The following is a 60,948-nucleotide window of genomic DNA, read 5'->3' as shown; positions in this document are numbered from 1 at the left end:
GAGAGGAAATGTTTATCTCAGTTCGTGGTTTCTGAAGCTAGGACAAGGGGCTGGAGAGATGGCTCAGTGGTTAAGAGCACTGACTGTTTTTTCCTAGGTCCTGAGGTCAATTCCCAGCAACCACATGGTGGCTCACAACCATCTGTAATGTAATCTGATGCCCTCTTCTGGTACATGCAGACAGAACACTGTATATATAATATACATATAATGTTATATATAATAATATATTATATAAAAATAATAAATATATAATAATAAACAAATAAGTCTTTTTTAAAAAAGCATAAAAATAAACCAGAAGCCCGGATGAAGTGAAACTGAGTGGTTTACGTCACGGCAGCCAGAGAGCAGAGAGAGAAAGCATTGCTGATTTAGGTGGCATTCCACTTTTTTTATCCTTTTACTCTATTGAGGACAGAAGCCTAAGGGATAGTGCCGCCCTCATTCAGGGTGCCCCTCCCCCTTGTTAACCTTGTCCTGAAATGCTCTCCAATGTGTGGTTGACTAATCTACTAGGTGTCTCTCTTAATCTAACCAATAAATTGAAAATTGAGATTAACCATCACAGCCAGGCATGGTGGCACACACCTTTAATCCCAGCACTTAGGAGGCAGAGGCAGTCTACAAAGTTGGAGGCCAGCCCGGTCTACAAAGAGAGCTCCAGGAAAACCAGGGCTATTACACAGAGAAACCCTGTCTCAAAAAGCAAAGACAAAAAATGATTAACCATCACATCCTTTAGTGAGACTTTATTCAGCCCAGGATGTCCATACAGCCATGGTTAGGAACTTACAGCAAGCAGTGCCTTTGACTCGCTATAGTTTCAGGAAGGTGAACTGGTTCAGATCTCTGAAGCTGAATCCAGACTCATGGAATATTCTGGATTCTTTGTATGGCCACAGGGTACTTGAACATTCTCTAAAGTCCCTAAAGTCTCTAAAGTATCCTTAGACCATGGCAGTGCTAGTATATTTTAAACTATTGTCTGAAGGCTGTGGCCTATTTTTGTTATTGTTTTGTTTTGTTTTTGGAGACAGGGTTTCTCTGTGGTTTGGAGGTCCTGGCTCAAAGGGATGAGAGCTCCTTCCCAGCATCCTTTCCAGAGGTTGTGGCTGAGTCATTTGACAAGATGGAGACACAGGCTGTGGATTCTGGGCACATACAAGATGGCTCAAATTGTATCCTTAGAGGCTATTGGTCCTGGGACAGGAGTGGTAGTTCAGGGACTCTCTCAGGATGGGGCTGGCAAGACGGAAGCAAGATCACTCAGCTTGGCTCACAGGGGCCTGGGTAGGACCCAAGACAGCCACCCAGTCTCTGCAGAGAAGGCCCCACTGAACCATTGCCCTGTGTAATTAAAATGGGTCACATTTTATTAAAAGATCTCTCTCTCTCTCCATCTCCCTCCCTCCCTCCCTCCCCCCTCTACCCCCCCTCTCTCTCTCTCTGTGTGTGTGTGTGTGTGTGTGTGTGTGTGTGTGTGTTTTGCTGGGAATAGAACCTAGAGCATCATGCATTCTAGACAAGGATTCTGCCATTAAACTATATTCCCAGCTCCCAGAAAAATATTTTTAAGTGAGAGTGCTTATGTGTGTGTGTGCGTGTGTGTGTGTGTGTGTGTGTGTACATGTTCTGTGTGCATTTTGTACATGTTTGTCAGTATATGTAGAAACCAGAGGTCGACCTTGGTGTGGCTCCTCATGACCACTCTCCACTTTACTTTTTGAGACAGGATCCCTCACCGACCTCAACTTCCTGATTAGCTTGGCTGGCTGGGCAGCCAGAGCCTGGCATCTGCTTGCGCTACCAATGCCAACCCTGTGAGAACTGCAGAGTGACTAACTTGCTAAGGAAGAAGGGAGAGATGGAGGAGTGGGGCTGGGAGAGAGGTCTTGGTTTCTCTCTGACCTTTCGCTGCACTCAGATGACAGTAGATGAGTAGCCAACCGAGTGACCAAGTCAACAATGAGCACTGTGGCCTCATGGAACATGTGACTTCCTCTTTTAATGTGCTCAAGCCCCTGGGTGGGTTCCCTGGAATCATTACAACACTGTGGGTTTGGAAATTTTCATTTCCATCTCTTGTTACTTTGGGTAAACACACTTTTTAGGCAATCTAGAGACCCTCAGGGTCACAGAGGGTGCTGGGAGACCTGCCCAGATGCCCTCGTCAGGACCTGGTCTGTCTTTCAGGCAGTGCCACCTCCCAGGAGATAGCTGAGGACAATGGCTGATATGGAATTTTCAGGAGCCTGGACTGCTCACCAAAGTTCAGGACAGCTCTCAGGAGCCATACCAGCTCCATATCTCATGGAGGACCAGCTGAGCCTTCGCTTGTTACCACACTGTGTCCACTTCTTCCTCTTCCTGGGGCTGCCTCATTCTGTGCCCTGTAGACAGGTCTGATGGAGGCCCCTACACAACACGCTTTTCAACGCAAACGTCTGCATCTCGAAGCTCTGGATCCCTCGCAATCCAATTCAGAGTCTGACTCCTGATCTCAGTGCTTTCTTTCACAGAAAGTCTGTCACACACGTCGATGGACAAGAAAAATGCCATGACTTTGAGTTCCAGAACTTTCCCTTGTCTTGTACCATCTCTGGGGCACAGACAAATGACCCTGAAATTACAAAACATGGCCGTTTACTCTTCCAGTCTGTTGCTCACTGATGGGTAGATAAGAAGGTAGGAAAAATGATAGTTACACAAATAGGTGATGGGTGGTAGATAATATAGATGATAGGTAGATGATAGATAGATATAAGATAGATGATTGATAGATAGATAGACGATAGATAGATAGATAGATAGATAGATAGATAGATAGATGATAGATAGATAGATAGATAGATAGAGGATAGATAGATAGAGAATAGATAGATAGAGGATAGATAGATCTGAGGAAGCAGATATTTGAGAGGAATAGATAAAATGACCCTGTTTCTAAGTAACTAATATCCATCTCTCATTATCAAGATAGATCCCTGAAAAGAAGCACCTCCAGCACGCATCTTCCTACCCTGTCCCATCTGGTCACCAAGCTGAATCTAACGTGTCAATTAGAAGCCACAGCAGCAATTTGAGCAAGAGACATCATTTTATGTATATGAGTGCTCTGCCTGCATGTACACCTGCACCCCAGAAGAAGGGCATCAGATCCCAGTATAGATGGTTGTGAGCCACAATATGGTCACTGGGAATTGAGCTTGGGACCTCTGGGAGAGCAGACAGTGCTCTTAACTGCTGAGCTGTCTCTCCAGTGAGACGTCATAGGTAAAGGCTTTCTGACTGAGGGGATGGGTTACTGAAGAGAGTGTGGAAAGCCCTAAAGAACACAAAACAGCAGTGCAGGGAGCACCCATTGCCTCCAGGCTGACGTGGAGCATCCAAAGACAGGGACTTGGAAGACGTCCAGGGTCCTTCTCTAGGGATGGCTAGTGCACTGCATCCGTTGGTTCTAAAACTGAGAGTTAAGCCAAGAATGGTGGCACACGCCTTTAATCCCAGCACTTGGGAGGCAGAGGCAGGCGGATCGCTGTGAGTTCGAGGCCAGCCTGGTCTACAAAGTGAGTCCAGGACAGCCAGGGCTACACAGAGAAACCTGTCTCGAAAGAACCACCACCACCAACAAACAAGAATATTGTAACAAGGAAATATAACACAATGGGTGTTGTTTATGGGACCCAGTCCTTTGCGACTTCCTCCCCCACCCTCTCATCCAGGCTGTCTCTCATTATCTTGTATCTGTCCTTATTTTACTTTTCTCTGTTGACTCTCTTGGCTACCAACTAGCAATACAATTTACTTGTTTTGTTTTATTTTTTAAACTCTTTTTTAAAAAAATACTTACTTATTATTTATATGATATTCTGTCTGCATGTATACCTGCCCACCTCAAGAAGGCACCAGATCTCATAACAGATGGCCATGAGCCACCATGTGGTTGCTGGGAATTGAACTCAGGACCTTTGGAAGAGCAGATGGTGCTCTTAGCCTCTGAGCCATCTCTCCTGCCCTCTACTTGTTTTGTTTTTATCTGTTGAATATGAGCTCTCCAAAGATCAGGATTTCTGCCTCTTTGGTTTGTTGATTTTTGTTTTGTTTTGTTTTGTTTTGTTTTTTCTTTTTTGAGACAGGGTTTCTCTGTGTAGTAGCTCTGGGTGTCCTGGAATTCACTCTGTAAACCAGGCTGGCCTCGAACTCACAGAGATCTGCCTGCCTCTGCCTCCTGAGTGCTGGGATTAAAGACGTGGGCCACCACCCCCTGGCTTGTTTGCTGATTTTATCTCCTGCTTCCAGAACAGGGCTGGACATATGCTAGGCACCACAGAAATGTTTGTTGGATGAATAGGTGTGATCTACAGCAGGGGAGAGTCCAGGTGACAGTGTCTAGGACTAACAGCAGGGTTGAGTTCCAAGGATCAGGAGAAACTCAGACCTTCAGCGCTAAGGCTGTGAGCCTCACAGCAAAGCTAGAGAAGAGGCTTTGGTTTCACAAGGACAAATGCTGTAGTTTCGGGAAAGGCCACCTCAAGGCTCTTGTGCAAAAAGGGCTTGGTCCCCTGGGTACTTTGAGACATGGCAGGACCTTTGGAAGGTAGAGCCTAACAGAAGGAAGTGGGATGACTGAGGATTGTGCTTGAAGGAAATATCCCAACCCTTTTCTCTCTCTTTACTTCCCAGATAACATGAATAGCTTTCTCTGCCATGTGCTCCCACAATGCCCTGCTTCATCACAGTCCCCAGGCAACAGCTGAGTAACCATGAGCCGAAACTTCTGGAAGTCAAACTAAGCTTGTCTTCCTTCTTGAAGCTGGCTGTCTCAAGGTGTCATGGTGATAACGCTTAGTGTGCTCTGAGATGACAAGGCTTTCCTAAGACCTCGGGGTCAGAGGTGTACTTTCTTCTTTCCCATAGCTTTAAAGAGGCAGCGCCAAGAAATGCTGGAGAGGATGTGAGGAAAGAGGAACCATACACTTCTGGTGGGACCGTGCTTTGGTATGGCCGCGACGGTAATCAGGGCGGCACGGGGTGGGGAGGGGTGTAGCTCAGGGTCGGACCACTTGACCAGCATGCATGTGGTTCTAGACTCAATCCTCAGTATCGTGGGGGAGGGGGCGACATGGACACCAGAGTGGAAGTTCCTCAAAGACAAACAACAACAACAAAAGTAAAAACAGAACTACCAAGTAACCCAGCTGAAGCGATCTTGGGTAGATACCCACATGACTCTCTGTCATCTGCTGCGTCAGCTGCGTCAGAGATACTTTCAGCCAGAAATGAAAATGAAAGCTATCATACTTGCAGGACCATGAAACCGGAAATCATGATGTAAAGGGAAATAAGCCAAGCTCAGAAAGACAGATATTTCCTATTTTCTCTTATATGTGGAATCCAGACCTATGTGTGTGTGAGAGTGTGCATTTGGTATGTGTGTGTATGAGTGTGAGTGAGTGTGTGTGCATGTGTGTGTGTGTGTGTGTGTGTGTGTGTGTGTGTGTGTGTGTGTGATGATGATGAAGGAGGCCATGAGGAGGAGTAAAAGATCTTAGGCAGAGAACAAGAAAAAGGGTGATGGAATGCGAGCGGCACATGTGACATGAAAGCAGAAGGACAGTTTGGGGAAATAGGCAGAGCAGTGGGGCTGGGGACAGATAAGAAGAAAGAACAGTGACACGTGTATGCATATGTTATAATGAAACAGCTATTTTGTATGCTAATTTGAAAAAAAAATCCTATGGCCTGAGTGTGAAGAGGCAGAATGCTGGGACTCAAACGCAAATAAGACAGTACTGACAGGGAAGGCCACACTGATGGCGAAGTTGGAGTGAGGCTGGATTTACAGACCAGTCCTTTTCCTCGAGAGATTTTAATTTCCCATCACCATGTGACACAAAGCATACAAAGTGTATAGGATGCCTGCTACACACACACACACACACACACACACACACACACACACACACACACACACACATCTAGGGAGCAGCGTGTCTGTTTGTGAATCTGTCCCCTGCCACTTAGCCTGCTCACTCACAGGCCAGGTGTCATGGTGTGGCTCCAGGACATGTAGCTGCAGAAGGCAGAGATCTTGGAGATCTCAGAGATTGCATGACCGCAGGCTGCAGTCATATCCATCAGTAGACAGAGCATCCTAGGACCTGGCGGTTCCTACTCATTCACAGATGCTCTCCACTAGGGAGGAGAGGCCTTACTGGGGAGCCCTTCCATCCCAGATTCTCACTGCATCAACCTGTGCTTCCCTTTCTGTCCCGGCTGCCGAGATGCTAGGAGTGTACTGCTCAGTCGTGTTTATTTGGGCTCTTTTCTTTCTATGTTCTCTTACTAGTCTCTTCATTACCTATTTCTATTTTCTCTAGGTACCACTTTCTGTGTCACGTGCATCAGACACACTGCTGATAATGCAAAGGATGTGCTTTAATCGGAAGCATCAACTGGTCCCCAGACTAGGTCAGTCACAGCTGCACAGAGCCGTTGGCCTGTGGGCAGTTCATATACACTTCCCCCCAGTTCTTTGAAGTTCTTCTTCTGAGGATACCCCTCTTCAAAGTGCCCCCTCCCCGCCACTGCAAAGCCAGGCAACTGTGGCTTTCCTTTCTTCGCCCTCATCCTCCTTGGGAAGCTAAGCTTTACTTCCTCACAATGTCTCCCACCTGGTCATGTCCCACACGTCTGCACACAGGATTTTCCCCTGGGGCTTTCCCTGAGCGGGGTCAGCTATGCCAAGGGTCCCGACACTAACTGCTTCCTTCCAGCTGCTTGTGACACTCTTTGCTTTCCTAAGTAGGAATGTCCACATCACATCTGACTTACATTTAGCAACACTCTTTTTCTGGCTGACTCTGTCCCCAACCTCCTTTCCTACTGCTGTCACTCTAGCTTTCATGTTTTCCAAATTACCTTATAGCACTGTACGGGGGGGGGGGGGGGACACGCTTCTCAAAGATGGAAATGAAGGAGGAGGGGGGAGGAGGGAGGAGGAGGAAGAGGAGGAAAAGGAGGAGGAGGAAGAGGAAGAGGAGGAAGGGGAGGAGGAGGAGAAAAAGGAGGAGAAGAAGAAGGAGGAGGAGGAGAAGAAGAAGAAAGAGGAGGAAGAGGAGAGAAGGAAGAGGAGGAGGAGGAAAACCACCACCCACCCTCCGCTCACTATGTTTCTCCCTGCAGGTCATTAGTCCCTCCCTGGGCTACTTCCTCAGTAGAGTGGCTTTTCACCAGTGCTGCTGGCACTGCTGTTAAGGGTCAGCACCATCAGTCTGGATTCTGGTAAGCATGAACACGTTTGTTCTCTGGAAGCTGATATCTACTCGAAAGAACTTATGTCAGAAGCCGAGGTGGGGGCGGGGCGGGGCTAGGCGGGGCGGGGCGGGGCGTCCGCTTCAGCCTCTGACCTCACACTCTTATTATCACTGGAAGCAGGCTTGCCTTTGCGTCCTTATCCCAGGCTGCCTGGAGGACAGCTGGCTAAGAGGTACCGAGAAATCAAACATGGGACTCTGGGAGAGGGAGAGACGAAAACAACTTCTCAGTTTCTCTGAGGCTGACAGAGGCTCCTAAGAAAGACTTTCAGAACTTGGTTCCAGCTGGCCTGTGATAGCTGCGCCTGGAAAAGGAGAGCCGAGGAGGGGTAAACAGTGCTGTCTCCGGCTCCTTGGGGTCAAGGCCAGTCTGTTCAGAAGGAAGTGGTGTTTCCCTGACCCCAGTGTTCCCACAGTGCCCTGGATGATAGATAGTGGGGCTGCACCCTTCCCACCCTTGGGAACTCAGTCAAGTGGTTAAGTTATCTTTATCTCACCAAGTTTGTCCACGTGCTTGCCCAGTGCAGTTTCACTTTTGCAAACATCTGTTTATATCGCTTGAGAGGAAAAGACCAAGCAGCCTGCCCCAAGGACGTTGTTTCAGGCGGTGAGCAAGGTAAGGAAACTTTTTTTAAAAAATATCTGGGAAGGAGGAAGGGCACCAGCTTCTCCAGGTTAAGCCGGCTCTGGTTGTTTCTAACTCTTCGTTTTCCTAGACCCTATCTCCCACTTAGAGCCTCATTTGAGCCAAAAGAACTTTAAATGACCACAGCGGTCTCTGGCTCGTTTGTGTCCGGCAGCATGTATGTCACATTACCCGGCACTCTGGGGGAGTGGGGATATCCTTACTTTCAGTCTTTTGTTGTAGGATGGAGGGGAAACATAACTTCTGGTTTCCCTCACAGGGCAGTCCGAGATGGATAATTACACAGTGGCCCCGGAGGATGACTATGATGTCTTCATCCAGGATGACCTGGACAACCATGAGCTGGACCAGGTCCTCACGCCGGAGTTCCTCTCCGCCCAGCAGGTGCTCCAGTTCTGCTGTGCAGTGTTTGCACTGGGTCTCCTGGACAATGTGTTGGCTGTGTTTATCCTGGTGAAATACAAAGGCCTCAAGAACGTGGGGAACATCTACTTTCTAAACCTGGCAGTTTCAAACTTGGCTTTCCTGTTTCCTCTGCCGTTCTGGGCACACACTGCTGCCCACGGGGAAAGCCCTGACAGTGGGACTTGTCGCGTTCTTGTTGGACTCCACTCTACTGGCTTATACAGCGAGACATTCTTCAACAGTCTTCTCCTTGTGCAAGGATACGTGGTGTTTTCCCAAGGGAGGCTGTCGTCCACCTTCACGACAGTGCCTGGTGCTGTCGTTACAAGTGTCCTGGCGTGGGGCACGGCTGCTGCGCTCTCTTTGCCCGAATCTGCCTTTTATAAGCCTCAGACGGAAAGACAGAAACACAGCTGTGCCTTTGGCAAAGCTCACTTCTTGCCAATTGAAGAGACATTCTGGAAGCATTTGCTGACTTTAAAGATGAACCTGCTGGTGGCTGTTCTTCCTCTGCTGTTGTTTATACTCTTCTGTTGGCAAATGAGGAGAGCTCAGAGGGCCAGGGAGAGGCAGCGCGATCTTCGCAAGCTTGCTTTTGTCATAATGGCTGCGTTCCTTTTGATGTGGACACCCTACAATATTGTGCTTTTCCTCTCGGCTTTCCAGGAACACTTGTTCCTGCAGGATGAAAAAGGCAGCTACCGCCTGGTTGCGAGTATTCAGGCCACACAGCTCATCGCCATCATCCACTGCTGTGTCAACCCTCTCCTCTACTTGTTTCTTGACAAGGCCTTTATAAGATATGTCTACAGCCTGTTCCCACGGTGCAATAATATCCCATTTCAAAGTAGTGGGGACTCTCGGCAAGCTATGCCAAGGCGAGGTCATGACAAGCCCATTGAACTGTATAGTAGTTTGCATCAAAGGCAGGATACATAAACATTAATCCTTGTCTCTTTGCATTGTTTTATGTACTTTTTTACTTGTTTCTATAAAAATAGAATATAAGAAAAAAGGGGGCTGGTTAATGAATATTTACTACTAAGTGTGGGATTTGTCTCTGGCACAGAACTAAGCTATTTATAAGGGTGAACTCCACTCCTCCTCCGTAGTGCTTGTCCACAGTGTGGATGGTGTGAGTCCCATATCTCTGAAAAGGAAGCTGAAGCTCAGGACTCTGCCCAGAGTTACATAACTATAAAGTGATAGAGCTGAACTGTAAACCCAGAGATTACTTACCTCCTCAGATCCCAGGAGTTATCTTAGTGTGCCAAGCTTTCAATAATTGTCACCCAGGGGTGATGGCATGTGTCTGTGATCCCAGCATTCTAGGAGACTAAGGCAGGAGGAATCCCACAAATGCAAGGAGGCCTTGGGCAACACAGCAAGACCTCTCCCAGCCTCAATTTTTTTGTTGTTTAACAAAATATGTGCAATGAATATGTGCTTTTAAAGCCCAATGTTTTTGTTTTGTTTTGAAGACAAAGTTTCTTTGTGTAGCCCTGGCTATCCTGGAACTCTCTTTGTAGTTCAGGCTAGCCTTAAATTCAGAGCTGTGCCTGTCTCTGCCTCCCAAGTGCTAGGATTAAAGGTAGCGTGTGCCACCACCAGTGGTGCACTTTGGCGGGGGGGCGGGGGGGGGGTTGGGAGGACTTTTTCAAGACAGGGTTTCTCTGCCTTAGCTGTCCTGGACTCACTTTGTAGACCAGGCTGGCCTCGAACTCACAGAGATCCACCTGCCTCTGCCTCCCTGAGTGCTGGGATTACAGGCATGGCTAGTAGTGCACATCTTAATTTCAGCGAAACTCAAGAGGTGCATGCAGAAAGATCATAAGTTCAAAGTCATCCTTGGCTACATAGTGAGTTCAAGGCCAGCCTGGGTCCATTAGATCCTGTCTCAAAAAAAAAAAAAAAAAAAAAAAAAAATCCTAAACCCTAATTTGATCAAATTCTAAATGAGAAGCAAATGCTAGCATGGAAACAATTTCCCAGGCACATACTCCTGCAGGTCACGAGAAGAAATGGCTCCAGAGAGGCTGTAGAAACCAAAAGTAAGAAACCAAAGGGTCCTGTGGAACCCACTAGGCTCTCTTGGCTACTCACGGCTACCGAAGCGTCCTTGATTTTTTTTCAGCCTGTAAGTCCTCTAAGACTTCAGTTGCCTCTAACCATATCATGAATGCTAAGGTGTCTTAGAAAACTTAACAAGAGTAGATGTAAAAATTTGCTTAGAAATGTTGGGTTAAATGAACGCTGTGACCTTTGAAATGTAACACATACCTCAGGCCTCATTAGCCTGTGACTGTAAATAATTCCCCACTTCCTTTAGATGCCAAAGTTACACAGACCAAGCTTCTGCCTGCCAGTCAGCAAGAGGCCAGCTCCTTGCCCAAGGTTACAGTGAGCACCGAGATCGATGCGTGGCCCTTCTTCCTGGCTCTAGTGTTCAGAGCTGAACTCCATACTCCACGTTGGCCGAGGGCTTGTGGCCACAGCTCTTTCTTTTAGGGCTATGGTGGGCCGATGGGCCTCAAAGTAAGTTGGGGGCAAGCACGGGAAGGCAAAGAGCATAACTAGAGCATTTACTGGAAGGGTTCCTCCGAGGGCAGCAAGAAGGAAAAACGAAAAGAAGGCCAGCAAGGTGGCGCACGGAGTGAAGGCACTTCCTGTGTACGCCTGATGAATTGAGTTCAATCCCTGGAACCCACATGAAGGTGGGAGGAGAGAGCTAACTCAGGGACCAGCAGGCTGGCCCAGGTGCTGCTTGATTCCGGATGAGAACAGAGGAACCTTGAGGTCAAAGGTCCAGTTGCATTTCTATCTCAGGAACAGCTAGAGCCCTTTAGGGCAAGGCCTGTGATATACGCCGGAACTCTGGTCTCACGGGCGGGGGGGGGGGGGGGGGGAAAATGCATTTCCACCAGGTGCTATACAGTTCAGTTCTTTTAGAATGAAATTCCTGGTATCAGATGACAGTGGAGAATCTGGGGCTCATGAGGATTCCAAAGCACTACAACCTTTTGTGCTAGGCTAAGCACGGCAGAGGGATTGGGTAGAAGCCTAAGACCAGCCAGAATGCAGGTCCGCTGAGGCACAGGCCCAGCAAGCTCTTCTGGTGCTTCCCTGGCAGAAGGCGCTTCACTGGCAGTCAGGCCCTGGGCATCCAGCGGCCGTTTTCCCCCAGAGTAAATGGAGTTTCAGAGGTCATAGCAGAGGAATGGTGAGAGCACACAGGAAAGCATGCCAGGCAGTCTTTATTTATAAACCTTGGGCAGTGGGGAGGGGTTTGTGGATGAATGTCTCTGATTCGATTGGGCTAGAGGTGCCAGGATACTTAATCTACATACAGTGGTACAGCGCCTCATTTACACGCAGTAACACAGGGTCCTATCACAAGAAGGAAAACACAATACTTAATGATCCTATGGGTGGGGGAAGAACTTATAGGTACAGTTAAAAGTCATTTGCCTAAGGCTACAATCTCCTCAGCAGGGTGTGGGTATTCCAGGAATCCCCAGGCCGGTAACCTTTCCTTGGGACAATGTGATGTTCCTTAGAAGATCTGGGGGGCCTAGATCAGGAAAGGAGAGAACCCTGTTGAGAAGGGAGTTTGTCATGACAGACTGAGCTCAGTTGGCTATCTGGATATGCCAGACTTCAACCTCTCCAGCAGCGCCCCACAGAAAAGTTGTCCGCTGACTCCCACAAGTGCGCCTATGCACATGCACGCATGCATACACAAATGCTTGCACATACACCTGAGTACACACACCATACAACTAAAAGATTTTAAAAAGGAAAAAACCAACCAAACAAACCTGATGGTGGCGTTTTAAGTTTGTCTCCAAGTAACTAAAGTTGGAATTCTTGTACACTGCTAGTGGGAATATTAAAATGAAACAACCAGTTTGAAAAAAAGATGGACATTTCTTTTAAAGCTAAATATATAGTGACCAGTTGTTCGACTTCTAATTGCTTGTACAAGAAAGACAAAAATTAAAGTGTGCCTGTACATGCACTAATACATGGACCTTCATGAAAGCTGTATTTATGCAGTCATAAACTGTCAACAGTAGCAGACTACACAATCACACAGCTTCATGCATGAAGTCCCAAAAGGCTGAGCAAAAGATGAATTCTGCTCAGTTACATTTTTAAAAATTTCTAATGTGTTAATTTTTATTTAGGTAAAATTTTAGAAAACACAAACTAACCCTTCATGGCTGAAGTCAGTGGATATTAAGGTTGTTTCCACAGGAGGAGTATGGGATACATTACTAAAGATACAAGGACACAGAGGAGCCTTGTGGCTACATTTGCTGTCTGGAAGGCAGTGTTGTTTTCACTTACACTGCGGTCTACAGTGCATCAACTGTACTCCAACATGGCTGGTTTTTAAAAGCCTCTGAGGCACTCCAGTGTGTTAGTGCCAGCTGTCTGGGGGGGTGTGGCTTAGCATCCGCTGCTGCTCAGGCTTCCATCACATGGTCAAATAGCGTTCCCAAGTACCCCTGACTGGGAGGAGAATAGGGATGGCGCCTCACAGGGAGCACAGCTGCAAGGGGTTCAGAGAGGAAAGCATCCCAGTAGATATGCAAAGAGGTTTGGATAGTTCAAGATTATAATCTCCTCACAGATTTAAGGAAGTGGGTCTGGACTCTCCAACCACTTCTATGTTAATCAGGAGTCTGGGAGGAAGTAGCAGCACTCTCCGCTACCTGCTGATAGGGATGAAGTAAAAGCACAGCCTTGTCAGAGTTCCCAGAATGAAAAGTCAGAAAGTGGAAAGATCTAGAAACTCTAATGGGAGATGTATGTGGGACAGGTGCTGAGAATCGAAAGTGGGTGTGGCATACTCAAAACCTGAATCTAAGAAGGCCTTTCTTCTGGGTTAGAACAAGTAGACTAACTCCTCCCCTAACCCCTGACCTGTGCTCAAATTTGAGGACCAGTGAGATGACTCAGACAGTAAAGGTGCTCACCATCAAGTCTGATGACCCAAGCTGGGTCTCTGGGATCCACAGGGCAGAAGGAGAGAGCTAACTCCCACAAGCTAGGATCAGAGCCTGAGCCCTGACAGACCCTTAACAAACCAGGCTTGGTCATCTATCCCCAACAAGTCAATTAAACAAGCAAAAATTGGTCCCTCATCAGACCTCTATATGTGTACTTTGGCACACATGTACACGTGCGTGTGCACACACACACACACACACACACAAATTTTTTAAAATTAAGATAACATTAGCTTTTCTATTCTCCCACAAATACCATAATAAAAAAGCTAACAGTAGAAAAGCAAACAGAAAATGGCTGGTGTAGTTTTTAAAAAAATTGAAAGTGCTTCTGTTTTGCTTGTGAGTTATTTGCTTGTGGAAGAAACTGTTGGATGGCTCGCTCTGTGAGGAAGGCTCATCACCATAGAGTGTTACAGTAGGCAAGGACAAGGGCATCTTACCATGGCAGCCTACAAAAAACATCTCCCTGTGTTTGGGCACTGAAATCCAGCCTTCCAGCTCTCCAGACCACACTGCCTAGGGAAGGGCTGCACATTCCCAGGAAAGGGTGTGGCCATCCGGGGAGGAATGAAGCCTGTGTGCCTTTATCCTTTCAGGTATCAGACTACTAAAACAAAGGAGGGCATTGGAATCTGCCCAGGACTCTCATGATGGAGAAGGAAGGGCTGGATGGGGAACCTGTCCTTTGGGAAGAGGTTTCACACCGTCCTGACCACTTGTTAGACCATCTTGTAACAGAGACTGGACTGGAGACAATGATCCTATGTGGGACCACACCTTGACCAGGAATACTTGAGTCTGTAGAGCTCTTGCCCTCTATTTAAACCAGAACCTTATGTCAGGCCCCAAATGGAGACTTGGGTCAGGGTGTCACTGTGTTACCAGGTTTATTAGGATCAGAACCTGAGTCCTGACAGACCCTGAACAAACCAGGCCTGGTCATCTGTCCCAAACAAGTCAACTAAACAAGCAAATATTGACAAGGTAAAAAGCAGGAGAGAGAGAGAGAGAGAGAGAGAGAGAGAGAGAGAGAGAGAGAGAGAGAGAGAGAGAGAGAGAGATTTTGACTTGTATGATCTGGCCACATTGGGAGGGACAAAGAGACCCAGTGTCCTCCTTTGTCTCTATGGACCTTAATACAAAGTTTTGGTTTGAGTATAAGGCAAGACTGTGTAGCGGGGCAGCCCGGGTTAGGATGCAGCTCTGCCCATCACCGTTGTCCTAGCTCCTCTCTGCTGCAAGCCTGAATATGGCTTGCTAGGGAGTTCTCAGGACTCCCTCATTCTGAAGTGAACAACAATTCCAGGTAGCAAGGACACCTCTGAAGATAGAGCTCTCTCACCTCTCTGAAATGGCCCTGTGAATTTCCCCAGCACTGTTCCTGCCTTGTGTGGGGTGAGGTAGAGAAGCTTAGGGAATAGTGCTGTAACCCAGGACTCCACTTGGCTTGGGTTATACATGCCTAGTTTCTAATAACGGTCTTGGCTCCTTTACCTGCACATGCTACGAGCACATGCCTTTCTCTGAACAGTGCACCTAACAACCTCAGGCCGCATCTTCACCTGACTACACCTACACCCCGCTCTGAAAAACAGGATCATGCTCATCTTCTCTATCAAACTCTGACCGTTTCTATTCAAAAGTATTCCTCATATACCCTAGCTGAAGGGCAGTTTCACCAAGCCTGAAACTGGTTTTGAGCATATGTGCAGTAAAGCAAAACTGTGTCCTCAAGTGAACTTTCACAGAGGATCTCCTATGTTATTTTTGCTTTGCTTTTCTGTTGCTGTGGTAAAACGTCCTGACCCAAAGCAAGACGGGGAGGAAAGGGTGGCTTACCGGTTAGAGGCCATCATGAAGGGAAGCCAACACAAGAATCTGGAACTATTTACTGCCTTGCTGCTCCCTGCTTGCTCGAAACCTTGCTTGTACAGCTCTGGCTCACCTGCCCAGGCATGGTGTGGTCCACAGTGGGCTGGACCCTCCTGGATCAATTAGCAACGGAGAACATACCCCTCGAACACTCTCACAGGCTAGTCTGATGAAGACAACTCCTCAACTGAGATAGCTTCTTCCCGGGTGTGTCTAGGTTTGTGTCAGTTGACCAAAGCTAACTTGCACATCTTATCATCTTAGCCTTGTGCATGATTAGAGTCACTTGCATTTGAGGAAGAAACATGCACAGTAAAAATATGATTATACAACTTAACCTATCAGTCAAGACAGAGAGCCACCCGCAGTACTCCCCTGGTCACCAAATTCTTCCTTCTCTAGAATCCAGTAAGAGGAAATGCCAATAATAATTGGGACCCTTGAGTGTCTTCACTCATGAGGCTTGTTGGTCCTTGCAAGTGTATTCTGGTCTTTTCTGTTGCTTTGCTTTAAATGAAGTTTCCTTGCAACCTTCGCAAATTTATATAAATGTTTATTTCAGTTCTTTGGTTAAGAGGCCAAGAACCTGGAAACACTTGGCCCCTCGCTCTACCATGGGTGACAGGGCATTCAGAGGAGAGGCCTGGCTCTTCCTGTGCAGCCAGCCCTGCCAGCAGCGGCTCACTTGCCTTGAAGACTCGCCACTATTAGGAGGTTCCTTCCATCTCAGGACGATGGTTTTCTCTCACAAGGTCTGCTTCACAACAGAGAAGAAGCCTGCCTGGCCATTTTTGGCTTTCTTCAGAAAGTTCCGTGAACTGAAGGTAGAAGGGTGAGGAAGGGCGGGCTGGGACAGGCTGTCCTGGATTCTTCCAGCTCACTCCGTGGAGGACAGTGGATGTGTTCTCACACTGTGGCTCTGGGCTGGACTCTGCCTTGTCCTTCCCCCTGTCCCCCCGCAACCCCCAAACTCCCATCCCCCACCCCCAGGTCCATGGATGGTAGAGAGACACTGTATCTCTTGAGTATTTTCCAATGTGAGCATGCCACCAGGAAACAACGCCCTGGGCTCAACAAAGAGGAAGCAGAGGCTAAGGGACTTTTTGAGTTTTTTGCTTGTTTGATTTTTTTTTTTTTTTTGCTGTGCAGATAACCTAATTAAGCTCTTGAAATTTTAAGACAAGAGGCCTGAGGTAAAGTCATAGACCAAGAAGATGTTTTGTTCTGGGTTTCTGAAGGCAAAGATATGACATAAATGTCAAGTTACATTTCTGACTGGTGGCAATTCTTCCGCCAAAAGAGACAGAGGACATGAGCCCTTCCCAGGGACTGCACAGAGCCTTGGGAAGCTCCACCAGGAAAGGCAGGACTTGGGTTCATTGCACCATGACACCATTTTGGAAAAGCCTTGAGGCCCTGTCATGGGTGGAAATAGAAACTGACTCTACATATAGGCTGTGTTGAATCCAAAGCTCAGAGCCTTCCCTGAGAACACAGATGTGAGGAAATGACAGCATGATGCGGAGCAGAACCCGCTCTGTGGTGCTTAGTCTTCATCGTCAGCATGTCTGGATTTAGAAACACGGCGTAGACACACCTCTGGGCCTGACTGTGAGGAAGTCTCCAGAAAGGTTTCCCTGACAGACGTACTGGCTCCACCCAATTATTCAGACACAGCTTCTGGTATTAACCCTGGCCCCTTCTGTTGAAATACTAATAAGAATCTATTTGTGGGCGTGGCACTGAAAGTACTATCACTTTCATGGTTAAGGAGTAGGGTGGTCCTCATGCCCTCATCTGAAGCTGTCGATTAGATAATGTCTTCTATGCAGGTGAGTGCTGAGGCCAGGGCACTGAATCCTTCTGGAGCTGGCACTTCCTGTGGCTGTGGATTGTCCAGCATAGGTACTGAGCCATCACTCCAGCTCAGTTACCATATACATATATGCTTATGGGAATTGGAGAGATAGCTTAGTGGTTAAGAGCACTTGCGGCTCTTACAGAGGACCCAGGTTCAATTTTCAGAATCCACATGGCGGTTCATAACATCTGTAACTCCAGTTCCAGAGGATCTGACACTCTCTTCTTGCCTCCAAGGACACTAGGCATGCATGTGATTCACAGACATAAATGTATGAAAAACATTCATACATATAAAAAAAACCTTAAAAATAATCTAAAACATTTAAACTTCCTTTTTCTTTATGTGTGTGTGTCTGTCTGTGAACATGTGTGTAGGTGTCCATGGAAGCCAGGAAGGTGTCAGATCCCCTGGAACTGAAGTCACAGATGCTGGGAACCAAATTTGGAAGCCCTAGAAAAACAGAAGACACTCTTAGCAGCTGAGCCATCTCACCAGCCCTTTGGTTACTTTCCCTGTGGCTACGACTAAATACCTGGAAAAAAAAATACAACTTCGGGGAAGAAGGGCTTATTCTGGGTTATAGTTGGAGTCTATCCTGGAGGAGTAGAAATGGCGCAGGCTGTTCCACGGTAGCAGCGGTGAGCAACCAGGACTCCACCTCAACTCTTGTACGATCAGAAAGCAGAAATCAAACAGGATGTTGGCCTGTTGGCCTGAGCTATGTGGGACTGGGCTGTAAAGCCACAGCATCCCACTTCCTTCAGTGAAGACTACTTCCGAAAAACTACAACCTTCCAAAAGAGCTCCGAGGCTGGGGAAACCATGTCTTTAAACACATGAACCTATGGAGGACACTTCACAGTCAAGCCACAACAGGCCAGAGAAGAAGAACCTTGAAACTAAAATAGCTAAAGGTTCTGCTTCTGATGAAGAAATGAAGGGGGATGCAGTGTCCTGCTGGACCGTCTCACTAACACTGTGCCAAGTGGCTTTACTTGGCATTGAAATAATGGGGATCAAACAGAAACTTAGAGACATTGCCTGGCTTCTCCATTTCTCCTTCATGTCCAGACCCCAAATGAAGGTTTCTGTTTCATCCTGGGTTCAGACCAGGGGGACAAATGTAGAGACATCACTGGCCCCTGGTGGACACAGATTCAAAGAGGGAGGCAGCCTTGGTTGTTCAGACCTAGGGGTGGTTGGCTCCATGATGCTAGATTTCATTTCAACCAGGGAAAGGGATTTCTATGAAGGCTCTTGTTGTTGTTGCTTAGTTTTGTTTTGTTTTGTTTTGTTTTGTTTGAGACAGGTTCTCACTACGTAGCCTTGGCTGTCCTGGAACTCACAGAGATCCACCTGCCTCTGCCTCCCAGTGTTAGGATTAAAGGTGTGCGCCACCACGCCCAGCTTCACTGATGGATCCTTTATTTCGCTTTAGTGTCTCATTTATTTAAGAAGGTTCTTGTTGTTCAATTGTTACGTTTTACATTTGCAAGCACTAAACTCTATCATCAAATGTTTCTCATGGAATAGATTTCTCAGGCTATTGGAGGACAACATATCTGGTCTTAATTCAACATAGCAAATGAAAAAAAAAAGTGCGATAGAGCTGCCCATTTTCATTAATAATGAACGGTGCACAGTGCATGATGGAGCAGAATTGTAGGAGCATTGTCTGTGCTTTGAAGAGCTCGTTGAATAAATAAATGCGTAGGAGAACTGGTGACTGGGAAAATAGCTTAGTCAGTAAAGTGTTTGCCTTGCAAGCATAAGGGCTTGACTTTGGTCCCAGAACCTGCATTTTAAAAGCCAAGTGTGGTGACGCATACCTGTAATCTACTGCTAGAAAGGCAGAGACAGGCAAGACTTGGGCATACCACCTAGCCTACCTAGCTTATTCAGGCCAGTGTAGAGACCCTGTGTGTTGCCTAGTTCTTTTGTGAACTTGACACAAGCTGAAGTCATTTAGGATAAAGGAGCCTTAATTGAGAAATTGCCTCTATAAGATTGCCTGTAGGCAAGTCTGTGGGGGCACTTTCTTGATTAATGATTGATGTGGGAGGTCCCAGCCCACTGTGGGCAATGACACCCCTGTGTAGGTCATCCTGGGTGCTATATGAAAACAAGCTGAGCCAGGTTGTCGTGGCGCATGCCTTTTAATCCTAGCACTTGGGATGCAGGAATTTGAGACCAGCCTGGTCTACAGGACAGCCAGGGCTACACAGAGAAACCTTGTTTTGAAAAAATCAAAAAGATAAGAAAGAGAGAGAGAGAAAGAGAGAGAGAGAGAGAAAGAAAGAAAGAAGACAGGATGGAAGGCAGCTGAGCAAGCTGTGGAGAGCAAGCTAGTAAGCAGCATTCCTCCACGGTGTCTGTTTCAGTTCCTGCCTCCAGGTTCCTGCCCTGGCTTCCTTTCACAATGGACTGCAAGCAGCAAGGTGAAATAAACCCTCTCCTCCTCAAGTTGTTTTTGGTCATGGTGTTTATCACAGCAATAGAAAGCAAATTAGGGTACTCTCTTCCAAAAAAAAAAAAAAAAAGGTGGACGGTGCCTGAGCAGTGATACTCAAGATTGTCCTCTGGCTTTCACGTGCATGTGCACACACGTTCATGAGCATTAGTGCGAGAAGTACACACAGTCCTCTATTCAAACATATGCTGAGGTATACATGTACACACACAGCACACGCGCTCTGGGACACACATATGCATATGTACTATGACCTCTTTGTGAATAAGCCAGATTCCCTTGGGAAAGAAATAGTCACTTGGCTTGTCCCCAGATTCCAGATCAATGGGCCCCGTGCCCAGAACTTCAGGACAAAGGAAGGGCTGGACCTGAAAATGCCAACGGGAAGTCCAAGTGTGCAGGCATTTGGTCAGACACACGGTTTCAGTGTAAAAGTCAAGGCACAATGAGCGGCACTTCATGTGACAAGAAGATCAGCACTATTTCTCATTTTATTTCTACCTAAAGTGACAGCGGGGAGTTATAAGGCCCAGGACATCCTGGGTCCTGGATGAGGCTTGCTGGGAAGGCTTGGCTGTTCGCTTGGTGTTTTCACTGAGTAAGGAAAGCACAGGCTTCCAGGATGGCTGTGGGATACAGAAAGCAGGTCATTCAGAAACAGACTTGTCTTTTTTTTTCAAATCTATTAAGTCAAGGAGGTTTCAAAACAGTTTCAAGCCCTTGTCCCACCACTGGGAGTCAGGGCTTGTTTTGTCCATCCATGTGTTTCCTGTTGCCTCTTCTAGCAACTCTGGCCTCCTGGGAACACACGGACGTCCTCCTGCCCTAACCCGAGGAGAGCTTGACTCCACCGCTAAGTGAGTCAGTTCATACTGTTCAGGTTCATGAGACACTGGTCCTCTGACTCCGGAACCATGTGCCACGCAGGCTGACATACGTGCCTATTCTTCCTCCGCAAACATTATCACTGGGCTCCTGCCCATGTGAGTCTCTGTGCCATGAGCTGGGGACAGCATGGGCAGACAGCTCTGTCCTCAAGCACATGGCTTCTTGCTATCGGTTCACATGATCCATCAATAGCCCTAAGTCAGCGAGTGTGGACCACATCTGCAACACCCGCAGCCTGAGAAGCCGCTCAGTACAGAATATGGCTCCTCATCCCGGACCAATCAGCAGCGGGTGGTGGGGCCTGATAACCCTTCTTATTTGTAGTGTGGGGTATCCTGTGCATTGCTGGCTAACAACCCCAACCTCTGTTGCCTGGTACCAGAAGTGCCTCCTAAATTGTGGTCATCAAAATGTTTCTAGGCATGGCTAAATAATCTCCTTTGGGGACGATGTTAGCATATTGCCTGGTCTGCCTAGCAGCCTATGACATCATTACCTTCCTGACACTAGGTAGGCCAGCTGGCTACCCAGTGTATAAAAGGACAGACCCACCTCATCTCTCACTCTTTTGCCTTTCTCCTCTCTTGCTCTCTTACCTCTTCTCTCTTCCTCTGTCTCTGTCTCTGTTTGTCTCTCTCTGCCTCTCTGCCTCTGTCTCTGTCTCTCACTCATTCTCTTGGGTGCTCCCTCCTTTCTCCCCACCTCCCACTATAATAAACTTCTCCATGTCATATCTGTTGCCTGGCATCTTATTTTTTTTAATCATTACAGACAAAATCATCCTAAACTGAGAACAACTGACAAAGAGATGCTGGGCCTGCTCCCTACTCCTGGATCACAGCATCTGCCAAGCCTCTGTCTCTCAGAGAGGGGACCAGATACAGAAGTTCAAGAGGCCACTGTACACAGGGAGCCATTGCATGCTGAGGCTTGAAGATCACTTCTGAAAGCCTTTCAGCAATCTGTGTGTATATAGATACATATACATGTGTGTGTGTGTGTCTGTGTGTGTGTGTCTGTGTGTGCATGTATAATACAATGTATTTGAATCATTTTGAGATGAGGTTTCATGTACTCCGTGCTGGTTGCGATCTCCACATGCAGCAAAGGATGACCTTGCACATCTGGTCCTCCTGCCTCTACCTGTCAAGTACTGGAATTACAGATGTGCACCACTACACCCAATTTCTGCCATGCAGAGACTGAAGCCTGGGCTTTATGCACGCAAGGCAAACACTCTACTGAGAGACATCTCCAGCCACTCTTCTAAGTGGCTTTCCAGAATTTAATTATCAATATGTTTGCCTACATTTGAATTTATTTTGTCATGTGTATGCATGCTTTGCCTGTGTGTACGTCTGACTATCACATGCATGCCTGGTGCCCACAGAGGCCAGAAGAGAATGTTGGGTCCCCTGGAACTAAAATTACAGAGAGTTATGAGATGCCAGGAGGGCAGGAGTTTGGGACTGAACCTGTGTCATTTGGAAGAGCAGTCAGTTCTCTTACCCCGTAGGCCATCTCTTTGGCTTTACATTGTAAGGTTTTAAGGAATTTGCATTTCTGTGTGAACTTTGACCTCTAAACCTTGACCTTCTCCCATGTTGTTTCTCATTAATTGCATCTAGATCCTACTCACGGGAGCTTGAACACTGCTTCAGACGCTCTGTGGCTGTGACATACTCCTTTCCCAGAAACTTCTCGAAAGTTGTCTTGCCATTGAGATGGGCCAGACACTCAGTGTTGTCATTGAACAGAAGGTTTTTGGTTTCAGACTGGAACATGCAGAAGTCTTCTGGACACCTCTGCCCACTTCTTCCAAACTCAGCCTGCACCAAAAGAGTCGACAGTCTGTAAGTGGTCAAAGAAGAAGGGAGCGCAAGGATGGGAACAGCACGGTTCATTCCTCAGAATTGCAAACAAAAAGCAGCAGTGTTTCTTTCCCTGCCTGGGATGATTCTTCCCTGCCCATGCTCCTGGGAGATGGCCACTCCAGCCGGGGCGCAGGCTCTACCACTTCTGACCTTGCCTCCCAGCTCCCTCCTACTAAATCTGTTATCTCTTCCTATATAGAACTTCTTGCTGGTGATTAGAGGTCAGATGAAGATTTTTGAGATCTTCTCTGAAAGCAGACCATCTAGAACATTCTAGCATTCCAGCTGTCCAGAGGGACAATTTGAGTGGGAAGATTCCCATGTTTCTATGAACTGGGCCATTGGAAGACAGTCAGTCTCTCTCAGCTGCGTCCCTTCTCCATGCCCAGGGCTGTTGGCCTCAAAAGTGAAGCCAGAGCCAGCATGTTGTGATAGCAAAATAGAGACTAGAACAGGGAACTCCAGAACGCAGTGTGCCCTAAATCCATGGATGTAGGGGTGGGTGGGTGGGGGAGGGGTCCTACAAACACCATGACCAGGAGAGTGTTGATCCACACGAGGTAAGAAGGAAGTCCTGCTCAACACAACTCAATAGCCAGTGTTGTATCAACATTCAAAAATCTGACACCGAGTAGTTTATTTCAGGCAGATTTAAGCACAGTAAAATTTGGGGAGGGGAGGGTCCTGGTGATAACTAACATGGTCCCGTGTGTGCAACAAAGACTAAAACACAATTACATCAAAACTCTTGTAAGTGCAAGCGACATCTTCCATAAAGGTAGGATCTGTAGATGAACTGAAAAAGCAGGCTCGGGGAAACAAGTGCTCCTGATAAGGGTCTCAGGGAGGGTAGTTGTAGAGCCTGACTGAGAGAGCTGGAGCAGCCTGGCCATACAGAGAGCACAGGAGAGGAGTCACCAGGCTGTTAACCACACTGGTTCCCAGCGTTCTTGGCGGAAAACAGGTTGTGTATAGAGATACACAGTGTTGTCGAAGAGACAACACTGCATGTTTAATAAGTCCCCGATTTCCCTAGGGCTTCTCTGTGAGCAGAAGGACCTCGCGTCTTCTACACATGGGGCATCTCTGGGTTTGCTGCTTTCCAGCCTTTGTCCTGCGCACTGAGCAAGCATTTGCCCACTCTCTAATCTGAACCCTGAGAGGCAGCAGCGGAGGGGGAAAAGGTCAGAACTGCCTCTGGGCCATGACACAAGTTCAAGTCCAGGAGCCGAGAGTCCAGGCAGAAGTCTTAGATGGTCCCCAAGAAAGACTCTCTGGAGGAAGCCAATGCCATTCCTGTCGCTCAAGCAGAGGGGCTAGAAAGAAAGGCTTGAGTGGATGAACTGCCTCTTGACAGGAGCCTATGTGGTGAAAAGCATGCTGGGGGACCTGGGGGGCCCATACCTGTTGCTTAAGCAACACCTCCTGAAGGAGTTCCACCTTGTCTGTCCGAGATACCACAGCATGGTTTGGGGCAATGGCCAGGTGGCAGTTCTTAGCCTCAGTCACAGGTCTCCGGGTGTCATCGAGGCACAGCAGCTCAAAGTCCTCCAGCTTTAAGTTCCTAGCCCACTCTTCAGTGTTCTTTCCTGGTGAGGGACAGGTGTCATTAGCCATGGCTAATCTGCCCGGCTAAGGCATCTTTTCTGTATTGGTCTGCCTATTTTGAAAAGCCCACAGGGGGCTGTGCTGATATGCAGGAGACAAAAGGAAACTTTATCCTGCATAAGCTATTCAGGTGACAGATAGGCCAAGATGAGGGCTTAGTCATATAGGAGAATTTTATTCCACAACAAAGAGGGCGAAGCTCATATATGTGGTGACAAAGGTGATGCTCAACATCAGGATGCTACGATGAAAGGAGCCAGCAACAAAAAGGCCACAAGTGATGACTGCATTTATGAGACCAGGCAAAGTCACGGGAACAGGAAGTAGATGTTGAAGAAGCAAAGATGGTGGGCCACCAACAGGTGCAAGGGTTTCTTCATGTTGTTCAGATGAGTGTGTTGGGGAGCTGGATTGTGTGGGTGGTTGTACATTCTGAGTGTGCTAGAGCCCACTCAACTGTACACAGACAATGGTGGATTCTCAAATACTCAAGTTATATCCCAACCAAGCTGTTAAATGTCCTAAGTGTGTATATGTGTGTTGTGTAGTGTGTGTGTTGTATAGTGCGTGTAGCGTGCAGTATGTGTGTTGTATGTGTGTGCACACATATGCAGGTGTGCTTGCCTGTGAAGGTATGTGTGGAGGCTAGAGGGTGATACTTGGATATCTTCCCCAATCACATCTTCGCTCATGTTTTGAGACGCAGTCCTCCATTGAACACAGAGCTCATTGGTTCAGCTAGACGGGCTGGCTAGAAGGCCCAGGGTCCACCTATCTCCACTCCTGCCATCCAGAGCTGCCACATGACAACTCATCTGCCTCCTTACATGGGTCCTGAGGATCAGAACTTGGGCCCTAATACTTGCATAACATGCATTGCATCCACGGATGTATCTTCCCAGACAAAATAACTTCCCTTTTACAAAATAACTCCATCTATGCCATAGTTACCAGTTGGTTCCAAAAAAAAGAAAACAAGTCTCATATCCTTTGTTTAAACGTTTGGGACTAGATTGTTTTGGAATTTGTTTAAATTTTAGAGCATCGGTGTGTGTGTGTGTGTGTGTGTGTATGTATGCATGTATGTATGTATGTATATAGTGGGGTGGCAATGCAAAATTAAATATTCCATTTTTCATATGCAAGTTACAGATGTCACCTAGAGGTGACATTGCACAATGCTTCCGGAGTGACTGCAGTCTGGCTGTGACTCATCAGATGACATCAAGTACAGGATTTCCCACATGTCAGATATCATGTGATACTGAAAAGTTTCCAATTATAAAACATTTCCAAGCTCAGACTTTCAAATATCGATAATCTTTTCCCTCCCATTTCAGTGCAGTGTAGAAAAAATGGAAGATCCCATGGGTTTATCAAGTATGTCTACTTAATTCAAATAAATATAGATATTAAGTACCCGAGAACCTTAGAATTGGATTTGACATCAGTCTGATCCCTGACTATCACACAGGCTGCCATAAGTTCCAGGTTTAAATGTAGGCATACCTGAGTGTGCTCATCATCTAAGCTTGTGAACGTCTCTCCTTCCTTAGGAAACACTTCGCCATCCCCCTGGATTCCTCTCCTTAGGAAACACCTCGCCATCCTCCTGGATTCCTCTCCTTAACACTCAGAATTTCAGGCTCAGTGGTCCACTAGGACATGCATGCCCACCCAGAGACAGCAGACAGGCGAAAGGAAAGGGAAGAAGGGGCTGGATTGACAGTTTTCTGAATAAAACAGCAAGTCACCTTCAGAGGCAGAGGTGTGGAGGCCTAAGGAGGGATGTGGAGCAGTAGCAAGTGACTGGCAAGAGCTGAAGGCCTAGTTTGCCCAATCTAGAGACCAGAAGAGGGACCCTTGTTCAAACCTTGGCTGGTACATTTTCTTTATAACCTGCGTGTCCCTGCGGATTTTTACTCACTGACTCTCAAGGAGTTTCCAGGCCAAGATTTTACATGGAGCTGAAGGCAGGCTCCTACTTCCCTTTTTCAAAAGGAATTTTTATTCACATGCATTCAGTTATTATTACCGTCTGTAGCTGTTTCATCTGATACAGACAGACAGACAGTGAGTTTTTTTCAAATACGCACTCGCTACCTATGGCTAGCAGTGTGTGTGTGTCTGTGTGTCTGTGTGTCTGTGTGTCTATGTATACATGTATGTCTGTGTGAATGTATATGTGAATGAATGTGTATGTGTGTGTGTACATCTGTGTGAATGCATGTATGTGCATGTATGTGTGTACGTCTGTGTGAGTGTGTGTATATATGTATATGAGTGTGTACATCTGTGTGAATATGTGCGTGTGCATGTATGCATGTATGTGTGTATGTCTATGTGAGTGTGGATGTGTATGAATGTGTGTACGTGTATATGTGTGTATGTCTGTGTGTATGTATGTATATATGTGTGTATGTGTGTGTACATCTGGGTGAATGTATGTATGTGCATGTATGTGTGTATGTCTATGTGAGTGTGTGTATGTGTGTGTGTATGTGTGTATGTGTGTGTGTATGTGTGTGTGAATTGCCTCAAAATCACCCTGACACTACAGATGTCCCCATGCTGCCTCCTACAGGGCAGACTTTGCAATTCACCAGTTGGAGTGGTTCATGCCTACACTTTCTAGAACTCAGTTTGCCAAGGCAGGAAGACTTCCATGAGTTCAAGGCCCGTGTGAAGTGCACAGCAAGTTCCAAGTTGAGTTATAAAATAAGAGCCTGTCTCAAAAATAAAAACAAATTTAAAAGCTTTTGGAATTCTTTTAGTCAAGAGTCTGAAAATAGTTATGATGCTAAGGATTGCTTTGAAGGAGGAAGTGAAATGTCTTCACATACCATCAGTGTTCTGCAAGACAGTGGAGTCCTTCAAAAATGCGACACTTCCTGCCTTCTCAGCCAGACACCTAAAATATTTCCCAAAATAAACATACCACAAAGGAGAAACCATTAGAATTTTCATAAATATTTGTATCATGCATTCCCAAAAACTAAAACATGACAGTAAACATGCAAAAGTTGAAACTACTTCCGGAAATATATTATTTAACATGTCAGAACGCAAGCATCTGTGTGTCTTTTCTCCTCCTGAAACCCCAATAAGATGACGCCAATGAGATTTTTATCTTTCAATCCATAAAGTTATGAGAGAGAAAGGGAAGGTAACAACGCGAGACTTCACAATTGGGAAAACGATGGCTGAGCAGTAAGTACAGCCTAACTGAAGGAGGAACGCTAAGTAAACTTTAGATAAAGATATAAGGGAGAAGCCGGGTGTGGTGGCGCACGCCTTCCGTCCCAGTACTCGGGAGGCAGAGGCAGGCAGATCTCTGTGAGTTCGAGGCCAGCCTGGTCTACAAAGTAAGTCCAGGACAGCCAAGGCTACACAGAGAAACCCTGTCTCAAAATTTTTAAAAATAAATACATAAATAAGATATATTTTTTAAAAAAGAAAGAAAGAAAAAAGAGAGAACAAGACTCCTGGCTCTAGCTTTCGATATTTTGTTATATACCCCTAGTCTAGATTCTAGATATAACTAAGCAGAGGAAAAAACAGTGCCTTTTAGTATAAACAAGAACAAGGAGGTGCCGAAATTTCCAGAGACATAATACCGTGTTGCAAATCTGGGGGAGGTGTATGAGATGTAAAAAATACATATAATCTGGAAGCTAATTTTTTTGTTGAGTTTTCATATTACTGTTTGAAAGTAACACTGTGATGTGGCTTTCTACTTGTCATGTTAAAAAAAAATAAAAGGACCTATTTAATTTTTTTTATTCATGTGTATGTGTGTGTCTGTGTGTACACATGTGCACATGTGTGTGGGTACCCCTGGAGGCTGGAGGAGAGCATTGGATACCCATGGAGCTGTGAGCCACCTGATACGGGTCCTGGGTACTGAACTCTTCTGCATCAAGCAGCAAGCACTTAGCCGCTGAGCCATCTCTCCAGGCCCTTTAAGGCCAAAGTCGAGGAGAAAAGTAAAAACATAAGACATCATGGTGACCTGAGGGAGGGGAGAGGGTGGTGGTTACTAGAATTCTCTTCACAAAACACTAAAGCACTCTCTCCCTGCTGCCTCTGAGGGTGAGAACAGCGAGGCTCAGTGTGGGTTGCTGGCTGGGCAGTGAAGCTGAGCCCCGTGGTCCTGCAGTCCAGCCTCCACTCTCTGGGGTCCTGCTACAATAGATGACTCTTGCGCCTGCTTCCCATTTGATTCTCGACTTTCCTATGACAGGCCACACCTGGCCCCCTAGAACCACAGGGCCATGTATTGAGAACGAGGGCCGAGGCCCCATGCTGGTGGCGCTCTGTCCCAGACTCACCTGAAAGCCCCGGTGTAGCCGTGGTATCTCTCTTTGCTGTTGGCAGCACACTTATTCTCACCCTTCTCGTCACCAACACACAGGGCACAGAGATTGGATTTGGGGTCGGCTCCAGGGGCGCAACTTTGGCTAAAGAATTCATCTGGACAGAGGGGCAAAGGTAAATTAGTGCTTCCAACCAGAGTCTTTACGCAACAGATGACATAGCTTGGTTTCAGTTCAGTATGTAGACAGCATAGATAGGACACTCATCCTATGGAAGGACATCCCACCACCAACCAGGGACCCACTGGAAGTCAGAGAAGCCTCAGACTGGAGGCGTGGACGGGATGTCCTGCTGCAGGAGAGTTAAACCTGCACAGACGGCCCTGTCACCGCAGCCTTGTAGAAGGAGCTCTGCTAAAGAACACACGGGCACCCTCCGCAGCAGAGCCAGCTGGTCTCCTGTTTCACAAGCTGACTTCTTACTATTTTTAAATCAGAAATAGAAACTCTGGGCACCCAGCTTCTCAACAAAAAGCAGGTGTGCCCCGTGGCTGGTGCGCCCCTGTAGCTGATACGCCCCGTGGCTGGTGCACCCCTCTGGGTGGTGCGCCCCTCTGGCTAGTATGCCCCGTGGCTGGTGCGCCTGTGGCTGGTGCACCCCTGTAGCGGGTATGCCCCATGGCTGGTGCGCCCCTCTGGCTAGTATGCCCCATGGCTGGTGCACCCCTCTGGCTGGTGTGCCCTGTGGCTGGTGCGCCCCTGTAGCTGGTATGTCCCGTGGCTGGTGCACCCCTACGGCTGGTATGCCCCGTGGCTGGTGCACCCCTATGGCTGGTACACCCCTATGGCTGGTACACCCCTATGGCTAGTATGCCCCGTGGCTGGTGCACCCCTGTAGTTGGTATGTCCTGTGGCTGGTGTGCCCCTCTGGCTTGTATACTCCATAGCTGGTGCGCCCCTGTGGCTGGTGCACCCCTGTGGCTGGTGCGCCCTGCGGCTGGTGCACCCCTGTGGCTGGTGCACCCCTGTGGCTGGTGCACCCCTGTGGCTGGTGCGCCCTGCGGCTGGTGCACCCCTGTGGCTGGTGCACCCCTGTGGCTTGTGCGCCCCTGTGGCTGGTGCGCCCCTGTGGCTGGTGCGCCCTGCGGCTGATGCACCCCTGTGGCTGGTGCACCCCTGTGGCTTGTGCGCCCTGTGGCTGGTGCACCCTGTGGCTGGTGCACCCCTGTGGCTGGTGCACCCCTGTGGCTTGTGCGCCCCTGTGGCTGGTGCACTCCTGTGGCTGGTGCACCCCTGTGGCTTGTGCGCCCCTGTGGCTGGTGTGCCCATGGTACTAGGGAGGTATAATGACATGTCTTCTGGAGTGCTGGGTTCCAACTCTCTGGAAGCATTCTTTAAATGCATAGGTTTTTAAATACACAGGTTTTAAAATACACACTAAAAAAAAATTTGAAAATGCCTGTTTTATTGCATTCTTGCCTACATTAGAAAACTCAAGCTATCTTACCAGACTTACATCCAGTTGTTAACAATTCAGCTCGCTGCTGACTCATACGGTTGAGCATATGTTAATTTTCAAACTAAATGATGTTGAGATCTAGACGTCCATGGGGGTGGAGGGGAGCAGGGGAAGCTTAGGAAATGCTTTGTAGGAAACATCCTGTGCGTCCATGGCTCCATGAGGTGACCACAAGGACAACCTAATATTTCTAAAATAGACATGCAAGCTACAGCCAGGCAGCAAACCTCCCACCACCTGCTCCCTTCCCTAAGGTTTCACAAGCTCAAGTACTCACTTCCTGACCCAGGATGGCCCTCCTCTGAGGCCCTCCCAGAGGCTTACCAAATTTGCAGGAGTTGGTCTGGTTGACTAGCAGGCCGATGGGAATGTTCCAGCCTGCGGTCCTGCCCACGGCAGTGTGGCAGGACTTCTTGCCTCTCAGAGAACTCCAGGTGAAGCCAGCATCTTCCTTTCTAACTGCCGCTACGGCAAGGTACCCTTGTGCAACAGGGGACAGAGAGACGATCTTAGCCTCGGGGCATACACGGGTTCCAGTACAGCGCCTCCAACCCAGGCCAAAACCACAACAGGTTTACACCATTCTGGATCACTGGCCATTGTTAGGAAGATGGAAAGGAAAGGAAAGGAAAGGAAAGAAAGAAGGAAGGAAGGAAACAAAGACAGGAAAGAAGAGAAAGAGAAACAAAAGGAAAGTTGTTCTGTGTTACGGGGAGACCGATCTGAGTTATAATACAGTATGAAAATTGATCCTTTCCATCCGTGACTACAGGAGGCTGTCCTCAACCAGCCACATAGTGTTGCTGAATTATAAACCTTTACTTGTGGGCAACAGGCTCTGAACACTGGAGTGTGGCCTCAACAACACACAAATCACTACCTGCAGTTGCATCAGGCAAGTGCTGTGGTGACCGTGAGGACAGCTGTTGCATGAATGCTGGGGGTACACACCCCCAGAGCTTCGTTCAACCAGCCCCGCATGGTGAGGGAGTTAACGTGATCGCCATCCTCCTTTCAAAGGTACCTGGTACCCACAATGAGGGCAAATACCAAGGCTTCCAAAGCTTAGCAAGCTCCAGCTCCCAAGAACAGCTGGAGCTAGTGTACAGAGCCCTGGGCTTGGTGAGGCTAGAAGTCCTGGTTCAAATCCAGGATCAGCACCAACATCAGCTACCACTGAATGAGATCCAGGGTCCTGGAAACTCTTTGAGCCACTGTTCCCTTGAACATACAGAATGGGGGAGCAATGTTTCTCTTTCCACATGACCCTGCTCTAAGAGTGAACATATGAAAGCTCCCCACCAAGTGTGAAGGTCCATGCAAACAATAATTATAATTATTCCTGCATGAATTGTTTGTATCTGTACATAACAGCTTCCAGGGTCAGGTTTCCACAGCCTCTTCCTGAGCAGTGGCTTGCTTTTAACCGTGACTTACCTTCGGCTGGTCTGTCCACACAACCAGAGCCTTTGCTTTCAGAGGATTCTAAAGAGAAAAGGCAAACAAAACATCAATTACTGCTCAGATTTACTAGGAGGCTACAGACTTTTCAAGCCCCACAACGTGAGGTCAAACTCAAAGAAGATGCCTCAGTGTTTCAAGGCAGCAGAAGTAAGCATACATTTTCACAACAGACAAGGGCATGATGACCACCAGATAGGAGTTACTCAAATGCCCATCCACAGGGACAATGATGAAGTGTTATGGTAGAGTCACACAACAGAATCTTTTTTTTTTCTTGTGTTGTTTTTTGTTTGTTTGTTTTTTGTTTTTCGAGACAGGGTTTCTCTGTGTAACCTTGGCTGTCCTGGACTCACTTTATAAACCAGGCTGGCCTCGAACTCACACTGATTTGCCTGCCTCTGCCTCCCAAATGCTGGGATTAAAGGTGTGCGCCACCACACCCAGCCACACAACAGAATCTTGTGCAGCTATGAGGCTGAGCAATCAACAGCCACAGGTTTATGGAGGTGAATATCACAAAAACAATGCTGAGCAAAACACACAAACATTAAACATACAATTCTTTTTTTTTTTTCAAGACAGGGTCTCTCTATGTAGCCTTGGCTGTCCTAGACTCACTTTGTAGACCAGGCTGGCCTCGAACTCACAGAGATCCACCTGCCTCTGCCTCCCAAGTGCTGGGATTAAAGGCGTGCGCCACCATGCCTGGCTCTATTAATTTAAAAGAGAGGTATGGTGATCTGTGTCTTTGGAAATCAGGGGAGTTACTGCTCTTAGGCAGTATGGTGACAGCAGGGCACAATGGGACCTCTTATTGGGGTGTCAGTGCATCCATGCTATTTGTAAAAATGCCACCAAGTTGCTTACTTGTATACTTTTCTGGGTTGTTTTTATGGGAAAAAAAAGTTTGAATTATATGTATTTCTTTTGCGTGGGTTTGTCTGCAGGAGCACATGACACATGTGTGTGTGTGTGTGTGGCGGTCAGAACACAATTTGTGGGAGTCGTTTGCTCCCACCATGTGGGTCTTGGGCATCAAACTTAGGTCATCAGGCTTGGCAGCAAATACCTTTGTAAGCTGAGTTGTCTCACCATCCCAAACATGTTTTTGTTTTTGTTTTAATCAAGAAGTAAACTACCCACGATCTGTCAATTTGAGGGGGATGGGCCGGTGAAGTGGTTGCACACCTCCCCACTCCCATGCCAACCTCAAATGGAATGATCCAGAAAGGACACCGACGCCACTTACTCTGGTTCTCCGCCAGGACAGGGACTAAACCGCACTTGCCCGCAATGTAGATGTACCCTCCATCCAGACTCATGGCATCAGCGTCCCCCTTCTGCAGAGAGAGAGAGGTGGTCACCCACACTACAGAAAGCTGTCTTCTGTCCTGCTGTCATCGCAGCTCTCAGGGGTGGCATCAAGATCCACGTTGCTTGAACTGAACACCCCCAAGGAAATACCGCACGACTGGTCCTCCACCATCCCATGCCTTTGTGCTGTCACCCACACACCTGAGACACTTACTCTCTGTCTCCTGAACAGAACCCTTCCTGTACCCGAGCACTCCTGAGATTCCTTTCTGAACCAGCCTCATTCACAGAAGACACTGAGGACAGCAGCTCTCAGCTAACTTCTGCTTATTAGCACAGCACGCAAAAGTAGTACCCAGAAGTTAGGTATCAAATTGACTGGTGATTAGAATGAATAAGCCACAACCCAATATAGAAACATGGATTTATCAAGACTGCAATGCTCCTTTGCCAAGTCATTTTTTTTTTTTTTACAAATACATTAAAAATAACTAGAGTGAACTAGAGATTTGGCTCAGCACTTAAGAAGCCCCATTGCTCTTCCAGAGAACTGAGTTTAGTTCCAGCACCAACATGGCAGCTCACAACTGTCTCTAACTCTAGTTGCAGGAGATCTGACATCCTCTCAGGCTTCCGTGGATGGCTGCATGCAGATGGTTCCCGTATAGATACTCAGACACTCACACATACACATAAAACATTTAAAAAAATGTTTCCCAAGATTATGTATAGATGGGGGAGGGGGAAGTATTCAAGATATACCGTTTATTTTTTAAAGGAATCAAAAGTATGTAACCCATACAGACCAGAATTACTCTAGGCTCCATGTACAGAGGAACCTGGGAATGGGGAATTTCAAAAACTCTCATTGTAGATATTTTTGTATGAAGCTACATATAGATGGTTCATGTGCGGGGGGGATTGTGTGTGTGTGTGTGTGTGTGTGTGTGTGTGTGTGTGTGTAAGAGAGAGAGAGAGGCAAAACCATTCCATATTTTCCAAATTAACCTAATAACCCTAAATTACTCTTTTAATGAAAAGGGTGGGAATTCCACGACAAAATATTCTTCAGACCTAGAAGGGTGCTCCCTCCGTGCAACACATGTGCATGAGTGGTCCAAATCCCCCCATCTTTGGGTGTTCCTTCTTCACAGTGGCCTCTTGGGGGACCAACCTTACCGTGAGCAGATGACCATGGCCTGTGCCCTTCAAGAAGTCCACTGCCCACACCACATGCAACACCGGCTCCCTACCAGGATTGAGAGAAGGCAGTCTTCCGTAGTGGGGAAGGACGCACAGGTAATCCTGCCGTTGCTGGCGCTGCTCCACTGGTCACACTTGCTCTTCTCCTCACTGCCAACTGCACACCACGTGACCCGAGCACGCGTGGCTATCACATCCTGCTGCTCTGTGGGGAAGGACGACGGGGAGGCACGCTGAGACACTGCCTCAGTCCCACCCCTGTGCTCCTTGGGGACCTTCTGAGGCAGAAGAATCTGTGTGACACGCATTCTTCCCTTCTCTGCATCCCAGCTCCCTCCCCACCTGCATCAGGCCTTAATGAAGATTTTCTGTTTCTCACTTCTGTTCTTTTGAAGGGCTTCCCTCTGTCCACCCATCAGTCCTTAGCGTAACCATGTGCTTAAGTTCCATCCCTCAGAATAAAAGCTAAATGACATGGAAACTAATGTATACCCCAACAGCTGGTGTGTGTGTGTGTGTGTGTGTGTGTGTGTGTGTGTGTGTGTGTGTGTGTGTAAGAGAGAGAGAGAGAGAGAGAGAGAGAGAGAGAGAGAGAGAGAGAGAGAATAATTCTCTCAGATCTCAGATCCTGGCTCTCTTGGTTCATGTCTCTATTCTCGCTTAGTAAGAGGCCTGGATCCCTGCATATGCAAAGGAATATGGAAACAGTAACCCAGTGTCTAGGACTTTTTTTTTTTTTTTTTGAGATACTTCTCACTATGGCCTCGACCTGATTGACAGAAGACACCTGTCTGTGTTGTCAGTCCAGAAGCCATGGCAGATTAGAGCTCATCCACAGTTTACTGCCTGCCCTGGGTACCCTTGGCTTCCTGCCTAGTCTCCACATACTTTGACTCAGGCTCCGGATGGATGTCGTGTATTTATAGGTCAGGTAGAGCCCAACATCTACTTTGGGGGGGACCCTCACAAGTCGGATGGCAGCGTCCTTGAACAGCAAATCCTTCTGCCCCACAGGGGAGGCAAAGAGCTGGAATTCTGATGTGCTGTCTTTTCCAAAGTTTTCCTGTTTAGAGAAAAATAAAATTATGGTCACCATCAATGGGCAGAAAGGAGCCAAAACCCAATGTGGAAAGGGCTACCTGGGATGTGGGGATAATTCTAATGGGGCAGGGGCCTCAGCTGGTACCCTTTCTCACAGGGACTGCCCCCATTGCAGAGACACAAGCTCAACTATATAGCTTACTCCCTGGAAGATTGCTTTGTCCCAAGGTACTTGGGGACCTAAGACTACCATCTTGTCCTCACCCCTGCTTCTGATGGAGCCCAGGAGAGCCTGCCAGGAGCTAACACCAGAGAAGGTTCCAGTGACTACGCTGTCCAGAGGAGAGTGAGGGCCCACAGTCCTTAAGCTAATGAACCCTGTCTGCTGCAGAAATTAGGGAAAGTGAAGCCCTCCCCACGCCTAAACTTAAGCAGGCAAGGGGGGCTGTGCACCTGTGACTGGCTGAGAAGCTTCCAGATGGCATCTTCCTTGCCATTCTTACTTCGGCCCACAACAGCGTGTGAAGGGACCTGAGCCAGGTGGCATTCCTTGTACTCCTCCACTGACTTCCAGGTGTTGTCTGGGCAGAGCAGCTTGTACTGGTCCCTTTCTGCTTTGTCTGGTAGCTCCTCTGGGAGGAAGGGAAAGGTGGAAAGAGGAGCTGACACTTGGCTGTGACCATGAGCTCTGGCTTCTGACCACAGAGTTGACAAAACGGAATCCAAAAGGCTGAGTTGCTCCTGAACACTCAGAAAGGTAAGGAGACGTCGCCAGACGGTGCTAAGATCAGAGGTTCTGACTGGCTGTGTTGCTCTGTGAGCCCTGAACTCTGAAGACTCTGATTCCCATGATTCAAGGAGGCAGAACGAGATCCTTCAAGGTCTCCACAGCCTCTGACAAAAAGGCCCTTGCAATGAGACAGGCCCAAGAAGTCGTTGTCCTGGTACACTCTCACTCTGAGTACTTGAGAGGTAGATCAGGAGTTCGAAGCCAGCCTTGTCTACATAGCACGTTTCAGGCCAGCCTGAGCTACATGAGACCTCGTGCCAAAAAACAGAAAGAGAAAGTGACTGAGGGTGGGGATGGGGAGAAGACAAGGAAAGTTATTTCACCCATAGCTCTAGGAAGAGTAAAAGTGACAAAAATTTGGGCCGGGCCTGAGGAGATGGCTCAGTTATTAAAGTGCTTGTTTTACAAGTGTGATTATGTGAGCCTGATCCCTCAGAACTCACTTTTTTTAAAAAGATGGGCGGGGGGCTGGTGTGCACACATATAATCCCTGTGCTGGGGTGGGGGTGGGAGGGCTGGTGTGCACATGTATAATCCTGGTGCTGGGGTGGGGGTGGGAGGGCTGGTGTGCACATGTATAATCCTGGTGCTGGGGTGGGGGTGGGAGGGCTGGTGTGCACATGATAATCCTGGTGCTGGGTGGGGGTGGGAGGGCTGGTGTGCACATGATAATCCTGGTGCTGGGTGGGGGTGGGAGGGCTGGGGTGCACATGATGATCCTGGTGCTGGGTGGGGATGGGAGGGCTGGGGTCCACATGATAATCCCGGTGCTGGGGTGGGGGTGGGAGGGCTGGTGTGTACATTTATAATCCCGGTGCTGGAGAGACAGAGACAAGGGGATCCCGGAGCTCGCTGGCCACCCAGACTAGTCAAAAAGGCAAGAGTAAGGTTCAGTGAGTGACTCTGTCTCAAAAAATATAAATAAATGGAGAGCAATAGAAGAAAAGTTGTGAGGTCTTCCTCTGGTTTCTGTCTACACACACATGTGCATGTACACACACACACTCATGCATACACACAGAGAAACACACAGACACAAACACAAATAAAGATGATAGATAGATAGATAGATAGATAGATATGTTTTTGTTTTAAGTAAAAAGAGAAAAATGAGAGGGGCTAGGGATATAGCTCAGAGTGTGAAAAAGAAAGCAAGGTGGGATAGAAAGGTTAAATATGGTGGGCGTGTCCCACAGATCATTCCTCTACTGTCAGAACCACTGAGTTCCCTATATTTTAAAACAATAGATCAATCTCTGACCCTCGAGGCTGACTGGGAAACCTTGGGCCAACATCACTTCTAGTACTCAGTAAAACTCGTGTGAACTCAGCATCCAGAGACACAAGCCAGAGAGGGTTATTTTGCAAAGTCAGGTACATTTTGGAAAACACTTGACAAGCTCTTTGGTGAGAGTGTCTATGAGGGGAAGGAATGGAAGTAGGAGTGGAAGATTTCAAGAGCACGAGGTCGGGGCTGGAGAGATGGCTCAGCAATTAAGAGCACTGGCTGCTCTTCCAGAGGACCTGGGTTCAATTCCCAGCGACTACATAGTGGCTCACAACCATTTGTAACTCCAGTTCCAAGGAATCTGACACCCTCTTCTGGCCTCCTTGGGCACCTGGCATGCATGTGGTACACAGACATACATGCAGGCAAACACCCATGCACTTAAAATAAAAATTAATTTTAGGGCCGGGTGTGGTGGCACATGACTTTAACTCTGGCACTTGGGAGGCAGAGGCAGGCAGATCTTCATGAGTTCGAGGACAGCCTGATCTACAAAGCAAGTCCAGAACAGCCAGGGCTATTACAAAGAGAAACCTTGTCCTGAAAATAATAATAATAATAATAATAATAATAATAATAATAATAATAATAATAATAATAATAATAATTTTAAAGTGGTTTTTTTAAAAGGAAAACCAAAAATAAGAGCTAGATCCAGTAGGCAACTTGATAATAGTGTGGCTGGAGACTGAGAAATCTGATGACCAGAAGAGCAGAATTATGACGAAAGGAAATAAGAAACGGCTGCTCCCGAAGCTTCTCCCATGCCCTTACCAAATATTGTGCTTCCTCTGACAAAAGCCACATCTCCAGCATTGTCTCTCAGGCACCTGTGAAATGAGAAGAAAGCCATTAAAGACGCAGTGTCCCCAACCGTGTGGCCCTTTCTCTCCAGACTGAGTGTGCAAATGTGCTTGGGCCAGCAAGGAGGTAGGGAAGTCAGTCTACAAAAGTGCCTGAGCTCCAGGAAGAGGCTGGAGAGGAGGTGCTGAGGCTTGGCAAAGGTGGGGGTGGATGAACGAGGAAGTCAGGCAGAGGGCAGAGGTTGCACTCTCCTATTCTAGAGAAAGGCCTGAACTGGACAAAATGGCCGGGCTACAGTGTTTGCCCCGCCCAAATGGGAGGGGAAACTAATTTAGTTGGAGAACCCAAGACAATAGAAGAACAAAGTCAGAGTTGAAGTGATCAGAAAGGGCCATAACCAGGTTGGCTTCCATCAAAGCAGTATTGAGCTTGGGGCCTCGTTGGCCTCCAGGGGATAGAGAAGACCCAGTAATGGAAAGGCCTGCCACTTCTCAGGACTCAGGTTCTCAATGTGCACAGCACCGCATCTCCCTTACCCAGCAGGTTGTGCATTAACGGCCCCCTGGCCTGAGGTTATGCAGCCCTGGGTGACTGGGGAGAAGAGAACAGTATCACTCACCTGAAGGCACCTGCGTAGCCAGAATACGGTTCCTCGGAGGAAGAGGCACAGTGGTTTGCTCCTGTCCCCTTACACAAGCTACACAGGTTGGGGAAGCTGTCCTTGTTGGCACCTGGGACACAGCTCTCTGAGAAGAACTTGGACACCGCTGTTAAACACAGAGAAGTAGACCACAGAGTATGAGCCAATCTCAGCCACGGCAGTCCTGCCTCCCAGCAGTACTCCGGATGGAGAGACCCTTCCTCCAGCGCAGGACAGGACAGTGCTGAAGTGGGCTTGGGAACTCAGACGCGCAACTTTTCCCAGAGCTCTTCGCCTCGTAGCCCCTGCTTCTAGTTGGCCCACCCCCACCCCACCCCACCCCCGCTGAATCTCGGACTCACCCTATATGGACATCCATCCCAAAGTGGCCTTTGTCTATAAGACTAGAAACTCCCACCCGAGACCACTCAGGATCCACTCCCCGAGCCATTTTACCTTCCTCAAGGGATGCAGGGGGCCCATCCCAACTCAGGAACGGGCGAAGTGTCCCTATCGGGATGTTCCACCCAGCACTCCTGCCAATGCCCGTGTGGCAGGACTTCAAGCCTTTCAGTTGGTTCAGATGAAAGTTACTGTTTTTCTTTGCGACAGCCACGGCGTAATAGTGAGTCCGGGGTTCTGCAAATGAGCAGAAGGATTGGAGAGGGCTGAGAGGAAGAGGAGGAAGGCCCTGTAGGAAGGGGACCTCTGCATCAGAAGGATCTGTCACACGGCACACCTCTGTGTTCACCCATTCCTGTTCCACAGAGCCACAGCCCCAATATGGCCATGAGGCCTCAGGGTCCCCAGGGAGAACTCACGCTCTTTGGTCCCATAGACTTCAGATGCCATAGGTCGCAGTTTGTAGGGGGGCATTCCTGCATTGAACATCGAGCCACCGTCGAGAGTCATGGCATCAGCTTTGTTTGTCTGAAAGAAAATGGACCCAACATGCTTCAGGAGAAAAGAATTTCAGGGCCTCAGAATGAGTTCATCTTACGTATGTCCACACAAGAAGATGATGGCACAGGGCGGGGTCATTTGCTGTGAGCGGTAAGCACCCTCAGGGGCTTTAACTCCTGAAGGTATGTGTGCCCCCTATATATGTCTGTTTACTTCAGTCACCCTTAGTCACACTGTCACAATCTTTTGTATTTAATGTTGTTTGTTCTATATACTTTACCCCCCATTTTGGACTCATATGCATTTTTAGTCTTGGGGATGTGTGCTCACACATGAGAGGACATGAACGTGTGGAAGCCAGAGCTTGACGTCTGGTGTCTTCCTCCATCTCTTGCCACCTCACATTTTGAGAGAAAATGTTTTCCAAACCTGGAGCTCACCAGTTTGTTTGTTCTTATGACAAGAGGCCCTGTCTACTTCCTGGACACTGGGGCCATGTGTGAAACCCACTACATCTAGATTTTTTTTTCCAGACAGGGTCTCTCTGTGTAGCCGTGGCTGTCCTGGACTCACTTTGTAGACCAGGCTGGCCTTGAACTCACAGCGATCTGCCTGCCTCTGCCTCCCGAGTGCTAGGATTAAAGGCATGCCCCACCACACCCAGCTGAGTACAAGTCTTTTTAATGTCTAGAGTTTTGGCCATTCTTGCCCAACAGTTGGGATGTGGCACCTGTGGCTGTGCCAGGGTTATTCCTCAAGTGTTTAGAGACAATACACAGTCATCATGTTGGCTGCGTAGGCCTTGTTTTTTAATAGTTCTTGTGAACAGTGTGAAATAAGACCCAGATTACCCAACTAGAAGACTCTCAACGTTAGTTTATCTTTCTTTCACTAGCAAGAGACATCAGTTCCTGCGCAAGAGGGCAGCTCCCAACTGACAGATGCCCAGGAAGTAAAGCGAAGGGAACAGAGATGAGACTTTCCCATTGGATTCAAGGCCTCTCCCCTTCTTTCCTTCATTTGAGTTGGGGGATTAGCTTACCACAATGGCCTTGATGCACTGACTAGTGGAAGATCTCATGACACAGCTGAGGGGTTGGCCACCCACGTTTTTCATCATGTTCTGCCACACGGAACATTTTTGTGCCTCAGATTTTGACACGGCACACCAACGAACAGTTGTTGTCTTAGCCAGACCAAGCCCTGGAGAAAAGAGAGAAAGAACCAGGAGTCCAGCGATGTCATGGGGAAGACCCCCCCCCCGACTTGCTGTATGATGGAGTTCTATAGACTGCCCACAGCCACTGTCCTCCTTGCCTGCATGTTAAACGGTCATGTTCTACTCTAGTCACTAAGCTGCCGGACCACGTGGGACTCTGTCCCCACCAGAGGTCCGAGATTCAACAAGCTAGAGGTGACAGAACCTCTAGATTGTTTTCCTTCTTACGACTAATGTGTTTCCTACTCCACAAAAGGCAATCCACTCCAAAGGCCCCTTTATTGACTTCCACCTGCCTTGCCCTAGATGAGCCTGGCAGGGGAGCAGGGAAGGGATGTGGCTCGTATTTTATTTAGGTGCAAACTGGATCGTAATGTTGCAAGCATGGGATACTGCATGCATTGCCGAAACTGTTAAAATGATGTAAAGCCACTTTGGGAAACAGGTTGGCAGTTGCATATAGAAATAAAAACACAGATTTACATAAATATTTGATATTAAGATTCATAGCAGCATTGTTTAGAATAGCAAAAACAAAACAAAACAAAAAATATGTAACTACCTAAATAAGTAACCAGCAAATGGCTGAACAGGATGTGGTGCATCCATGCCATGGAATATTTGACTATAATAAGGAAAGAAGTACATACATGCTATAGAATGACTAAGCCTCGTTAGTTCTAGATGAAGGAAGTCCAGTACAAGACAAAATATTGGATGACTCCATTAACGTGAAAGGCCATAAAGGCTTTTTTTTTTTTTTTTTTTTTTTTTTTTTTTTAAGATAAAGTCTTGGCTGTCCTGGAATTTACTATGCAGACCAGGCTGGCTTCCAACTCATAGAGATCTACCTGCCTGTGCCTGTGCCTGTGCCTGTGCCTGTGCCTGTGCCTGTGCCTGTGCCTGTGCCTGTGCCTCCCAAGTGCTGTAACCAAAGGTATGACAACCACACTTGACCAGAAAAGATACATCTGTAGATAGAAAGTCAACTGGTAGTTCTACTGTGTGAGTCCTGGGAATAGAACTCAGGTAGTCAGTCTGGGTGGCAAGCATCTTTACCTACTAAGTCACTTCATCTACCCTTCAGTGTAATTTCTGTCAATACCCCCAATACCTCCAGGCATTGGGTAGCTTCATAGGGTTATGTGACTTCTCAGCTCAGTAGTGTTGGCTCTAGAACTTGAACCTAGGCAGTTGTGCCCCAGAACCGCTGACCACTGGGCTAGCCTACCTGTATAAGATACCTGGGTTAGATATAGGGTGCAGCTGCAGACGGAGAGGGAGTAAGGTCGGACCATGGAGGGTCCCCAGCATAGGTACAAGAAGCCTACTTTGGAGGCAATGAAGCTGGGTCTCATGGGGGAGGAGGGACGGGGATGGGAATGCTGCCTGAGGAATGGGCCGAGTGGACTGACAGCTGGTGACTAAGTGGAGAAGGTATGGACAGGGAATCTGTGAGGGAAAAGATGGTCTGTATGTGATGAGGGGACAACACTGGGAACAGAGAGGTGCAGGAATAGGGAGGTGGGATACCTGAGTAATGGGTGCTCTCCGGAGGGGAAAGGGGACAGCAAAGAAAGGAAACACATCTCAAACCAAGGAATGAAGAAGCAAGGCAAAAAGCCAAGCAGGGTGTTCCCCCTGCTCCTGTGAGGCAGAACCAAGGTGACCAAACAGCCAAATGTTATGCCAAGCTCCCTAGTTTCCCAACCGCAAAATACCAGTGCTGAGTTCAGAGCCCACTCCCTCCCCAGCCCTCTGTAACCCCTGGACATGGTCTTCAGCCAGCGTTCCCTGAAGGAGGTAGGCATCCCCTCTGTAGCCAGGTATCTCCTGATGGGACCGGGTGCCGCTGCAGCAGACGGGCACTCCTTGAAGACTCAGACCACTGAGTATGCCCCTCTCACGCCACGTCATTTTTACAATGAAGAAATCAAGGGTCAGAAAGGCAAGGCGTAGTTGCAAAAGTTAGAGGCTAAACTCAGGTGCCCTGTGTGTCTTAAGCAAATGGCTCACCCTCTCTGAGCCTTACATTCCTCCCTAAAGAGCAGAACAGCACATTTGATGCCCACCTTCCCAGCAGGTGACACCCTTAGGCACCTGCACTCACCAAGGGCCTCAAGAAACAGCAAGGCAGGGATGAGCAGCCGCATGCCTGTGGTCTTGGGGGACCTAAAGGACAAACCTGGCTTCTGCACCCTCTCTGGAGCCCTTTATCTATGCTGGGTGACCTCACAGGACTGGCTCCACCCTGTTGCCCAATAGGCCTGCCTTTCATCCCCACTTCCCTTAGCCAGGAGAGCTAGATCTTAGAGGCCAGGTTCCTGGAGCCAGGAAGGAGGAAACAGGGACTCCAGTCCCTCCTCCTCCAGGGACTCTGCTGGTTCAGGATGACACCTAGTGATTTCCTCAATCCCCACCAAGCTTCTGTGGGGTCATTGCAACAGAGTCACAGTCCCCACGATTCTTATCCTATCTCTGTTTCCAGTGCCTTCTAGAGGTGGGATACAGGACAGGGGTCTTTATTTGTGGATTACCTTGACCTGTGACACTTAAGCCACATGGAACAGGCAAATGACCTTCCTCCTTGGTTCGACAAGAAGTGGTGGCTTCTAAAGGAGAGCCAGGCGCCCAGTCTTGGCCACAGCAGCAGCTGCAGGGACAGTGGAGTCAGCCCAGGCTTGCACACAGGCTCCCCGTGGGGCCCAGACTTGAAACCCACAATAAATCCCCCGAAGACAGCCTAGGACCTCAGAAAGGAATGCCACAAAGTGCTGGCCGGTGTCCCTTTGTTTCCTAGTGAGGAGGGGGGCTCTGGCATTTGACTTCTTTCCTTCATTCCTCCCTTCCTTCTTCCTCCTCTCCCCTTCCCCCCACCCCCGCCTCTCTGTATGAGTGTGTGTATATCTGGGTCTATCTCTGTATCTGTGTGTGGGGCTAGGTATGGGGTGGAGTTGAGAGAATTTCAACTTCATTTTAATGAATATCTTAAGTGTCATATAATGAGGAAATCATTTTCAATATACATTTTAAATTGTGTGTGCATGCGTGTGTGTGCGTATGTGTGCGTGTGTGCGCGTGCATGTGTGTGCGTGTGTGTGCGTGCGTGTGTGTGCGTGCGTGTGTGTGCGTGCGTGTGTGTGCGGGTATGCACGCGTGTGTGCGCGCACGCGCGCGCGTGTGTGTGTGTGTATCGAGGGGTGCTGGTAGTGTATGTGCGCATGGATGTGGGTAACTATGGAGTCGGAGGTTCAGATACACATCCCTGGAGCTGGAGCTAGAGTTACAGGCAGTCATGAGCCTCGAAACCCAGTGCTGGGAACTGCAGTCTAGTCCTCTGCAAGAGCAGTATGCACCCTTAACCGCTGCACCACTTCTCCAGCCCTCACAGAGACGTCGCTTTTAAATTCGAAAGCTAGAATACTGCCTCTGAGAGCACAGCTTGAAAATATGTCCCCATGATGGACACAGGCTCAGGATCTGGGGTCCTCGGCATAGCAGCATGCCATACACCCACTAGAAGCATACATGTGTCCTTTGGGGGATGATCACCTCAAGCAGGGTGCCTGTACATTCAGTGGGGGCAGTCTGGGCCTTCAGGGAGAACATGGTAGCCCTATCTGTACAGACATGAACTTAGCTCAAGATTTTACATATGAAGATGTGAGGTGTTAGGCTAAAGGAAGCCCCGGGTCACACAGGAACCCTCTCTTGTGTGCTTTTTCTCCAGAGGCGGGCATGGACAACACTTAGGTCACTGGCATTAAGGAGCATTTTTCTGGAGCAAAAGGTACCCCAGTGAGCCAGTGCTGGCAAGGGTTAGCCTGCAGGGACACTCAGCCCTAAGAAACAGGCCCAGCCTGTGAGGTCTCCCATGCCTGGGTGAGAGTCGAGAAGACACAAGCATGAAGTCAGATTCCTGCTTGCCTGGCTCAAAAGTAGAGTCTGGGTTCGGTGCTAGAATCTCGGCTGGGGTTTGGGGTGACAGATGCAGGGTCTTTTGTTTGGAAACAATATAACGCAACATCAAAAGTTGTTTTCATCAATAATTGCAATGAGCCATTTCAAAAATGGTGAAGAAACACCCAGTTGACTAACTCTCCGGTGCAATGCACCTGAGTCGGCCCAGCCTTTTCGTGATTATAAAAGAGTTAAGAAATATCACAACCTACATCTCCGAGAGCCAATTAGAAAAGGGTGGGTTGGAAGAGGTACTGGTTGGTTTTTGTCATCTTGTCACAAACCTCAGCATATCAGGCAAGAGAGAATCTTAATTGAGGAAAATGCCTGGGTACGAACGGCCTGCGGGCAAGTCTGTGGGGCTTTGCCTTGGTTAATGACTAATGTGGATGGGTTTGTAGTTAAACACAACACATCTCAGCAGACATTAGTCGGTCAATACAAAGACCTCTCCTTTAACATTAAATCTCTTCTCTTTTTTTATGTGTTAGGTACACTGAGTACATTTGTATTAAGCTCTGTTCCTCAGACATAAAAGTTCCCATTTGGAGCTCTTATTAACTTGGGAGATAAGACAGAAACCTAAGAAAAATATAGGGAAGATCCCTCCAGGACTTCTGCAGCATCAACAGCAACCTGAGGGTCGGCTTGATTTGAGTACTGCTTTCTTCCTTTCTTCCAGTTTGAATTCTAATGGTGTGAAACAATATTTTTTTTTTCCCCAAGACAGGGTCTCTTTGTGCTAGCCTTGGCTGTCCTGGACTCAGTTTGTAGACCAGGCTGGCCTCGAACTCACAGCGATCCACCTGCCTCTGCCTCCCAAGTGCTGGGATTAAAGGCATGCACCACCATTCCCGTCTGTGAAATGATACTTATGCAAACTTAAGCCATCTTAATTTAACTCTTTTCCTTAAGCGGTAAATAAAAATTATAGACTGTATTTTTTTTTAATGCTCTATTTGTGGTAAAGAAAAACTTTAACTCTTTTCCTTAAGCGGTAAATAAAAATTATAGACTGCATTTTTTTTTTAATGCTCTATTTGTGGTAAAGAAAACATTTGTTGGGCTGGAGAGATGGCTCAGCCATTAAAGGCTAGGCTCACAGCCAAAAACATAAGAAAACACTTGTTCTCTCTGTTAATAATTACCCCTTCCCACTTTATGAGAATAACTAGGAATGCGAACCCACCGTTGTCACTGTTTGCTGAAACTGTAGAGCCCAGGCCTCCACTTAGCCTCAATAGAAAAGCAGTTGTCATTGTGCCGGGAGTAAGTTCCTATTCAGAAGGGCCCTTCAAAGCCATGTCTGTCCATTTTGTGCATACACCCTGGGCAAGCTCACTTGCCTGTAAAGCTGAGAAACACGCCTAATGAGAATGGTTGCACCTCCAGCTTCTACTGAGTCAAAAGGCACAACCAAAAACATTGAAGTAAGTGCCAAGGTTGAGGTAAAACTGAAGTCACAATGTTGGGATATTATTAGTAGTAGTAGTACTATTATTATTATTACTACTACTTTATATGTCTAAGTGTTTTGTCCACCATGTGCATACAGTGTCCACAGAGGCCAGAGATAGAGTCAGAATTCCTGACACTGGAGTTACAGATGGCTGTGAGCCACCGTGTTGGTGCTGGGAATCGAACTTAGGTATTCTGGAAAAGCAGCCAGTGCTCTTAACCACTGAGCCGTCTCTCTAGCCCCTAATGCTGGGATCTTGAGAGCTGAACTTTCTGAAGCAATAGGACGTATTAGAGTCTGTGTGGTTTGGGATCTTCCCTTTCTGGAGCTCCAGATGCTGAGGCAAAGAGGTTACATGTGACACTGCCTGATGGAAAGGAGCTACCGCAGGGAGTGAGATTTGTTCTTCCTCATCCTTCTCCCTGCTGCCTTCCCTCATGGCCTGCATCCCTGGTCAGCCCCCTTCCTCCTCCAAATAGTTCTTTGTCCTGCTCTCACAACATGTGTCTGTCTACCTTTTGCTCTCCCTTAAGAGCTTTTCCTCCCTCTCAGGATTCCCTTTCTAGTTTCATCACACACACACACACACACACACACACACACACACACACACACATAAGAGAGACATATACACTATGCACACATAGACACACACAACACACACACAGACATACACATTACCACATACAGACATACATACCTTCCCCACAAAGACATACACACCACACACAGACACATAAAACACACACAGACACACAAACATACACATACCACATACACAGAGGGACACAGAGACATACACACACACAGAGACAGAGAGACAGAGAGACAGAGAGAGAGAGAGAGATACATCCTGACATAGAAATAGACCGACATAAACAGCACAAAGATAGACATACACACAGAGAGACATACACCCACACCACACACACACACACACACACACACACACACACATGCATATAAATCTAAGCTTAGATTCTACACCAGACAACATATGGTTTTTGTCTTTCTGAGGCTGGATTATTTTGCTTAATATAATGATTTCCTGTTCCATCCACTTTCCTGCAAATGCCACAATTCATTTTTCCTCACAGCGGAATAAAATTCCATTGTGTGTATACACTGCATTTTCTTTTTTCTATTCATCTGTTGATGGAATCTAGGCTAAGTTCATTTCCTGGTTGTTATGAATGGTGCACCTATAACATGGGAAGGCAGGCGTCTCTGTGGTGTTGACTTAGAGTCTATGAGTGAGGGTTATGGCTTCGTCATGTGGCTCATATTTCTTACCACTTCCCAGCAGGCTCGCCCAAAAAAAAAATAAATAAATAAATAAATAAATAAAGATTTTTTTTTTCAGGTTCTCTGGCTAGCTGGCTCTGTACATGCCGCAGGCTTCAGCTGAAGGAATGAAGGAGTGAAGAGAGGAGCTCCGAGGCTCCTGGTTACAACCTGAAGGTGTTGGAGCCCAGCAAAGGAAAAGGCTGGCTAACCTTGTGGAGTCTGTGTACAAGGATTCATTTACTTATCCACTAATCCAACCCTGATCTATGAGCCATCTGAAGTGTGCTGGAAGCAGAGAGCCTTCAGGGGAAGACAGTGTAGGTCCCCGCGTGCTGAGGCAGTGGGCGAATCCGTGAGCAGAGAGTGCAGGCCGTCACATATCAGCAAGTGCAGGGGTTTGCTTTTTATTTTGTTTTGATTTTTGAGATAGGATCTCACTGTGTAGCTCTGGTTGTCCTGGAACTTGCTATGTAGAGCAAGGCTGGCCTTGAACTCACAGAGGTCTCCCTGCCTCTGCCTCCTAAGTCCTGGGATTAAAGGCGTGCGCCACCAATGCCCTGCTACAAGCTAGTGTTCATTTTAACAGGCATATATGGGAAAGTATGACATTTGGGCAGAACCAGCTCCAGACAGACAGGGGAAAAGATAAAAGGTTATCCCATGGTATCTACTCAGGACATCCATACATCCACTTAGCTGAAAGGAAATAAAACCAGCTTTGGTTTGTGTCCCTGCTAGAGGTGTGAAATTGCTTGTCTTGGTAGGGATCTCTTTTAAGTATGTACAGACATTGTGATGAGTTAACCAACCATAGTTGGAAATCAGACCCAGTGGATGTACACTCTGGACGCTCACAAAGGCCACAGTCAGGCGTTTGCTTCTCATGTGCTAGTGTGTCAGCTCAGAATTGCCTGTGTTCACCATTCCTTGATGGTACATGGTGCCCATAGCAGTGTAGGTGTGTTTGCCTGTCATTGGCAATGCTACCTCCATCAGAGAGATAATTGTCTCCTTAAGTGTTTGGGGTGCTTTTAGCCCCAAGCGACTCTAACAACAGCTCTGCGTCCTGATGATCACTGCTCCCACTGAAAATAAATGACTAAGGGTTACCCCTGGTCACACAGTGGGTGAGAGCCAGAGCTGACAGACCCCGGGACCTCATCAGAAGCACAGCTATACTCTTGCCCATCCATAGCGCTGAGCCAGGGGCCCCTGGGAGTCTCAGCTTTCTTGCAGACCAGGTCCTGCTCCGACCCTTCCCCACACTGGTGGTTACTCTTGATCTTATGAAAGAACCATGAGGAGACTCAGTAGCCCAGCTGTCCAGATGTTGACTCAGGCTAGTTCGTGGGTCCCACAGCCAGTGCATGGCAGATCTTCACAGAATGACGCCCCCACCAAGGCACCTGATGCCTTGATAATGGATGGATCCCTTTACTGATGCCCTGAAGAAAGAGATCTACGGTGGACGAGAAGGAGGAAGAGATGGAAAACAGCTCCTTAGATCTCTGCTAACCCCAAGGGCTCCTGAGAACCCATCACAGAATGACTTCCAGAGAACCCCTTAGCTTCTGTCCCCATGTTGACCCTCTGAAGTAAAGCCAATGGCCCCGGGGAGCCTGCACATGGCTCTGGGTGGACAAAGTGCCACCATTATCAGCAGGAAGCTAAGCTGAAGGGCACGGGCAGAAAAACACTGACTTTATTAACCAACATATCTTGTTGCCAAATATTGCCCAATTCGCAGAGGACCCACAAAGAACTTCTGTCTGCTTGGCAGAGAATTTTTCTTCCTCTTCCTTCTTGTTCGCTCACCACACCTTAGTCGGGTCCCTCTGCTGCTCTGGGCTCTGCCCTCACAGAGACCAACCATCCCAGGGACTGTTTCAAAGACTCTCGCTGTGCACAATCCCCAGTCATCCAAGGGGCAGCAGGAATGTCTCAGGCTCCCCACACCATTCCCACCCCACCCCCTTTCTCAGTTCTCAGCTCCTCCTTCCAGGGAGCACCCCATGTCTCTGATGGCATCTGAATCCTGCAAACACAATCACAGGGCTATTCAAATGGAGAATGCGCAGTGGACCAGGCCCAGGGGAGAGTCTTCTGGAAAGGAAGGCACCAACTAAGTGGAGCCTGGAAGGTGGCCACAGCTGGCCCAGGGTAATTAGCCCGTAGCAGGGAAAGCCCCAGGCAGGAAGCACCAGAGCCCAAGACTCCTGTCTCTTCTCACTCCTTGGGACTGCCTATACTGCCTATGGCCAGGAGTGGAGCTGAGATTTGTGTTTAGAGACTGCGTGGGGGGAGGGGGTGGTGTGGGGGGAGGGGGGTGGCATGGGAGGGAGCGGTCTCTGGGCCTCTTTCTGAACTCCACAAGGACAGGGTTGGGTGGGCTCTTAACTGAGAAAGCTAGGGTGGGCAAAGAAAGGCAAGGGGCCAAGGTTCCTCCATGTAATGATGCAGCCAGCCCAGTTCCTCATCCCAGGTTCTTTGGCTAAAGATGGCTGGCGAATCCCCTCACTAGTCCCCAGGCTGTTGCTCCTTCAAACTTCCTCACCCTGTTCATTTACTTCTTCACCAAAGAGGCAGGAAGGCAGGAAGGCCTGCGGGGAGAGAGAAATGACTAGAAAACGAGAGGTGAGGTTGGATGTCTGGGTCTGAACCAGACACACCCTAATCAACACCCTAGACCTGGCCAGTCCCTTTGCTTGTCCAGGCCTCAGGCACCCTAGATCAGGCTGGCCTGTGGGCAGCCCTCTGATGGGTTTGACTTGACATGGGAAACCCCGGCTCACCGTGGGCGGCACCAGACACTACGCAGGAACCCTAGGTATATAAGAATAGAAGGGGCAAGGATCCACGTGTTTATGCTCTCAGCTCTTGACTGTGAATGTAATACTTGAAGTTTCTGCCTTGACTGCCTTGAGATGATGGACTATAGCCTTGGGTGTGTGTGTGTGTAAGCCTCTGAGCTGTTGTCAGGATATTTTTATCAAAACAAGAATGAAAGTAAGATGTACCCCAAACATAAGAAGTTAACACCAGTGGCACCCATCCCATGACGTAAGTGTAATTGAAACCTGGTGCTGACATGTTTTCCCGGCATCCCAGCTGGCCCAGCACTTCTTTTCTACTCTTATCCTAGTTCTTGCCTCCGTCTTGCTTTGTGTGTCTCTGCCTCTATTGCTCCTTTCTCTCTTCTTTCTCCCCATCACCTCAGCTTCTTTCTCTAGCTCTAGCTCCCTGCCCTTCCAGCGTCCTCATAAATCAGCAGGTGTGGTTGCTCTACTTGTAACTGCCAGCCCATGTCCCCTAACCTCCTGGTGCCAAGAGAGAAAAAGTCTGGGACGGACCCATCTTTGTATCCCAGGACCTCACCATGGCCTTGTTAACCTGAGGTCTGTGAGGCTGAGAAGAAGCCTCTAAAATCCTCTGGTTGTAACTCTAACTCATAGCAAGGATGAGAAAGAGATGGACAGACAGCACATTGGTTCTCCCAACCTCAACATCCCATGACCATCCCACCCTGAAACAGCTTCAAGAAAGTCTCCCGTCTCCAGAGTTGAAGAGGAGCTGACCTGTGGAAGAGGCTGAAGCACCAAGACAGACTTCCCCCCAATCTTGACCCTGACCTTGAGACCTCATCCACTGACACAAAAGACACCCTCTTTCCTTTTCTTTCCTTTTTTTTTTTTTTTTGGTCTTAATTAGACAGAATCTTATGTAGTCCAGGCTAGTCTCAAACCCACTCTGTTGATAAAGATGGCCGTAAAATGATAATCTTCCTGCCTCTGCCTCTCCAGGCCTAAGGCCCATGCAGCCACCATACCCAACAGAGCATCTCAGGTTTTTCTCCCCACTGAGTAAACCTGACTCCTGACCAAAGTCTTTGTCTACAACAGACTAACTTGCAAATGACCTTGGAAACTCAAAGGCTAACTGACTGGATGGCCCTCTTCGAAAGAGAGCTGACTTCTCCAGCAGCGTGTGCTGTAGCATATGTCGTCAGAGAGGCTGAAGAAGCTGAAGGTTCCTGGGGAGACCAGGAAAGCAATGGCTCTAAACAAATAACTGTTGTCAAATGTTTTCCTATTTGCAAACAAAGAGCTCTCTACTTGCCCACCCTCCTTCTCCCTCTCTTCAGCCCCTGCCTCTCTCCAGGCCTCTTCTTCTCTCTAGGTAGGCAAAGCTGGTCCTGTGACCTCAGATTCCAGGCTAAGCCTGTGTTTGCACTAATCCCTTCTCTCTGCCCATCAAGTGTGTGCATGGGGTTCAAGGGCACCCCATTTCTTCCTCTTTCTTCCTTTCCACTCCATGGTTGTGGGACAGCCAGGCCTCCTGCCTCAGCTTCTGACAATTCTCCCTGCCCCCCCCACCGTTCCCCACCCCCACCGCCCATCTCCTCCAGTGCAGCTCCTCCTGGAAGACACAGACCCTCCTTTACTCTCTTCCAATTGGTCCTTGAGGAACAGCCTCCTGTCTCCTCTCTGTGCTGAAAACTGTTGTGCCCACTGCACCAGCAGAAGCATACTGTACAGTGAATGGATGTGCCACTGTGCCACGTGCCGCTGTACCCAACTCCGTAAAGTTGTACTGAGGGACTAGTAGGTGCTGGTGGCTTTTCTCGTGGCTCTGACAAAGTGCCTGACCAAAGCAACTTAAGGAAGACTTTACTTGGGCTCAGTCCGTCATGGCAGGAAAGACAGGGTTGGCAGGGTCATGAGGCAAACTGGTCATAGAGAGAGACGAAGACTGATTCTCAGCTCATTTTCTAGGTCTGGGTCAATTATGTGTATTGTTTTAGTTTTGAAATTAAAATATATTTAAGTATATATAAATTATAGGCCAGGTGTGGTGGCGCACGCCTTTGATCCCAGCACTTGGGAGGCAGAGGCAGGCAGATCACTGTGAGTTTGAGGCCAGCCTGGTCTACAAAGCAAGTCTAGGATAGCCAAGGCTATACAGAGAGACCCTGTCTCAAAAAACCAAAACAATAAATGAATAAATTATATTATTTCCTCTTTTCTTTCTTCAATCCTTCCCATGTACCTCCCTAGCTCTCTCTCAAATTCGTGGCCTCTATCTCTTAAATTGTTCACATATATATTATATACGTACATTTATTATATATTATATACAAACATGACCTATATGTCAGGGTCAGTGACAGGAGTAGGTAGGATTTAATGAAGCAAATGTGAATGTGCTAGAACAGCACTCAGACTATGGGTCTGCTCGATGGATATTTTGTTGCTGCTGTTGTTGTTGCTGCTGCTGTTGTTGAAACCAGACTATAAAGCAGCTTTACTGGGGTAAATTTTACTAAGTGCTGTTTACAAAAATTTCTTAAACTACTTCTTTGGGGTTTTTCCTTTTATGTTTAGCAGCAAGAAGCACACTAGATGTGTAAGAACTATTAAAGGTCTTCTTCGGTGCTATAGTCCACATCTTCAGTGGCTTTGTTTTGGACTTTTGTCTGGTCTCCTTCACTCCCTCACTATTTTATGAAAACTCAGTATTCCGTAAGTAAGATCACCTTATGTTTACACTCCCATTTTAAGTCATTCCGTGCTGACGCATGGCACCCTGCCCTCTGGGAAGCCAGCAAGGCTTCAGGAAACACATGCTGATTGGTTGTTTAAGAATCTTATCCAAGAAGACAGCTGAACGCCAGCTTTCACCGGACTGTTTGGGTGCCTGAGGCCTCTCTCCATGTAGACTTTGTTTCGGTGACAGCACTGATGCTTTGGAGGCTTCCCCAGTGCAGCATACACTGCCTGGACTGTTCTCGCAGAGGGTCAGAGTCCGTTCTCAGAGTCCACACCCCTCAGTTTATAACGGCAAAGAATGCTACTCCAGGAAATAAAAACTCCACAGCTCTCTCTGCTGCCCTCCACAGACCCCTCTGCAGGTCCAAGAACAGACACTCAGGGTGCCATAAATAACTAATCATACGATTCCTAAGCTTTTCTCCTCCCCCAAGACCTGGCAACCCTTCACCATGACTTCCCAGGCTACCGGTCAGTGCTGTGTTATCTGAGAGCTACATGATTCCAACTGTTATATCTGAAGGAAAATCCCAAGTATCCCAAAAGGACAGGCCACTGACCATGTCCAAGATGACAGTTGGACTCTCAACGCATTTTTTTTTTCAAGACAGGGTTTCTCTGTGTACCCTTGTCTGTCCTAGACAGGCTGGCCTTGAACTCACAGAGATCTGCCTGCCTCTGCCTCCTGAGTGCTGGGATTAAAGACATGTGCCACCACACTTGGCTCAATGAACATTTTTATGAGTGACTCAGGGAGTTCAGCATAAAAGCAAACAGTATTTTGAAACCTCAGCAGATACTCATTACCATTATAATTGTTTCCAGATGTTTCTGAGCTCTGCTGTGAATCAGACCATGTAAAGGCCCAAGGATCTACAAAGAGGTCCACTTCCCATGGGCTCCAGATGGGTCACAATCCCAAAAGCAGTTGCTATGAAAATGCCAGGCAGGCCTGCTTGGTTCGTCGTGGAAGGTGACCCTTGCTGAAGCCACGTGGAAGCCAGAGGGAAGGAAGTGGCCTGCAGAATGAGGAAGTGGATGGGGGCTTGGTAGAGGAAGCAGAACCTCGTGCCTATTTGGACACAGAGGAAAGGGTCAGGAAAGTGAGCAATTTTCAGGATATTTGGAAATATTATGTCTTGAGGTTATTCCTCTGAAGTAACTTAACCAATAACAATCCAAGACTCTCCAGAGAAGAATATTGCCTTTGATCTATTTTGCAAATGGTGTCTTTAAGACCAGAAGAGGCGACCTGTCCTGTGCTGCTCTCTTTGGGCTCCCTGACTTGCACGCCGAGGGGCCGAGGCACACTTCAATGAAAAGCATCTTAGTCTGATGAGATGGCTCAGTTGGTAAGGCGCTGGCCTTGCAAGCATGGAGATCTGAGTTCAATCTCCAGATCCATCCAGAAAGAAGAAAGAGTCTGCATGGCAGCATGCTTGCAATCACAGCACTGGGGAGATGAGGACAGGTGGACTCCCTGGCTGGGGACAGGTGGACTCCCTGGCTGGGGACAGGTGGACTCCCTGGCTGGGGACAGGTGGACTCCCTGGCTGGGGAAATGTGGACTCCCTGGCTGGGGACAGGTGGACTCCCTGGCTGGGGACAGGTGGACTCCCTGGCTGGGGACAGGTGGACTCCCTGGCTGGGGACAGGTGGACTCCCTGGCTGGGGACAGGTGGACTCCCTGGCTGGGGACAGGTGGACTCCCTGGCTGGCCAGCCTGGCCTACTTGGCAAGCTCCAGACCAGTGAAAGATAAAAACATTGTCTCCAAAAATAAAGTGGACAGTGTCTGGGAAACAACATCTGAGGCTGACCTCTAGCCTCCACATGCCACATAAATGCACCTGCCCACATATGAACACACATGATACACCAGATGAACAAGTAAGTGAGGCAGGTTTCCAACAGGTATTGGGGCACCACCATGAGTCAGACACAGTCCCTACCTTCAAGGGCAACAGACAAGAAAGCATACACTTTCCACCATAGGTGATGAAGAGGACATTCTTTCCCCACAGCAACAGAAGAGGCGTAAGGGATGACGCGTAAATGTAGAGCAGGGAGGGCTGTCGCCTCCTACCTTCAGCAGCCTGCTCTGCACCAGGGAGAAAACCTCCTACATTGCCCACCAGGCATCTTCCAACAACTTCACAAAGGAACCAAGGGACTAAGTGGAAGATTATAGGTGTCAGTACGCATGAGACCACGTATATAAGTGGGATACCTTCTGCTCTTACTCTGAAAAAGATGAGAACTGTCACAGAATGGTCTGAGAGGAGAGTCAAAGGGGAACAGAGAGACAACTGTAGAAGTTTAGGTGACAATCCAGAAAAAAAAAAAAGAAGGGTTTTAAACTAGGACGGGGCAGTGGAGAGGTGGTGGGACAATCTGAATGCTAGACATATTTTTGTTTTTTGTTTTGTCTCAAAGATTTATATTTATTATGTATACAACATTGTCCCTGCATGTGTTCCTGCCTGCCAGAAGAGGACAGTAAATCTCATTATAGGTGGTTGCTGGGAATTGAACTCAGGATGCCTGGAAGAACAGACAATGCTCTTAACCTCTGAGCCATCTTTCCAGCTCCATTGCTAGACATATTTTCTTTAAAGTAGGACTTGCTTACATTAGAAAGGATTGAGTGGTACGAAGAAGAGGCAGCAAGATGACACTGGTGTTTGGCCTGTGAAACTGAAAGGACAGAGTTGCACTGACTGAAATGAAGACAACGAGATTCCGGACACAGGCTGATAGACCTTAACACCTTAGAAGTCAATGAGAAAAGAGGCTGGGAAGAAAGCTCAGGTGGTAAAGTACCTCCAGTGTGAACATTAGGACCTAGTTTGATCCCCAACACCGGGCATGCTGGCACACTGTGATCCCAGCCCTGGAGAGGCAGAGACAAGAGGATCTGTGGAGCTCAATGGCAGACTGAATTAACCCTAGGTTTGGTGAGAGACTGTGCCTCAAAGAGTGAGGTGGACAGCACCTGAGGAGTGACAGTTGAGGTTGACCTTTGGCCTCTACATGTACGCGACGCACACATACACACAGAAAGAAGCCAAAGGAGAAATCTGAAACTGTAGCTGAATCCTCTTTCAACGAAGGGTCCCCTTTCTCTCTGGAACAAAGCAGATGCCTATTTATACAGGATGGGTGGTCACAGGCAATCTGTATCATGTCCGTCGATGGTTCTCACATAACTCTGACCTTTCTGACTACAGCCACCATGCCTATGGAAATAGCGTGTGTGGCCGACGTCCCACTTAAGTCTTAAGCTCCACCTTTGTGGCTCACCTCCTCTTCTGTGCATGGTCCCTTCCTTGCAATGTAGACTCAGATCCTGGCTGTGGCTTTTCTCCTTGTGGGCCAAATCTGGCGATGAGCTTGCCTCTGGGGATTTCACAAGCCAAGCTTGTGAGTGGTTATTGTTTATGTAAGAAGATATGGAGGAAACTGACATCCTGGCTGCTAGGAACCTTAGAATGCTTTATGCACAGGTCTTAGAAGGCTTTTCATCATTGTTCTACAGGGTGCTTTGCACTGGCTGCAGGTGTCAGTGAACAAAAGAATAGGCCTGAGCATTGGAGCATGAAACACAACTTTGATTGCCATTCTACTAAGAAGCCCAGAAGCAGACATAGATGAGGCAATTGATTTGCCCATGGCCAGAAATGGGGAGAAGAGAGAAACTTCAAGTCTGTCCCTGCCTTGCCTAGGGCAGTGTTGTTGTTTTTGTTGTTGTTTTGTTTTTGTTTTTGTTTTTAAGATTTATTTATTATGTATATGGTATTGTGTCTGCATGTACCCCTGAACGCCAGAAGAGGGCACCTGGTCTCATTATGGATGGTTGTGAGCCATCATGTGGTTGCTGGGAATTGAACTCAGGACCTTTGGAAGAGCAGTGCTCTTAACCTCTGAGCCATCACTCTAGCCCTGCAGTATTGTAATTTATAGAAAAGTTGAAACAGAAGCCATGCTATTAGCATCCTGGCAGAATAAAGATATTTTAAAGTGAAGCTTGTAAGTCTCCCTTTGGCTGTCAGACCACTGGAACAATGACCCCACCCCAACCCAGAATGTAGAATTTTCCCCAGGATCCCATACTGGAACTGAAACCTGGTGCCTCTGCCTGGTACCAGAGAGAGACTTGCCTCTCAGCAAGAGATTTCATATAATTCTGACAGCTTCTCAGAGCATCTTTCATGAGAGACTGGAACTAAGACAGTGCTGCTGGGCAAGACCACACCTTGGCCAGGATGGCTTTTGCCTTCTATTTGAATTTGAACTTCATATCAGGACCCTGAAGATGGGTTTGAGGAGGGAGATTTTAGCTTTAACTGTCAGCTTGACATAGCCTAGAATCACCTGGGAAGAGTCTCGATAAGCGATTGTCTGCAATCCCTACATTGGAGTGGCTTGTGGGCATGTCTGTGGAGTGGGTTTGTCTTAATTGAGATAACTTGTGTAAGACTACCCAGCCCACTATGGGTGGTGTCATTCCCTAGGTAGGGAGTCCCAAACAGTATAAGTGTAGGTACACTGAGCTGGGCACGAGCAAGCAAATGAACATACATGTTTCCATTTCTTTCTACTTTTGACCATGCACTAGCTATCTTGACTTCCTCAGAACAATGAACTATGACCTGGAATTGTAAGCAGAAACAAACCCTTCAACTGTGTTTCACTGGAATATCTTACCACAGGAAAAACCAAACAAACAAATAAACAAAACTACAAGAGGGAGTCCCTGGATCTCCCTGCTCCTTGTTCTGATGTGGCCACACTAACTGAATCTCTGCTTTCTGCTTTTCACTGTTGTCACTTTCATTGGCCTATTGAGGAAGAGTGAGAGAGACTTGCTTCTTAGGGCTGTCAGAGCTCAGCCTCTGGCACTGACAACTCTAGAGAAAGGATGTACACGGGAGTAGATTTGTCTGTGACCCCACACTATCACGACTGGGGAATAAGTCTTCTGGCACATGGCCCAAGGCTCTTGAGGCCAGCCAGTTTCAGTCTCAGCATGCTTACTAATTCTGTGGATCCTACTGCAGGTTGGGGCAGTGGGGCAGAGGGACTGATGCCCTAAGCAGCGGGACTCATTTGCCAGTGGCAGTGCCCATTTTTCACTGATGGGCTTCACTATCCTGTCCTGTCCTGCTCTGCCCTGCCCTGATGATGCTCACAGCTGTCCCTGTAGTATTATCTGATGTTCCTTTTCCCCCACACCAACCTTCAGGGCCATCTTAGTTCGGCCCCCTCCTAGAGATGGGTAAGGGCACTTTATGACCTCTTTCTTCCTGGAAACTGCTAACCTGCTGGGGCCACATCTCTGCAAGGAGCATGCTTATGGAATGTTTTGCTGTTAACTGTCACCCTGATTCCCAACTGCTGATTGTGAGATGGGATACAAAGTACAACCGAAGTGTTTTGGAACTTTGACAATGGCACCCTGAATAGATAGCACAGTTGGCTTGATGATAAGAAACTGATGAAAACAAACAAACAAACAAGCTTCTGAGCATTTGGACCATGTTTGTGTTCCCCAGATCTAAGGGGACAGACAGATTTCTAGGACTTCATGGCTAGCCAGCCTAATCAAGCAAGTCCCAGGTCCCAGTGAGAGACCTGTCTCAAAAACCAAGGTGGCCATCTCCTGGAAAACACCATCCAAGGTTGACTTCCGGCCTTCACACACACAAGGCACACTGGTATACATATACACGCATGAGCACATACAGTCACATACATCAGAAATAAGATAAAACTCACCAATGGGCCTAGAGATGTGGCCCCATTACAACTGTTCTTGTTTAGCATGCACAAAGCCCAGCGATGACGTAAACTGGGTGTGTGCAGGTGCCTTGAACCTCAGCACTCAAGAAGTAGAGGCAGGAGGATCATAAGCTCAAAGTTCTCCTTTGCTGCACAGTGATTTCGAGGCCACCCAAGCCCTGTCTCAAAAACAACTACCAACAACAAAAGAGACAGCCCTATGCCGTTGCCATCAGTGAATTAGAAGGTTCTCTGACCAATGCTGGGTCCTGAGGGGCTGGCAGGAGTGTGGCTCAAGTTCTTAAAGTCTGTGGTGGTGGAACTCACTCTTCTGGCCAGGGAACCTTTGGAGATATGTGTCTGGTAGGCTGCATGCTTTCCTTAAGAAAAAATCTGCCACCTTTGACACCACAAAGTGAACGTAAGCCTAAAGCGACATGCCACGGACTCTGCTGTGGCTGTCTCTACCTCACCAGCTTTGGTCATATCAAAAGGTCAGGGTGCTGAGAAAGTTTCTGAACTGCCCTTGGTGGGTTGGAGATGAAGGTCACAAGAAGACCAAAGAGGTTGTGCTGCTGCTTAAGATAACACCAAGAGGGTCCTGCCTCTCATTGCATGACGGCTGGAAAGGACAAAATGAGAAACTGCCCTCTGGTCCAGTACAGGGGCCCTGCACAGTCTGTAATAATGACAGCGGTTCTAAGGCCGTCCGAAACTTTCTGGTAGTTTTCTGCTTTGGACAAGCAAGCTGAGCATCTGAGGCTCGCTCTTGTGGCGCATGTCCCAAGGCTGCTTCCCTCGAGAGTAACTGCAACCCTCCCATACACAAGATGAGAATGAGGCCTTAGCAGAACCCTCAGAAGCCCAAGCCAGCGTGGGAGGCAGAGGCAGGTGGATCTCTGTGAGCTCGAGGCCAGCCTGGTCTACAAAGAGAGTTTGGGACAGCCAAAGCTACACAGAGAGACCCTGTCTCGAAAAACCAAGAAAAGGAAAGAGAAGCCAGGAGATGCAAAGAGGCCTCCAAGCGCCTCTCCTCCTTAGAGTACAGAATAAGGATACGCAGAGCCACCTGGGAATCCTGTGGAAGCTCAGTCCACAGGCAAAGACTACTCGAAGAACATAAGGTGCCCCCAGGCTGGAAAACAAATCAGATGAGGGGGTTGCACGCAAGGAAGCTACAAGCAAGAAGCTTGTGGAGAGTGAGATGTGAAGAGGAGAAGCCTTTGGGGGAAAAGGTTGCAGATACCAAGAAACCTGAAACAGAAAGGAAAACTACCGGGGGGGGGGGGGGGCGGGGAAGCCACCTGTTGCGTGAACTACTAAAATCTGTCCCAGTCCATAAATGAACTAGAAAGAGCCTGTTTGCATGAAACCTTCACAAAAGATGCAGTGAGTGGGGAGAGGGGTGGCTATGCTGTGAGCAGTGGTTGGCTGTTAGGTTCTTTTGTTTTGTTTTGTTTTGTTTTGTTTTTCAAGACAGGGTTTCTCTGTGCAGCCCTGGCTTTTCTGGAACTCACTCTGTAGACCAGGCTGCACTTGAACCCAGGGATCCTCCTGCCTCTGCCTCTCGAGTGCTGGGATTAAGTTGTGTGCCACCACTGCCCTGCTGATTGGTAGGTCCTTTTTTTTTCCTTTTAAAGATTCATTTATTTATTATTATCTATTCAGTATGCTGCCTGCATGTACACTTGCAGGCCAGAAGAGGGCACCAGATCACATTATAAATGGTTGTGAGTGACCATGTGGTTGGGGGGAATTGAACTCAGGACCTCTGGAGGAGCAGTCAATGCCCTTAACCTCTGAGCCATCTCTCCAGCCCTGACTGGTAGATTCTTATTAAGCCACTCATAATTTAATTTTAATAGTATTGTTTTAGCTGAGTATGGTAGTGTTTGCTTGTAATGTAGTGGAGGTTGAGGCAGGAATCATGAATTCTAGGCTAACCCGGGCTACATAAAGAGATCCTGTCTCAAAAAACAACAGCTGGGCACAGTGGTATATGATTTTAAACCCAGCACTTGGAGGCAGATGCAGTCAAAGGTGTGTGAGTTCGAAGACAGCCTGGTCTACAGAGTGAATTCCTGGACAGCCAGGGCTCTGTTACAACAAAGAAAAACTGTCTCAAAAAAAAAAAAAAAAAAAAAAAAAATCAACCGAGCAAATAAATGAGTAAGTGAAATAAAATAAAAATTCAATGAAAGTACTGATTTAAATGCATTTTTAAATATTTTTGTTGTTGTTGTTTTGTTTTGCTTCAAGACAGGGTTTCTCTACAGACCAGGCTGGCCTCAAACTCAGGGATTCACCTGCCTCTGCCTCCAGAGTTCTGGGATTAAAGGCGTGCGCCACCACCTGACTCAAAATTCTCATTTTAAGAACAAGTGCACACACATCAGAACATCGCTCACTGGACACATGGCTTGCCCTGAGGAGAGTCTCTCCTGAGTCACA

At 47.8% G+C, this 60,948-nt stretch overlaps 2 protein-coding genes across 2 annotated transcripts; one reads left to right on the top strand and one right to left on the bottom strand.

The window, feature by feature from the left end:
- Nucleotides 1-8,093: 8,093 nt before the first annotated feature.
- Ccrl2 (C-C motif chemokine receptor like 2) lies at nt 8,094-9,985 on the top strand. Its single transcript, XM_051140520.1, has one exon. It carries the CDS (start codon nt 8,236-8,238, stop codon nt 9,307-9,309), a length of 1,074 nt encoding a protein of 357 aa, XP_050996477.1. The 5' UTR covers nt 8,094-8,235; the 3' UTR covers nt 9,310-9,985.
- Nucleotides 9,986-20,065: 10,080 nt separating this feature from the next.
- Ltf (lactotransferrin) lies at nt 20,066-42,708 on the bottom strand. The gene is made up of 17 exons (XM_051140558.1): nt 42,576-42,708; nt 40,289-40,449; nt 39,165-39,273; nt 38,800-38,982; nt 38,323-38,470; nt 37,674-37,729; nt 35,275-35,453; nt 34,669-34,843; nt 33,831-33,985; nt 32,513-32,603; nt 31,237-31,284; nt 30,124-30,279; nt 28,296-28,437; nt 26,808-26,875; nt 23,761-23,945; nt 22,122-22,311; nt 20,066-20,220 (listed from the first exon to the last, which is right to left on the bottom strand). Exons 1-17 carry the CDS (start codon nt 42,616-42,618, stop codon nt 20,186-20,188), a joined length of 2,124 nt encoding a protein of 707 aa, XP_050996515.1. The 5' UTR covers nt 42,619-42,708; the 3' UTR covers nt 20,066-20,185.
- Between the last annotated feature and the right edge of the window lie 18,240 nt (nt 42,709-60,948).

This window comes from Acomys russatus, chromosome 32, assembly GCF_903995435.1.
Source record: "Acomys russatus chromosome 32, mAcoRus1.1, whole genome shotgun sequence".
Lineage (NCBI taxonomy): Eukaryota > Metazoa > Chordata > Mammalia > Rodentia > Muridae > Acomys > Acomys russatus.
Note: the sequence above shows the minus strand (reverse complement) of the source record. Positions and strands in the feature narration are given on the sequence as shown.

What these genes read in the sequence shown, in the direction of transcription:
- Ccrl2 (XM_051140520.1), top strand. Translation starts at nt 8,236, where the DNA reads ATGGATAATTACACAGTGGCCCCGGAGGATGACTATGATGTCTTCATC.
- Ltf (XM_051140558.1), bottom strand. Translation starts at nt 42,618, where the DNA reads ATGCGGCTGCTCATCCCTGCCTTGCTGTTTCTTGAGGCCCTTG. An exon ending in GACCAACTCCTGCAAATTTG is followed by an intron (nt 28,438 to 30,123) that starts GTAAGCCTCTGG and finishes CCCTCTGTCCAG; the next exon opens with ATGAATTCTTTAGCCAAAGT. An exon ending in TGTCTTGCAGAACACTGATG is followed by an intron (nt 23,946 to 26,807) that starts GTATGTGAAGAC and finishes GTCCCTCACCAG; the next exon opens with GAAAGAACACTGAAGAGTGG.